Source organism: Humulus lupulus, chromosome 4 (assembly GCF_963169125.1).
Source record: "Humulus lupulus chromosome 4, drHumLupu1.1, whole genome shotgun sequence".
In the NCBI taxonomy this organism is placed as follows: Eukaryota; Viridiplantae; Streptophyta; class Magnoliopsida; order Rosales; family Cannabaceae; genus Humulus; species Humulus lupulus.
The window spans coordinates 235,719,635-235,791,723 of record NC_084796.1 but is presented as its reverse complement, the minus strand read 5'-3'; the positions used below and the strand labels follow the sequence as shown (position 1 = coordinate 235,791,723).

The 72,089-nt window shown below is 39.4% G+C and overlaps 1 protein-coding gene across 1 annotated transcript in view; it reads left to right on the top strand.

Moving 5' to 3' along the window:
• Positions 1-70,712: 70,712 nt before the first annotated feature.
• The window catches only part of LOC133831343 (putative pentatricopeptide repeat-containing protein At1g68930), a 2,559-nt gene continuing 1,182 nt past the window's right edge, over positions 70,713-72,089 (top strand). The window contains exon 1 of the mRNA XM_062261601.1: positions 70,713-72,089. This exon is cut by the window's right edge and continues 1,182 nt beyond it. Coding sequence (XP_062117585.1) covers positions 70,901-72,089 — 1,189 coding nt within the window. The 5' untranslated portion in view covers positions 70,713-70,900.

Genomic DNA, 72,089 nt, shown 5'->3' with positions numbered 1-72,089 from the left:
GACCATTTTGTATCTTAAATAACTTGTAAACGTTTTTATGGGCCCATGAACAGTTTTATGTTTTAAATAAAATATATCATTTCCTTTTGATTGGTTTTCCACCTTAACTTGTTAATAACACCTAGAAGCACGTTTTTAACCAAAGAACTCGGTAGTGAGTTAAATTCACGGTTCAACGTTCATCGTAATGGTCTTGGGGTAACCAGGGCGTTACAACTTGGTATCAGAGCGTGCCAAGGTTAAGGTTCCTGTAGACTGGCTGGACATGTACACTCACCACTGAAGACAAGCTCAACTCATGGTTTGGTAACTGTTTATGTAGTTATATGTATAACTGCTTAAATATAGTATAAATGCTTTACCTGTTTACATGAGACACCATGTTAAACATGTGCCCTGAATACTGCATCTTCAGCAACTGTGTGCTAAATAGTACTGAAATTGCTGGAACATACTTATTAGTATTGTTGATTGTGAACTATTACTTGATACATGCTAGGTTGTAAATTCTATAATCATGTATCTATTTGTATATCTATATGACTGTGGAATATGATAATTATCTGCTTGTTCTTGGACCGTAAGGCGGCAAGAGGTTTAGTTATCACTACCTGACTAGCCGTATTGACTATTGTTTCAGCAAGGTATAAGTTGATAAGAATGAATCCAGGACAAACAAATACGTCAGCTGGACAGAGTGATCAAGGCAAGAATAATAATAATCAGGCTCAAGAGAATGACCAGGGACAGATTCCATAGCCAGCTCCTGCAAACTGGCATCAGTTAATTAATGATCTGCAGGCTACAATGTTGAGACAGGGAGAAGAACTCCGCCTCCCGAGACAACATCAATCTCCTGCAGTGGCCAGTGTATCTGAGGCACCTCCTGTATCGGTGCCAGCAGTTGAACAACTGCCAGAGGTTGGTAATAAATGGCAGCCTCTCTATGAAAGGTTCAGAAAGCAGCAACCCCCAGTTTTTGAAGGCAGTGCAGATCCTGACAAAGCTGAGTAGTGAATGAGCATGATTACCACCATCCTGGACTTCATGAGGGTGACTGGTAATGAGAGGGTGGCTTGTGCCACGTATATATTTTTGGAGGATGCCCGAGTTTGGTGGGAGGTTGTAACCCAGACCAGATACGTCAATGCCCTGAGTTGGGAAGAGTTTCAGACTCTGTTCAATGAGAAATATTATAATGATGCTATCAGGGCGGCAAAGGATGAGGAGTTCATCAGGTTACTTTAGGGAGGTTTGTCAGTGACTGAGTATGCCCTGAAGTTTGATCGTTTGGCAAAGTTTTCCATGGAGCTGGTGCCCACTAGTGGGACCAGGAGGGAGAGATTTCTCTAGGGGCTACAACCCAGATTATCCCGTGATGTATGCATTACCACTATGGCTGGGGTTACTACCTATGCACAGGTGGTTGAGAAGGTACTCATAGCTGAGAGTGCAGAGAACAAGATCTGGTGAGATAGTGCAGCCAGAAAGGAGTTCAGGAGGACAGGTCTGCCATTTGTGGGTTCTGGTAGGGGTGGAGGCCCCAGTGATCAGAACAGGACGGTTCTTGACACCTTCCCAGTTCCAGGTCCTGTTAGGTGGCCCTGTGGTGTTTTAATGGGTCGTCCAGGTGGTAATGAAGCCTGGAAGTCTTATCCTGAATGCCCTAGGTGTAAGAGGCGTCATTTAGGAGAGTGTAGGGCAAGGGCCTGCTTCTCATGTGGAGCCTTGGGTCATCTTAAGAAGGAATGCCCTAAGGCAAGAAAAGAAGAACCCAGGAAAGCGGACAGCTCGACCCCAGCTTGAGTGTTCGCATTGACACAAGCAGAAGCTGAGGCTTCTCCCTCAGTAGTTATAGGTCATCTTCTTAGTGCTGGAACCCCTTATAATTTTTTGATTGATTCTGGCGCTACACATTCTTTTGTTGCTAGTAGAATTATTGATAGATTGTGTAGACCCTGTGATTTTTATGCTGTGGGGTTCGGAACTTTGTTACCCACTGGGGAATCAGTGGTATCCAAGAGATGGGTCAGATCTTTGCCAGTGACAGTGGAGGGCAGAGAGTTGTCAGTGGATTTGATAGAGTTGGTTATGACTGACTTCGACATGATATTGGGTATGGATTGGTTGGTGAAGTATGGGGAAACCATTGATTGCAGAAGGAAGATGGTAACCTTTGAGCCTGAAGGTGAGGATCCTTTTATGTTTGTTGGTACTGTGCATGGACCTCACATACCTATGATTTATGTTTTAAGAGCTAGAGATCTTATGCAAGGAGGTTGCATTGGGTTTTTAGCCAGTGTGGTTAACACCACTCAGGCCGTGCCAGTGAGACCAGACTTGTTTGTGAATTCCTGGATGTGTTTCCAGAAGATTTTCCAAGGTTGCCACCACACAGAGAAATAGAGTTCATGATAGAACTGGCACCAGGGATGGAGCCTGTGTCTAGAGCACCTTACAAAATGGCCCCAGCTGAGTTGAAAGAATTGAAAGTACAGTTGCAAGAACTGTTGGATTTGGGTTTTATCAGATCTAGTTTCTCACCTTGGGGTGCGACAGTTCTGTTTGTGAAAAAGAATGATGGTTCTCTGAGAATGTGTATCGATTATAGAGAACTGAATAAGCTAACAATCAAGAATAAGTATCCTTTGCCAAGGATAGATGATCTGTTTGATCAGTTGCAAGGTAAGACGGTATTATCAAAGATCAACCTTCGTTCTAGTTATCATCAGTTGAGGGTCAAGGAGAGAGACATACCGAAGACTGCTTTTCGTACCAGGTATGGGCATTATGAGTTCTTAGTTATGTCTTTTGGATTGACTAATGCCCATGGTGCTTTTATGGATCTGATGAACAGAGTGTTCAAGGATTATCTGGATCAGTTTGTGATCGTCTTCATCGATGATATATTGGTATATTCTCAGTCTGAGCCAGAGCATGAGCAACATCTGAGGTTGGTTCTACAGAGACTGAGGGAGCACATATTGTTTGCAAAGTTCAAGAAGTGTGAGTTCTGGTTATCTCAGGTATCCTTTCTTGGGCACATTGTCAGTAAAGAGGGGATTAAGGTAGATCCAGCAAAGATTGAGGCAGTCAGAGATTGGCCAAGGTCAAAGAATGCTTCTGAGGTTAGAAGTTTCCTTGGATTGGCATGTTATTATAGGTGTTTCGTGGAAGGGTTCTCAAAGATTGCTACTTCGTTGACTGAGCTGACATGCAAGAGTCAGAAATTTGTGTGGTCAGAACAACTTCCAGGAACTGAGGCAGGAATGCCATAGGCTCGATGATTTAACTCATCGAGCTCAAGAGTTCATTAATTGGGAGGACACACAGATAGGGCCCTTCGGAGGTCCGGTGTTTGTTCCCACACCCAACATTCCTGACACCATTGCTCCAAACCTGTCTCATTTCCCTTAATACACTCCCACACAAACGAGTGTAATGAGAGCTCCGTAATACAATTATAATGCCCTACAAACTGGCTACAACGCCATGCCTGCGGGATACAGAGCAGCTCCCACTGGATTCAGTGTTTATCAATTTTCTTTTAGCACCAGAGCATCTCAGTCGACGACATCAAGTGAAGGCTCAAGTGGGAGCAAGCAGGGAAGTAGAACAAAAGAAGTAAAATGGTGAAGAAAATCTAGAGGAATAGTACACTTGTCAATACTCCGTGTATACCAAGTTGGTTGATTATCAGAAAAACAAATGCTTAGACATCAAGCAATAGGTCCATTACTGGAGGCCCCAACCGATCCGGAGGGATCGTGAGAAGATAGATGCAACAAAGTTCTACAAATACCATAATGACATTGAGCACAATACCAATGAATGCAAATAAATGCGAGATGCGATAGAAACTATCCTCAATTTGGGGTATCTTCACTAATACACCCAAGCTGGTGTTCACTCAGTGGGGGCCCCAGTGAACCTTCTTTAGCCACACCAAACCAAAACTAGGCACAAGGGGAAGATCATGTTCTACTCGCCTCACAACCCATGGCTCAAGGACCTCATTTCATGAATGGAAGAGTTGGGACCATCTCTAGTGGACCACACCTTCTTGTATAGGTATGCTCGAGCCCTTAATCACGATGATAATGTCTGTGCACTCATCCAAGTCCTGACCTAAATTCCACAAATGATGGACCATGTCATCATATTCACTAAGGAAGATGCCCGGATAGTGCATCTCCCTGACCATGAGGCCCTTGTTATCGAGACCTAGATAGAAAACAAAATGGTTGCTCGAAATATGGTGGATAATGGGAGCTCGGTGAACATTTTGTTCAAGTAGGCCTTCGAGCACATCAGGCAGGCGACAAGTGACCTCTTCTTGTGTACCTCGACTCTTTTTGGCTTCTTAGGAGAATGATTAATTCTAATGGGGCATATCAAGTTGTCGGTGAAGTCCCAAGACAAGTGTTCAAAAACTGCAACTTTGTGGCAATCCATTGTTCCTCCGCATATAACGCCATCATGGGTCAACCAACCTTAGTCGAGTTTGGAACCACCACATTGATCATGCAGCTCTACATGAAATTCCCAACAAAGCTAGGATTGGCACTATTCACGGAGACCAAAAAGAGTCAGTGCTACAACGTGTCCCTCAAGCATCCATTAATGGTAATTGAGGTGACTCTTGAGCAAGATCAGCTTAGATGGCCCTCGAGGTGTGAGAAAAGAAAAACAAGTTAGACCCTAGGCTCAGAGATGATCGTTCCATCGAGCCCATGGAAGAGTTGGAGGAAGTTGGACTTGACGAGGCCAACCTAGACAAGAAGACAAAGGTCGGAAGAAATCTTAAGGTGGAGGTTCGAGAAGCAATTATCATGTTTCTTTGCGAGAACCAAGATGTATTTGCATGGTCTGATGCATATATGACATGAATTGACCCCATCATTATTTACCATGCCCTGAATGTGGATCCAAATGTTGTCCCTGTGCAATAAAAATATGAGTTCTCGATATGACGAGGGTGGAGGCACTTACATAAGAAGTGGATAAGCTGCTCAGGAACATGTTTATATGGGATACTCAATACTCAAAGTGGTTGGAAACCCAGTGTTGGTCCCCAAACCAAATGGGACATGGAAGACCTACATCAATTTTACCAACCTTAATAGAGTCTACCCCAAAGACTGTTTCCGTTTGCTTAGAATATATTAGATGGTGGATTCCACCTTTGGGTATGATCTCATTACATTCACGGGCACATATTTCGGATTGAACCAAATTTTCATCCATGTCACGGACTAAAAACACACCAGTTTTTGAATAGACAATGGCATCTACTACTACAAAGTGGTGCATTTTGGCTTGAAGAACGTGCGAGATACCTATCAGAGTTTACTTAATAAGATGTTCAAAAACCAACTTAGTAGGAACATGGAGGCGTATGTAGATGACTTGTTGGTCAATTCTAAAACTGCCTCGGAGCATGTGAAGGACTTGATGGAAGCCTTTTCAGTCATCCGCAAGTTTAGAATGAAGCTCAACCCACAAAAATTCACTTTCTGGGTAGCCTCAAAAAATGTTCTTGAGAGTATCGTGAGTTCCCAAGGAATTTAAGCAAACCTCGAGAAGATCAAGGTCTTGATAGACATACCGTCATTAAGGAAACACAAAGACGTGCAGAGCCTAACTAGTTGAATAGTATCTCTTAGCCGCTTTATGTCCAAGGCCACCGATAAGTGCATCCCATTCTTCAATATCTTTTGAGGAAGTCAGTGATTCGAGTAGTCAAAAGACTGCGAGCAAGCCTTCTAGCAACTAAAGACACACATGGCTAACCCTCCAATACTATCAAAGCTATTTGAGGGAGAACTTTTGTTCCTTTATTTGGTTATCATGGAGCATGTCATCAATTCAACCTTGATACGTGAGGAAGGCTGAGCCCAACACCCTTTCTATTATGCCAGCAAGGCTCATCAGGGTGGACTCGAGGTATTCGCTTATGTAAAATCTTACCTTTTTCTTATTAATGGCCTCAAGGAAGCTCCGATCCTATTTCTAGACGTACTTTGTTTGAGTACTTACTAAACAACCCGTGTGGAAAATCTTCTAGAAGCCGAGGTCCTCCAGAGACTCCTCAAGTGGCTGATCGAACTTAGTCAGCTTGGCATATCATACCATCTGAGGAAGACCATAAAGGAACAAATGTTGGTAGACTTCATCATTGAATGCACCAGGATAACTGAAGGGCACGGGAAGCCTTTTTCACCTAAGCCCGTGTAGAATTTGTACACAGACCGATCGCCCAACAAGAATGACTCTAGAGCAAGGCTGATCCTGATATCGCCTGAGGGGCACAAGATTCATAGTGCCTTGAGGTTTGTTTTTGATGTCTCAAATAATGAAGCTAGTATGACGCTCTGCTAGCTGGATTGCGAGTGGCCTGAAAGCTTGAGACTCAAAATTTTAAGTGATTCATAACTAGTAGTGGATCAAGTCCTCGGGGAGTATCAAGCCCGAGAAACCAAAATGTCAGCCTACTTATCTAAGGTTCATGAGATGCTATACAATTTCAAAAGGTATACTATCTGACAAGTTCCACGAGAACATAACTCCAATACTGGCGCTCTGGCTAAGTTGGCTACAACTAAAGATGTGAAAATGCTCAACATAGTCTTGATTGACTACTTGGATTCTCTAAGCATCTAGGAGCCCGAGGAAGTAGAATAAATACATCCTCATGAAAGTAGGATGATGCACATTACGAAGTACCTTGTCTCCGGGGAGCTACCACAACATAAAAAGTCTGCTCGAAAGCTTCTATATCAAGTTCCTCAATACATAATCATGGACAACTAACTATAGAGACATGGATACTCACTGTCATCACTCTGATGTGTTTTCGAGCTGAAAGCTAGAGCCATCCTCTGAGAAGTACATGAAGGCTTCTGCAGGGACCACGTAGGGAGCAAAGCCTTGCCAAAATGATTTCACAACAAGGGTACTTCTGGCTCACAATGAACAATGACTCTCTAGATTATGTCAAGAAGTGCGACAAATGATAATGATATGCCAATATCCCCCGAGCTCCTCCAAATAAGCTTACTCAGATGTCGAGTCCTTGGCCTTTTGCAGTATAGGGTGTTGGGAGAGAATGAAATTACACCACCACAATAATAACAATCTACACACAATTATCCTTAACATAGACCAACAAAATATTGAGAAAGAGAATGCAAACCCTAGTTTTAGACCAAAACTCTTGGATCTTCTTGAAAGCTTCAAACCCTAATTTGAACACTACTTGAAACTTCTTCTTCTTCAATGCGAATAAAAAACCAAGGCTTATACACGAGGAGTATCGCTGTCCAAATTCTCCTAACTCTTAATGAATGCTTGAGGCTTTCTCTAAGAGGAAATGGGAAATGGGATTGAACAAGCCTTAAAATTCACAAAGACAAGCACTTTTTTTTATGAATTTCTTGGAGAAAACTTATGATCTTGAAAGCTAGAGAGAGAGAGAGAACTTAGAGAGATATTTGAGAGAGTGATCAAGTCTATCAAAACTCTTAGAAAACCCTTTTATAGTGCAGACATCATCATTAAGTCCAATTGACAGGATTAAATCTTTTAAACACATCACTTGGAGCTTAAACACATGTGTCGTACGGACATGTCAATGTCGCCTGCCTATAGGGGTTTTAGGCGATGCAACACTTTCAAGGTGGTGACGCAACGCAACCAAGGAAGGTCAAAACTCTCAAAATTTACCCTAAACATCTCCAAATGCACCCAAACTCTTTGGGCATCCTTAGATACATCATTGTATCACTTTGGACCCTAAAACACATTTTTTTAAATGCCTACAATAGTTACTAAACTTTCACATCTTCACTATGTAAAATCATTAAGTGTTTTACACCTAGCTTGTATAAGAACAATTTATCTTTGTATTTTAACCAATCCTAACATTCTCCCAATTGGTTAAATAGCACTAGCTCAAAACTGTATTAGTGCCTAAAATAACGTGTCTTTCGACTTGAAATTTACCTTAGTGAAACTACCACAAAGTCTTATCAAAATCATTGGTTGCTTATAAGCTTGAACCAAGTATTCCTTATTATAAAACTAGTGATATCTCCTACACCTCAACTTTATTATTTGTTTCCCTACTTTTCTCACATAGCACTCATATAGCCATGTGCTTATCATGTCGTGAACTTTCCAGGGAGAAACTCCAACTCCCATGAGAGGCGGTACCACCTCTAAGTTCACATAGGTGAAGTTATTACAACATATTTGCTACCTTTGTAGATGATTGTTGCAATAAAGTGAACTTCATTAAAAACCCTAGACTTAGCCCTCACTCGGGAGAAATCAACACTAACCATCTTGGATGAAACTTACAATAGTTTTAGTGTTGAAACCACCCACTTATCAATGACTTTTTCTCACCCATTGAACTTTGAACCTTGATATTAACAAGGTTGGAGTAGGGTTGCCATTATTGGTGAATATGTTATTATATGAGTTTCAGTCCCATCCCCTTTGAAGCGGAACTTACTAACTTTCTCACAAGAGGGGTTTGTAAATGGATCCACTAAGTTCTCACTTGTCTTAACATATGAGATTGATATGATTCCATCTTAAATCAATTGTCTCACATATTCATGTCTTAGAATTATATGTCTAGACTTCCCATTGTACACACTATTATATGCTCTAGCAAGAGTAGCTTGACTATCGCAATGTATTGAGATTGTTCATACCATATCTGCGGTTAAAGAGACATCCAACATGTCATCCCTAAGCTACTCGACCTCTTTGTCGGCTATTGCTAGAGCTATAAACTCTGCTTCCGTGGTTGAGTGTGATATACCAAACCGGTGGTGGAGAGATTGTCTCCCACTCTCGATATCCAACTAGTATTGGAATATCCTTCAAGTATCCTAGGAAAATTTAAATAGTGAAGATTATATTCTTTGGTACGCTTAAGGTATCCAATAATCCTTTCAATAGTCTTTCAATGCTTGATACTTGCATTTCTAGTAAACCTACCAAGTTTACTAACTGCACATGCAATGTTCACTCTATTACAATGAGTGATGTACATTGGGATCCCTATTGCACCTGCACACTCCTAAGGAGCCATCGCTCTTCCTTCATTATTTTCAAGCTTCATGTTTGAATCAAATGGTGTATTTGTCTCTTTGATTTTGAGATGACTAAATTTTTCAAGCACTATCTTGACAAAATGTGTTTGACTCAATACAAAACCCCCACCATTTCTTCTAACTTTGATACCTAGAATGGTATCGAGCTCTCCAAGGTCCTTCGTCTTAAAGTTAGTAGATAGAAACCTCTTTGTTTCTATTATTCCTCTCATGTCATTACTCAAAATCAACATATCATTTGCATAAAGACACACTAATATGACTTTATAAAACTTCTCATGCCATTGTTTTGGAGCTTGTTTCAAACCATATAATGATTTGGCAAGTTTACACACTTTATGTTCATTTCATTGAAGAAGAAAACCCTCTGGTTGCTCCATATGACCTCCTCCTCAAGATCTCCATTTAGGAATGTCATTTTGCATCAATTTAGTGAACATAAATGTTATATATAGATGATAAGACAAATAACAATCTAATAGAATTGGTTCTTGCTAACGGTGCAGATGTGTCAAAGTAATATATTCCCTCATTTTGTTTGAACCCCTTGGCTAGTAATCTAGCCTTAAATGTTTGTATGGTGCCATAGGTATGGTATTTCCTTCTTAATACCCATTTTCACCCAACTGGTTCAGATCTTTTTGGAAGGTCAACCAATCCCCAAGTGTGATAGACATAATTGAATTCATTTCATCATTTATTGTGTCATTCCAAAAAGCGAAGTCTCTTGAAGACATAACTTCTTTGAAAGTTTTCGGATCATCTTCTAATCAAAGTACTATTAGATATTGCCATGTAACTTCCCCATTATTTCCTTTTATAAGGTATAATGTCTCTACTTGAAAACACTTCTCACTTGATCCCAAATCCTTGAGCCTTTGGCTTCTTCTAGGTAATAAAGGTTGCTCACTAACCATTTAAGGAGTCTCCTCTTGAAGCTCTCTAATTTGAATAGGTTCTTTTGGTTTGTTGTCATCACATGACATGTTCTTAAAGAAATCAACCTTTATTGATTCAATTACACATTAGACTCTAAGTCTAACAATCTATAAGCTTTGTTATTTGAGGCATACAAATGCACATCTTATAGCCCTTGGACCTAACTTGGTCCTTTTAGGATCTGTGTTCTTACAATAAGCAAGACACCCCCACACTTTAAGATAGTCAATATTTGGTTTCTTTCCTTTCCAAAATCATATGGAGATATATATTTTTTTTTTCATAGGAATACGATTTAAAATATGACATGATGATAACAAGGCTTCACCCCACAAATCAAAACTCAATCTTGAATGTAATAGCATAGCATTAATCATTTAAAAAAATGTTCTATTTCTCCTTTCTGCTATACCATTTTTTTGTGGAGTATATGGGGCAGTGCATTCATGTATTATTTCATGCACTTCACAAAACAAGTTAAAATCATTTGAAAAATATTCACCACCCCTATCACTTCTAAGCACTTTTACTTTCCTTTCTAATTAATTTCCAACTTCCACCTTATAAACTTTAAACACATTAAATATTTCATATTTGTTCTTAAGAAAATTTACACATGTGAACCTAGAGCAATCATCAATAAAAGTAATAAATTATCTACTTCCTCATCTAGTCAACATTCAATTTAGTTCACATATGTCACTATGTATCAAATATAATAATTTAGAATTTCTATCAACACTAGAAAACTAATTCTTAATCATTTTAGATTTTATACATAGTTCACACTTATCATGCTCAACATTATCACAAATAATAAATCCACGTTTAATTCTGCTAAATCCTATATGTGCAAGTCTAACATGCCACAAAGTAATAGAATTTGAGTCAAGCATATAACAAGAATAAGTAGAAGCTTTATTGTTCATATCATCAATATAGGTACAAACTTTAAACATGCCATCACAATCATATCATTTCCCCACAAAAATGTTCCCTTTTGACAAAGTAAGCATGTCGAAATCAATCACAACCTGGATTCCCAGTTTTCCAAGCAAATTGCCACTCACAAGGTTTCCACTCATTTTTGGTACATACAAAACATTGGTGAGTAGAAACTTCTTGCCGGAAATGAAGAATAGATCAATTATTCCATTTCCTTCAACCATGGACCTTTTCTCATTGCCCATTTGGATTTCACGCCCTTCATTGAAATCTAAAAGGTTTGAATAAAGATCTATCATAAGCAACATGGATGGTAGAATAAATATCATACCACCATCCATTTACATTTCCATGTATGGCATTAATATCACTTAGTGTAGCCACTAACTCTTCCTCTGTTGGGTTGACTCTTGCTTCATTATTATGGTTTCTCTTGAACCTACAGTCATTTGCAAAGTGGCCATTCTTGCCAAACACAAAGCAACGTCCTTTGGAACTTGTGAATTAAATTTCATTCTTCTTTGGTCTCAAGGGTTTGTAACTCTATCCTATATTCTTCCAAATTCATTTGCCTTTGTTGTTGTTGGGAGGTTTGGCCACTACATTGGCTTTAGAAGTCTTTCCATTAGACTCTTCCACATTCTTATCTCTAGAACAGGATTCCTCCTCAATCCTCAAGTGTTTGAGAATTTTCTTCAAGGAAATCTCCTCATTCTTGTGGAGGATTTTTTTTTCTATATCCACTGCAAGATGGAGGCAACTTGGCTATTATGAAACAAACAAGGAATTTCTTTGGAAATACAATATTAAGGGTAGATAATTTGTAATTAAGGTATTTGTGGTAGAAGGGGTTTCATATCATAAAACTTAAATTCCATATATTGAGTAATACTGAATTTATATGTACCCCTACATATAAGTTCATCTTCTTCACGTTTCCTCCTTTCTTTGATGACTTCTCCAGTTTCATCTTCTTTGGCGGGTTCTATGGCCTTTAGATGCTTGTCTAGGATGTAGAGCACCTTGAGAGTAGTTAGCAAAATCCTAATCTTGTCTTACCAACGAACAAATTTAGTTCCATCGAATCTATCTAATCTAACAAAGTCTTGTGTCATGAATTTTAAATCCAAAATCAAAGATGATTCTTCCATGATGATGTAATGTTGGGTAAGAATGAAATTACACCACCACTATAATAAGAATCTTCACACAATCATCCTTGACACAGACCAACAAAAAATTGAGATAGAGAATGCAAACCCTAGTTTTAGACCAAAACTCTTGGATCTTCTTCAAAGCTTCAAACCCTAATTTGAACACCACTTGAAACTTCTTCTTCTTCAACGAGAATAAAAAACCAAGGCTTTTACACGAGGAGTATCGCTATCCAAATTCTCTATTTCCTAGTCCTTAACGGATGCTTAAGACTTTCTTTAAGAGGAAATGACAATTGGTAATGAACAAACCTTAAAATTCACAAAGATAAGCACTTTCTTTATGAATTTCTTGGAGAAAAATTGTGATCTTGAGAGCTAGAGAGAGGTTAGATAGAGATTTAAGAGAGCGATCAAATTTATCAAAACTCTTAGAGAACCCTTTTATAGTGTAGGCACCGTCATTAAGTCCAACCAATAGGATTAAAGCTTTTAAACACATCATTTGGAGCTTAAAGCCTGTGTCTGTACGGACACGTCAGGTGATGCGCGCCGGGTGGGCATCACCAAAATCCTAGGGTTTTAGGCGATGCAACGCCTACAAGGTGGCGACGCAACGCCACCAAGGTAGGTCAAAACTCTCAAATCTGACCTTAAACACCTCTAAATGCTCTAATAATTTTTGGGCATCCATAGATACATCATTGTATAACTTCAAAATTTCATATTTCACTATGTGAAATTATTAAGTGTTTTATGTTGGAGGAGAACGAGATTACAACATGACAATATTATGAATCTGCACAAAAATATCATTGACAAAGACCAAAGAAAGATTAAGTTAGATGATGCAAAACCTAGTTTTAGAACAATCTTCTTCAACCTTGATGAAGCTTCAAAACCCTTGATGAACCACAACTAAGAACTTCTTCTTCTTTAATGTAAAACACAACCAAAAGGCTTATACACAAGATGTATCATTGTCCTAATTCTCTATTTCCTAGCCCTCCATTGATGCTTGAGGCTTTTTCTAAGAGAAAAAGGGAATTGAGGTTTAATAAGCCTTAAACTCATAAAGTTGAGCACTTTATTTATGAGTTCCTTTGGGAAAACTTAAGATTCTTGAAAGCTAGAGAGAGAGAGAGAAAAAGTGGTTAGAGATAAATTTGATAGAGTGATCAAGTCTTCCAAAACTCTATGAGAACCCTTTTATAGTGTAGGCACCGTCATTAGGTCTAACAAATAGGCTTAAACCCTCAAAACTCGTCATTTAGAGCATAAAAAACGTGTCCGTACAAACACATCAAGCGACGCGTCGCCTACCAGGCGATGCATCGACTACTAGCAAGCGATGCATCACCTGCTGGGGTTTTCAAGCCCCTTCGAGTTTAGGTGATGCAATGCCTCTAAAGAGGCGTTGCATCACAACCCTCTTGCCCAAAGCTCCCTCTAAGTGTCCTAAAATTGCTCTGAATGCTACCAAAATTTTTGGGGATTCTTAGATACCTCCATGTATCACTTTGGACTAAAATACACAATTTTTAAGTGCCTACAATTGAAACTCAAATTTCACATCTTCACTATGTGAAATAACTAAGTGTTTTATACCTATTTTGTATAAAAACAGTTATCCTTTGTATTTAACCAACCATAACAATCCTCCATTTGGTTAAATACAAGCCTCAACCTCTAGCTCAAAACATTTTTGGTGCCTAAAGTAAAGTGCCTTTCAACAACATTACCTTAGTGAAAATACCACAAAGTCTTATCAAAATCATTGGTTACTTAAAAGCTTGAACTAGGTATTCCTTATGATAAAACTAGCGATACCCCATACACCTCCACTTGATTATTTGTTTTCACACTTTTCTCACTTAGCACTCATATGGCCATGTGCGACACCACCTCTAAGTTCACATAGGTAAATTTCTTACAACATCTTTGCGACCTTTATAGATGATTGTCCGACTGAACTTCATTAAAAGCCCTAGACTTAACCCTTACTCAGTAGTAACCAACACTAACCATCTTGGATGGAACTCACAAAAGTTTTAGTGTGAAACCATTCACTTATCAATGACTTGTTCTTACCCATTGAACTATTTCCCTTGATGTTTACATGTTTGGATTTGTGTTTCCATCGTTGTTGAATCTTTTATTCTAGGAGCTTTAGTCCCATCTCTTTTAAAGTAGAACTTGCTAACCTTCACACAAGAGGTCTTTTAAATGGATCCTCTAAGTTCTCACTTGTCTTAACATATGAGATAGATAAGATTTCATCTTGAATCAATTTTCTCACATATTCATGTCTTAGACTAATATGTCTAGACTTTCCATTATACACACTATTATCTACTCTAGCAAAAGTGGACTGGCTATCACAATGTATTGAAATTGTTGATACCATATCCGCGCTGAAAGGGATATCCAACATGAGATCCCTAAGCCACTCGACCTCTTTCCCGATTGCCTCTAGAGCTATAAATTCTGCTTTCATGGTTGAGTGTGATATATAAGTTTTATTCTTGGAGCCCCATGATATTTTACCTACTCCAAGTGTAAGCACCAACTGGTGGTAGAGAGATTATCTCCCACTCCTGATATCCAACTAGCGTCGGAGTATCCTTGAAAAATTTGAATAGTGAAGGCTATATTCTTTGGTACTCTTAAAATATGCAAGAATCCTCTCAATAGCCTTCCAATGCTTGATACTAGATTTGTTAGTAAACCTACTAAGTTTACTAACTGCATATGCAATATTCATTCTTGTGCAATGATCGGCGTACATTAGGCCTCCTATTACACTTGCATATTCTAATTAATTCACCGCTCTTACTTCATTCTTTTCAAACTTCATGTTTGAATCGAATGGTGTATTTGCCTCTTTGATTTAAGATGACTAAATTTGTCAAGCTCTTTATCGACATAGTAGGTTTGACTTAATACAAAACCCTCACTATTCCCTCTAACTTTGATACCTAGAATTGTATCCCCCTTTCTAAGGTCCTTCATTTTTAAGTTAGAAGATAAAAACCTCTTCATTTCCAATATTTATCTCATGTCACTATTCAAAATCAACATATCATCTACATAAAAACACACTAATATGACATAGTCATCACAAGTCTTATAGTATAAGCGCTTGTCCGCAATGTTGTGTCTAAATCTATTTGCTTTATCAAACTTCTCATGCCATTTTTTTTGGAGCTTGTTTCAAACCTTATAATGATTTGACAAGTCTACAATCTTTATGTTCGTTTCCTTAAAGAACAAAACCCTTCAGTTGTTCCATATAGACCTCCTCCTCAAGATCTCCATTTAGGAATTTCGTTTTGACATCCATTTGGTGAACATAAATGTTATATATAGATGATAAGGAAAATAAAAATTTACTAGAATTAGTTCTTGCTATCGGTGCATATGTGTCAAAGTAATCTATTTCCTGATTTTTTTTTAAATCATTTGGATACTAATCTAGCCTTAAAAGTTTGTATGGTGCCATCGGTATGGTATTTCCTTCTCAATACCCATGTGCACCCAATTGGTTTTGACCCCTTTGGAAGGTCAACCGATTCCCAAGTGTGGTTAGACAGAATTGAATGCATTTCATCATTAATTGCCTCCTTAAAAAAAGAAGATTCCCTTGAGGACTTAGTTTCTTTGAAAGTTTTGGGATCATCTTCTGTTTGAAGTACTATTGGATATTGCCAAGTGACTTTCTCATTATCACCTTTTACATGGTATAATGTCTCTATTTGAGAACATTTCTCACTTGTTCCCAAATATTTGTGCCTTTGGATCCTTCTAGGAAATTGAGGTTGTTCACCAACCATTTTAGAAGTCTCCTTTTGAAGCTCTCTAATTTAAGCTGGTTGTATTAACTTATTGTTATCACATGACATGTTCTCAAAAAATTCAACCACTATTGATTCAATTATCACATTAGACTCCAAGTCTAATAATCTATAAGATTTGATATTTTGGGCATAACCCACAAATGCACATCTTATAGCCATTGGGTCCAACTTGGTCCTTTTAGGATTCTTGTTCTTGCAATAAGCAAGACACCCCCACACTTTAACATAACCAATGTTTGGTTTCTTTCCTTTCCATAACTCATATGGAGAGATATTGGTTTTCTTCATGGGAATATGGTTCAAAATATGACAAGTGGATAGCAAGGCTTCACCCCACAAACTAAAACTCAATTTTGAGTGTAATAACATATCATTAATCATCTCAAGAAATGTTCTATTTTTCCTTTCCGCTATACCATTTTGTTGTGGAGTATAAGGGGTTGTACATTCATGTACTATATTCTTCACAAAACAAGTTGAAAACAGTTGAAAAGTATTCACCACCCCTATCACTTTTAAGTACTTTAATTTTATTTTTTAATTGATTTTCAACTTCCGCTTTATAAGCTTTAAATACATTAAATGCTTCATCTTTATTCTTAAGCAAATATACATATGTAAAACTAGAGCAATCACCTATGTTTACCCAAAAAAAAAAAACGGTTGCTGATGACGTGGCAATAATTTCTCACACGTGGTTGACACGTGGCAAAAGTAATGCTCGACTATCAACCAGAAGCACACCGCATCGTCAGGGTTAATTTTTGATACGACCAGGCTGGTCGTATAACCTAATTAATTTCCTTCTTAAGCTGTAATCTTATAATAACAGCATTGAATATTTCTTCATTATTGTCTTGATACGCGATTATTAAGGAAAGATAGGGCACGTTGGCATGTGTAACCCTCCTTGAGCCTATAAATATGCATGAAATAGCTCAAGGAAGGGACTTTTGGATATTTGATTCCTGAATCTTTTTGCGAAAAATTGAGAGAAAAATGAGCTATAGTGAGTTGTTCATCGTCTTATTGTAATACATTCAAGGTTTGTGAAACTCAAGAACCCTAGTTCTTTGATCACGACTTTGAGATTCAATAATAACAATATCACTAAGTGGACGTAGGTCATTACCATTCTTTGGGGCCGAACCACTATAATTCCTTGGCGTTTTCTTCATTTCCGTTAGATCATTTTTCTCATTCTTGCTTTATACTTTGTCATACATTTGACTCCGTGTCGTTGGCCAAATCGAGGGTCAACATTCTGGTGCTTTCGTTGAGAGTTTGGGAAAGAACTGTGAAAGAATCTAATGGCGAAAACATCCAAGAAGACTGGACAGGCTGATGGCGCTGCACCATCCCAACCTCCTCCCCCAAATGTGGCCGAGAATGTTCCACATTTGGAGTTTGATGAGGAGGAACTAGATTCTGAAATACTGAGGGCAACGCTGGGAGTATTGCAAGATGAGTTGGCTAATCTAGGGCCAATCAAGAGAATGTTGTGGAGACGATGGCGTTACAAGAAAGAGAAATAGAATGCCAGCGCCAAGAGCTGAGTGAGCGGCAGGCGGAAATGGATCGTCGGTAGAGGGATGCCATGGTCGCCCTTGAAGCAGCCATTCAACTGGCTAGGAGTCAAGCTGTACCAGCCTTCCAGCCAGATCAGCCACAAAGCGCACCACCTCAAAGAGGTCCCAATCCAAGTCCTCTACTCCAGCCAACAAGTCCTCAAAGGCTGTAGCAGCTGCCTATGGCTCAGGATGATGTTCCACCTAGGGATCCTGAGCAGCAGTCTCCATCCCAGGCTGGTCGAGGCAATCCCCAGCACCTGAGGCAGAATAGGGCCGGGCAACCGCCCCGCAGCCCTAGACGCCCAGGGGATGAAGGGCCGACTCTACCGAGCAGGGGACAACGTCCTTCTGCCAACAGAAGGAACACAGAGTCAGGCTCTACGGTTAGAGCCCCCCCCCACAGCATAACAATGCACAGGGACCCAATGACTAGTGCAGGCCTCCCCCTGACACTCGAGAGATGCCACCCCGAGGAGGAAATAGCGTGAACAGCCGGTCACGCCATAGTCATCCACAATTCAAAGATGGCCACGACTATAATGAAGCTAATTTCGGCAAAGGGAACGCTGGCCGGAGAAATGGAGAAAGAGGTGGAGGCAGAATCCCCCCACCTAGAGAAAATAGGCCAGCTAGCCACAATGCTGGGGGGCAACCCAGGGAGCCGAATGTCTTTAGCCGACTAGAAGCTAGCGAGCAGAAACAAAGAGACGATGATCTTAGGGATGTGGTTAACGACCGCTGTGAGAGGCACGATGAGTACGCTCCCCTGGCACCAGCGGCCCTAGCAGTCCCGAAAGCAGTTCAGGCTCAGATTGATGCCCTGAACCAAGCGGTACAACAACTGGTCGGGGGACGAATGTCCCATATCAAGTATGATAGGAGGAGGGGAACCCCCTTCGTACAGAGGATTACTGCGGTCGAAACCCCCAGTAAGTTTAAGATGCCTACATTGCCAAATTTCGACGGGTACGGACACCTAGTATCTCATGTTAATAAGTTTGAGATACAAATAGACATACAAAAAGTGTCGGAAGACACCCGTTGCTGGATCTTCCCTACGACACTCTCTGATACCGCTCAGGAGTGGTTCTTCAAGTTCCCTCCTGCTAGTATAGTATCTTGGGAAATGTTCGTGAATGAATTCTACGAACAGTTCTATGCGGGTCATGTACACCCCACAGAGGCCAACCAGCTGGTCGAGATATGATAGAAAGAGGGAGAGCCCTTGAAAGATTATGTCCAATGCTTCATGCGAGCTGCAGCTGGAGCTAAGACAGTGGGCAATGAAGGTAAGATGATGGCTCTAACTGCTGGAGTTAGGCGCCATTCACCCTTTTGGAGTAGCCTCAGAAAGCATGGGGTTAGAAGTACCCAAGAGTTCTTGGATCGGGCTGATCGATATATCAAGCTCGAAGATGCGATTGCCAATGAAGGGAAATCACCAAATAAAGACAAGGGGCCCAAAGAACCCGCCAAAGCCGCCAACGGTTCGGAAAAACCCAATGGCAACGGCAAAGGCAATGGGAATGACAATGGTAGGAATGGTGGAAAGCGGGCGAACAATCAACCCTCAGATTTTGAGAGTAAGTGCCCCAAAGGCAATCGATATGAGCCAAGATTCACCAACTACACGGCCCTGCTGAAGTCTACCAGGCGACCAGCTCAAGCGTGCCTTACAAATGACCCGCACCTATAAGGAAAGATATCTCCAAGAGAGATACGACGAAGTTCTATCGTTTTCACAATGACTACGGGCCCGACACCAATGAATGTAACTAGTTGAAGGATGAGATTGAGTTCCTGATAAGGCAGGGACATTTGAGAAGATATGTGCGAGCCACAGGAGGTTCTCAGCGAGGGGTTCAAGGTGGCAACGAGCAGGCGCCTGCACACCAATGCTCGCCACCTCTACAGCCGCCTCCTGTGGCAGGCAATTGACTCACCATCTGCGGAGGCCCACATCTTGCAAGAGATAGTGGGAAGGCAAGGGAACGATACGCTCGAACCCTACGCCACGACCAGGACATCGAGATGATGAGTGTGGAAGATCGAGCACCAAAAAAGGCTCGTACAGAGGAGGAATTGATAACCTTCTCTGATAACGATGCCCAGCACGTACGATTCCCACACTCCGATCCGCTGGTCATGGACGTACAAATTGCCAACATGATGGTGAAAAGGGTGTTGGTCGACACAGGAAGTTCGGTTAACATCCTATACAAGTCTTCGCTGGAAAGAATGAAGCTGTCCGTCAAAGACCTGGAGCCATGCAACCAAACCATTTATGGTTTTTCCGGTGAAGGGCTCGCCCCAACAGGGTCGATTAGGCTTCTAGTTACGGTAGGTAAAGCGCCTGCTAATAGAACATTACTCACTACTTTCATATCAGTTGATTGTCCTTCAGCATACAATGCTGTAATTGGGAGACCGATTCTGGTCGACTTACGAGCCGTCACCTCGATATGGCACCTCGCCATGAAATTCCCAATAGATGCAGGGACAGGTTGCATATTGGGAAATCAGCGGGAGGCGAGGGATTGCTACAACGCCTTGATCACCAAGGCAAAGAAGGGTGTATCGAGAGATGTTCGCGGGAAAGAGTTGCAAATGGCAACTGATGCTTAGGCCCACTCGGGTGATAATGTCACCAAATAGGGCGTTGCCCAAAGTGAGGATAGGGATTTAGATCCTCGCTTTGGGGATTTTGAGGAAGAAGTTGGACCCGTCGAGGACCTTGAAGAGGTCCAACTCGATGAAGAAAATCCGACCAGGGTTGTGAAAGTCAGTAAAAATTTAGAGACAACAGCAAAACGAGCACTGGTGGAATTTTTAAAGAGGAACCAGGAAGTCTTTGCCTGGTCGCACAAAGACATGGTCGGGATAGATCCTGCAGTCATCAGCCATGTCCTAAACATCGACAAAAGTTTTCCACCAGTGCAACAGAAAAGAAGGTTACTCGACAAAGATAGATCAAGGGCCTTAAAAGAAGAAGTCGAGAAGCTGAAGGAGAATGGGTTCATCGGGGTGGCGTTTTATCCATCGTGGGTCTCTAATCCCGTGCTAGTTCCCAAGCCGAATGGCAAGTGGTGTACGTGCGTGGATTTTATAGACTTAAATAAAGCCTGCCCCAAAGATTGTTTCCCACTCCCAAGAATCAACCAGCTGGTCGATGCCACTGCAGGACATGAGATCCTCTCTTTCATTGACGCGTACTCGGTTATAATCAGATTAGTATGCATCCCCCTGATGAGGATCACATTAGCTTTCGGACTGATACAGGGCTCTACTGTTACAAAGTGATGCCATTCAGTTTGAAAAACGTTGGTGCGACTTACCAGGGACTCATCAATCACATGTTTAAGGAACTGATCGGCACAAACATGGAGGTCTACATTGACGACATGTTGGTCAAGTCGAAGAAAGAAGAAGGGCATGTAAAGGAGTTACAGGAGTACTTCAGCGTCTTGAACAAATATCAGATGAAGCTAAATCCCCTTAAATGCTCTTTCGGAGTAGGATCAGGGAAGTTCTTGGGATTTATAGTTAACTCGAGAGGAATTGAAGCCAATCTCGAGAAAATTAAAGCCCCGATTGACAAGAAATCGCCAGCAAAGATTAAGGATGTTCAAAGCTTAACCGTAATAATTTCCGCTCTCAGTAGATTCATTTCAAAGTCAACAGATAAGTGCGTCCCATTCTTTAATCTACTTAGAGGCAATAAAAAGTTTGAATGGACGGAGGAGTGCGAACAGGCTTTTCAAGCACTAAAATCTCATATGGCGCAACCACCCATCCTGTCAAAGCTAGTCGATGAAGAAACTTTGTTCATCTACCTGGGGATCATGGAATACGTTGCTAGTGCCGTTTTAGTAAGGGAGGAAGAAGGTGTGCAGAAGGCTATTTACTATGTAAGCAAAAGGCTAATTGGAGCAGAACAGCAGTATCCGCCCATCGAGAAGCTAGCCTATTGCCTAGTTTTGGCCTCCATGAAGCTGCAGCCTTACTTTTAAGCTCATCCAATTACGGTTTTGACCGAACAACCTCTACGACAAGTCCTGCAAAAACCAGAGGCTGTAGGTAGATTATTAAAATGGGCAGTCGAACTTGGGCAATTCGATATATCTTACTTGCCGCGAGCAGCGATAAAAGGACAAGCCCTGGCTGACTTCATTGCATAATTCACTAAACTTATGGATGGCGAGCAGATTGAAGAGCCTAATGAGCCTGAATGTCAAAACCAAGCTCCCACGTAGAAATTATTTACAGATGGTTCTTCTAACGAGTGCCACGCTGGGGCAAGAGTGATATTGATAACGCCAGAAGGGCATCGATTTCACTGCACAATAAGGTTTGACTTCACTGCTTCTAACAATGAGGCTGAGTATGAAGCACTACTCGCTGGATTGCGGTTAGCCAGGGACAAGAATATAAAAGTGCTTGACATCTACAGTGATTCTCAGCTGGTGGTGAATCAAGTCATGGGAGAATACCAGGCGCGAGGTTTAAAGATGGTTGCCTATCTGAACAAAACAAAAGATCTATTGGCTTAGTTCGACAAATACAGTCTCCAGCAAGTACCTCGCGACCAGAATTCCAATGCTGATGCTTTGGCCAAATTAGCAAGTGCGAAGGATGCTGATACTTTGAATATAGTGCTGGTTGAGCGGCTAACAATGCCAAGCATCCAAGCAGAGGAGACCGCTATGGTGATCCAGATGACGGATGCATGGATGACATCATATATAGAGTATCTAACACAAGGCATATTACCAACAGACAGAAACAAAGCCAGGACCGGCTGCTAGGTATATCCTGGTCGATGGAATCTTGTATCGAAGGGGATATTCAATGCCACTCCTCAGGTTTATTTCGAAAGAGAAGGCCAAAGAGTTGATGAAAGAGGTATACAAAGGCTTTTGTGGAGACCACGCTGGGGGGCAAAGCTTGTCAAAAAAGATACTGAGGCAAGGATACTTTTGGCCCACGATGAATGAAGATTCGATGGAGTTTGTACGGAGGTGCAACAAGTGTCAAAGGATCTCCAAAATCCCGCGAGCAGCCCCTAATGAGCTTAAACAGATGTAAAGTCCATGGCCGTTTGTAGTTTGAGGCATAGATTTGATTGGATCTTTGCCCACAGGGAAGGGCGGCGTCAAGTATGTTGTGGTTGCCGTCGACTATTTCACTAAATGGGCCGAAGTCGAGCCACTCACAACCATAACGACCAAGAAGGTCCTGGATTTTGTGATAAAAAATATCATTTGTCGCTATCGATTGCCAAGGAAGATTTTTTCAGATAACGACACCCAGTTCGATAGTGATTTATTCACGGACTTTTGCGAACGGCATGGCATTATCAAGAGCTTTTCTTCTGTCACTCATCCCCAAGCAAATGGATAAGTTGAAGCAGTCAACAAAATGCTGAAGGATACACTGAAGAAAAGACTAGAAGAAGCTAAGGGGGTGTGGCCAGAAAATTACCTATTGCCTAAAGTACTTTGGTCGTACAGAACTTCCCATCGAACAGCAACGGGTCATACTACATTCTCTTTGGCTTATAAATATGAGGCTATGTTGCTATTGAGTTAGATCCGCCTTCGCATCGTAGAATAACATACGACCAAGGCTTAAACAGCCAACTATTGATGGAATCCCTCGACTTAATCAATGAGAAACGTGAACAAGCCCAACTCCGAGTAACTGCGTACCAGAAAAAAGTCGCTCGGTATTTCAACTCTAAAGTGTGAGAAAGAAAGTTCAGCATTGGAGATCTTGTACTCCGAAGAGTTTTTCTAAACACTCGCGACCAAGTTGCTGGAGTACTCGGACCTAATTGGGAAGGGCCATACCAGATTGAAGAAGTCTTTCACCCAGGCACCTATAAACTTGCTCACTTAAATGGAGATCTCGTTCCTCGCTATTGGAATGGAGAACACTTGCGCAAGTACTATCAATAAACAATTCTTCTTAAGGAATTGGCTTGTATTAATTTTACTTTTTACAAGTTTTGAAAAAGGGTTGGTGATTTTATGTGACTGATCGCTTATAAGTGTAAGATCTTATTGACCACTCGTACAGACATGTTTTGTCCATTTATTACGAGAAATATAAGGGATTGTGCGCAGCCAGTCATTCTTGCCATTTATTGTATTTTATACAAGCATTTGCTCATTACGTGTGTTGTTTTGATGTATTACCATTTCAATTATTTTGCTCCGAGTAGTATTGTTCAAACAGGTTTTGGTCAAGGCAAGTAACCAAGGACCTAAAGCTCCTCAATCACTTGGGGGGCATATAAGGTACAAGTAAGCAAATCATATCATCAAAAGGTATGTAAACACATGAGCAAAATAAGTGAAAGCATGCTAGGGTACTTAGAGTATTTTTCAAAATTTTGTATTTTGTTAAATCAAACCAAAGTGCTATGTTAAGTTCGGTCATGCGAATATATGTTATAATAAAATGAAAATGTATTATAATATAAAAAACGAATTACTTTACACTGCGAGCAGTATTGCTCGGATGTAATTGTTTGATTAAAAGGAAAATATCTGCCCACGCAGCAATAAAAAATTAATGTCTTTACATCACGACCTGTTGGTCGTGTAATTAAAAGATTAAAAGATAGAAAGATAAAAGACTAAGAGGCTGAAGGGTCTTGAGGAGCGTCCTGGTCGACAGCTGCGCCAGCTTCATTATCTGCACCATCTATCCCTGTTGCCAGAGAGATCTCTAGGGAAGCAGGAACATTAGCCCTCTCTTCTTCCTCTAGGCGAATGGCGCATTGAGACAGTAGAGTCTGCCTCAGGCGTTCTGACAGATAGTTGAAGTTAGCCTCCCGATTGTGCTTCCAAAACTCGTAGAAGCAAAGATGAGTGGCTTCCTTGTACTTCTCCAAGTTCCTGGCCTCGAGTTCTTCAAGCTTCTTCACGCGCTTTTCCAGCTCCTCCGTCTCCTGCCTGCTCGTAATCAAATCAAGCTCGAGCTGTTTGCATTGTTGGTAGTTGAGTTTGGCGTTTTCCCTGAATGTTTCTTTGTCTTCATTGGATTTCTTTAGGGCGTCCCGAACCTCCAGCAACTCCTCGGTCAAAGTGGCTTTTTGCTCGAACAGTTCCTCTTTCTGCTTAGACAGCGCCGCACTCTTCTCAAGCAACTCGTCGTTATGCTTAGTTAGCTCATTTTTCTTCTCGAGCAAGTCATCATTTGTTCCTTCAAGTGCTTTCTTAGCCTTAGCAAGCCTGGTGTCAAAATTTTTAGTCTTGGACACCATTGCACCCGCACAGCGCCAACCAGCGGTCATAGTCAGTAATCCCTGCAATCAGATGAAAAGGGTAAGGCGATGGCAAAAAATCAAAAGCAAATTATTCAGCATCAGGAGGTAACGTACGCTAACAAGCTCATTCAGCCCTCGGTTGAGTATTTGGTCAGTCTCCATGGAAATGGTTTTGTTAACGGCCTCTTGACTGCGTTTGTGCTTAGAGAGCTTGTATATCCTCTCCCTAGCTGAGCTGACCACGATGCTGGATAGGGAGCCTTCGGGTTGAGTGCGCTGTGTTTGGCTGGTAGGGACCTGACGAGTAGGATGCTGGTCGACGGGTGTTGGAGGAGTGGAATGCTGGTCGATCGGAGGAGTTGAGGTTGGCTGCTTGAGTGACGATGGAGGTGGCGTGTTCTCCTTCGAAGGGACAGTGGCTGGAGGGTCCTCAGTTCGGGCCTTCTTTGAGGCAATTTTACTGCTCTCCCCCCGAGTCCTCTTCTTGTCTTTCTTCTTGCCTGAAGATGCAGCGGCAGCCTTGTAATGCTCAAACACGTCTTCAGATGACATATCTGCACAAAAAGAAACAACACAAATAGTGAGACAAGATATATAGACGGAGCTAAAAATGAAAGTAAAGAGATTATAAGTAAAGTACCCGTGCTACAACTACTAGTCGCTACATTACTTATTGAACTACTTACTGCCTGGAAGAAATCTGAACTTAAGATTGGAGTATACTTAAAGTTGACGTCCCTGTCATATAAGTGACAGGGAATTGGCAAACTATCTAAGAGCGAAAGATCAGTGCCATTCTCACCTGAAGATTCGTCGATGGGAGCGGGGGGTTCAATGGCCTTCTTTTTTCCTTTTCCCTTTGGGGCGGGGGGATCAACAACCCGCGGAGTGCTGGAAGGTTCCCTAATTGTTACTCCAGTGGTTCTCCTCGGAGGGGGTTATTCCACGTCTGGGTGCTGCTCGGGAACCTCTCCGCCAGTAGCACTCCCCGCTGTTGACTCCCTCACATCCTGATGAGGGGCCAAAAGGCCGACCAACCTAAGGTTAGCCTCTGTGACCTGATGCTTGACGCTTTTCTCCACGTCAGTCATACTAGCCAAGAGGGCTGATCTTAACTCCATGTCTGGAGTGGGGTCTGGTCGCAACCATGGGCCTGAAAGGCACTAAAAATCTAAGAAAGTGTAGAGAAAAAATTAAAGAAAGATTAACGACTAGTGGTACAAAGACATTACCTCCTTGAGAGAAGGTCAGATTGTTCGTGACCATGTCAGTCGTAAGGAAATACTCCTGATGGTACTTCCCCACGTTCGATATGTGAGTGGTGTCAGACAGGAAAGTGCGCCCTGTTTCCTGATGACAAAAGTGAAAAAACCCCGTGCTTTCTTGGTTGGGGTTAGACTTGAGGTCGAGCAGATAATTAATCTCATGTGGTGATGGCACAAGCCATTATTTTAGGCTATAAATGATATAGAGTGCTGCAGGCATTCTATATCCATTGGGAGTTGTTTGGAAAGGGGCGACCCCGGAGTAGTTGGCCACCCCTTGGAAAAAAGGATGAAGAGGCAAGGTAGCCCCTGCCTTAATGTGGTACCTCGACTAGGCGTTGAAAACGCCTCCAGGAAAGTTCGCTCGTTGGTCTTGAGTGGGTCGGACTAGTGTCACCCCCGGGAGTCCATATTTTCTGATATAGTTGGTGATCATCCTGATCGTTACCTGGCTGACATGTACAACATACCATTCAACATCTAGTTGAATAGCATTTCGGGGTTGAACATGAGTTTGGATGTTTGGGTTAGGAATATTTTCTTCTCGACCACTGGTTGAGGGAATTCCAGCCTGAGGAGCAGGTTGATTTGAAGGATTGGGAGTTTTCTTTTTCTGGGTTGTAGTTTTTGCTCGACCCATATTTTGGACGAGGGTCAATGGAGTGTTTGAAGTGGCGCGAGAAAAGGGAATTTCAGGTATTAGCAACGACGGTTGCTCCTCGTCCTCAAGCAGTTGAGCTAGTAAGTCATTGTCGATGGGTTTTTCACCTCCCCACGGATCTTGCATGAAAAGCTACGAACAGAGAAAGGGGGAGGTAAGACGTAAAGCTTAAAATCTTGTGTTGAGAATTGGAATAACATTGCTCGAGTATAAAAATTAAGTTTTTATACGGCCAGCAACATTCTAACAAAAATACTAAGTTCTATACGAGCAGTTTGAAAAACAGATTGAAAAGCGGAAGTAAAAAAGTTTTTTAGGAAAAAGCTTTTTCGACTCCGAAGGGGCGGGAAAAACACAAATTTTCAACTAGCTTAAAAATCAAATTTTTACTTCGATTTTACGCCCTAAATCTACAATCTCGACTACCGAACTGGCTCCTAACTCCTACGAAACGTTATTTCATGGTCCTATTAAGCATCGATCAATATGCCTACTACCCCAAAACAGTTTCGGCCAAGAACAGTCAGGAACATAGATTTGAATACACAAAAAACAGTTTTGCATGGCATCTCAAACATCCAAGGGGTTCGTAAAACTTACTTGGATGAAAAGAGGGGTCTGAAACGAAACAACTTTGAGTGTCTGAGTAGAGGATCCTTAGAATAGCGATGGAAGCTCCTCAAGTTTTCTGGGATCTGAAAGTCGAGGTTCTTAGGAGTTCTTGACGAGAAAATGGCGAATGAAAAGTAAAATGTAAAAAAATGGATTTGGGGTATTATATACAGTGACTACGACATGTTAAAAGAGGTAATCATGAGTTACTTTTTCTAAGCATGGGGAAGTGAAATGGCCGTCAGACACATTCTTGGGAAACCAAAAAGACTTGATTAGACATGATTGGTCACATTTTTTGAGAAAGCATGGGCAGTTCTGAGAGATTTCGTTGGGTATTCGAAGAGTCGGTTTCCTAAGTTTACTTATTGTTGGTCGCAATAAATAAACTTGGGGGGGCAAATGTTTACCCAAAAAATAGTTGCTGATGACATGGCGATAATTTCTCACATGTGGTTGACACGTGGAGAAAGTACTGATCAACTATCGACCAGAAGCACACTGCATCGTCAGGGTTAATTTTTGATACGACCAGGCTGGTCGTATAACCTAATTAATTTCCTTCTTAAGTTGTAATCTTATAATAATAGCATTGAATATTTCTTCATTATTATCTTGATATGCGATTATTAAGGAAAGATAGGGCACGTTGGCATGTGTAACCCTCCTTGAGCCTATAAATATGCATGAAATAGCTCAAGGAAGGGACTTCTGGATTTTTGATTCCTGAATCTTTTTGCGAAATATTGAGAGAAAAAGGAGCTATAGTGAGTTGTTCATTGTCTTATTATAATACATTCAAGGTTTGTGAAACTCAAGAACCCTAGTTCTTTAATCACGACTTTGAGATTCAATAATAACAATATCACTAAGTGGACGTAGGTCATTACCATTCTTTGGGGCCGAACCACTATAATTCCTTGGTGTTTTCTTCCTTTTCGTTAGATCATTTTTCTCATTCTTGCTTTATACTTTGTCGTACATTTGACTCTGTGTCGTTGGAAAAATCAAGGGTCAACAATCTATAAGAGTAATAAAATATCTACTTCCTCCTCTAGTCAATATTCCATTTAGTTCACGTAAATCACTATGTATCAAATCTAACAACTTAGAATTTCTTTCAACACTTGGAAAATGTTTCTTTACCATTTTAGATTTAGCACATAGTTCACATTTATCATGCTCAATATTATCACAATCAATCAATCCACATTTAATTTCTCTTTTAATTGTGTTCAATCCTATATGTGCAAGTCTAACATACCACAAACTTATAAAATTTGAGTTAAGCATATAACATGAAGGACTAGAAGCTTTATTATTCAACTTATCAATAGAGGTACAAAGTTTGAACATGTCATCATAAGCATATCCCTTCCCACAAGTACATTTCCCTTTGACAAAGTAAGTTTGCGGGAATCTAAGACAAGCTTGATTCTCGGTTTGCCAAGCAAATTGTCACTCACAAGGTTTCTACTCATTTATGGTACATACAAAACATTGGTGAGTAGAACCTTCTTGCCAAATGTGAAGAAAAAATCTATAGTCCTTGTTGACCCTCGATTTGGTCAACGACACGGAGTCACGAAAACGATGTGAAAAGTATGAGTTGAACAAACTAAGACTAACGACACCAAAATTTCATAGTGGTTTGGCCTCGATAATTGGTAATGACCTACATCCACTTAGTGTTTTTATTAATGCAAAGACTCCAAAACCTACGATTAGCAAACTAGGGTTCACTGAGTCTCACAAGCTCTGAAGATAGATACATAGATCGTGTATATAAACACCTTAGTTCTCTCTGATCACAAATTATAGCGTATGAAATAAATAAATCCTATGAGTCTTATTTATAGGCTCATGGATGTACATATGGACCATGGGTCGTCCTTAATTTTCATTACAAGAACAAATCATGATATAAATAATAATGTTTACATTTAAATTAGTAAATATCCCTGAAATATCTAACTTATAATCGCATTTGAGCATTTTTCTTGGTCAAACGAGAAAATTTGGTCACATGTTTTCGTCCATCTTCTTTTCCTGCTACTCAACATACTCCTTGCGTCTATCGAGCAATAGAGTTTCTTCTAATAACCTAGTCGTAGGTCGACCAGACCTTCATTAATAATCGGTCACATGCTGTTCACATGCCTTTTTAATGTGCCACATCATCATGCAAATATTTAGGGAAATAGTCCCTTTTCCTTCAACCTTGGGTCTTTTCTCATTGCCCATTTGTATCTCATGCCCTTCCTTTGAAGCTTCAAAGGTCTTGAATTGACATATATCATAGTTAACATGTATGGTGGCACAAGTATCATACCACCACCCATTAACCTTTCCATGAATGGCATTGATTTTGCTATGTGTTTCCATTAGCTCTTCTTTGGTTGAGTTGACTCTTGCTTCATTGTTATGGTTCTTTTTGAACCTACAATCTCTAGCAAAGTGGCCATTCTCACCACACACAAAGCAAGGTTGCTTGGAACTTTTGAATTGTCCCTCATTCTTCTTAGGCCTAAGGGCTTTTTACCCTTGCCTTTATTCTTGCCAATTCCTTTTCCTTTGTTCGGAGGATTAGCCACCACATTGGCCTTTGAAGTCTCTCCATTAGAATCATCCTCTTTCCTATCTCTAGAACGAGATTCCTCCTCAATCCTCAAATGTTTGAGGATTTCCTCCAATGAAATATCCTTATTCTTATGGAGGTTTTTCTTCCTATAGCCACTCTAATATGGAGGCAACTTGGCTATTATGGCACCAACAAGAAATTTCTCTAACAACACAATATTGATGGTAGATAACTTATTCACAATAGTTTGTAACTCATGTATTTGGGGAAGAATGGGTTTCATATCATAAAACTTAAATTCCATATATTGAGTAATAAGGAGTTTATTTTTACCATAATCTTTTGCTTTGTAATTTTTGTCCAAAGCTTCCAAAATATCCTTTGTGATCTTGGCGTTGGTGTAGAGATCTTACAATCGGTCCGATAACACATTGAGAATGCAACCCCTACAAATCAATTCATCTTCTTCGCCTTTCTACCTTTCTTTGATGAATTCTTAGGTGTCATCTTCCTTGGTGGGTTCCAAGACATAGAAGACTTTGAGAGTGGTCAGCAAGAACCTAATCTTATCTTGCCAATGAACAAAGTTAGTCTCATCAAATCTATCTAATCTCACAAAATCTTGTGTCATGTATTTTAAAGCCGAAAATGAAGTAGAATCTTCCATGATGTTGTATATCAGATAATAGAGAATTAGAATGTTGGGGGAGAGTGAGACTACACCACCACAATATTATGAATCTGCACAAATATATCCTTGACAAAGACCAAAGAAAGATTGAGTTAGATGATGAAAGCCCTAGTTGTAGAACAATCTTCTTCAACCTTGATGAACCACCACTTAGAAGTTCTTATTCTTCTTCAATGTAAAACACAACCAAAAGGCTTATACACAAGATGTATCACCGTTCTAATTCTCTATTTCCTAGCCCTCCATTGATGATTAAGTCTTTTTCTAAGAGGAAATGAGAATTGGGATTGAACAAGCCTTAAACTCACAAAGTTAAGCACTTTCTTTATGAATTTCTTGGAGAAAACTTGAGATTCTTGAAAGCTATAGAGTCTCGTTGAAAGAGAGATTTGAGAGAGTGATCATGTCTTCTAAAACTCTATGTGAACCCTTTTATAGTGTAGGCACCGTCATTAGGTCTAACCAATATGATTAGAGCATTAAAACTTGTCATTTGGAGCCTACAACAATAGGTTTTAACCAATAGGTCTAGCCTATAGGCGATGCATCGCCTACTAGCAGGCGATGCATTACCTATTGGGTTTTCAAGCCCCTTCGAGTTTAGACAATGCAATGTCTCCAAAGAGGCGATGCATCGCAACCCTTTCTGCCCAAGGCCCCCTCTCTAAATACTCCGAAAACTTTTGGGGATCCTTATATACATCCATTTATTACTTTGGACCCAAAAACATAATTTTTAAGTGCCTACAACTAAAACTCAAATTTCACATCTTCACTATGTGAAATAACTAAGTGTTTTATACCTAGCTTGCATGACAACACTTATCCTTTGTATTTAACAAAATCATAATATTTTACACCTAGCTTGTGTATAAACACTTGGTCTTTGTATTTTAACCAATCCTAACATGAGACATTGACCTAATTGGATTCATGACCATGGGAAAGGGTGGAGTAAAGTATGCGATTTTGGTCACGGAATACTTCACGAAGTGGGTCAAAACTAAAACTCTCACTAAAATCACCTTCAAGAAGGCCTTGGACTTTGTATTAAAAACTTGTTTATCGGTACGGGCTCCCAAGGAAGGTAGTGTCCAACAATGGCCTCCAATTTGATAGTGATTGTTCACCAATTTTTGTGAAAGGCACGAAGTCATCAAAGCTTCTCATCTGTAGCTTTTCCATAGGCAAACAGACAAGCATAATCTTTCAACAAGACACTTAAAGCCCGATGAGTTGCCCAGGGTACTTTGGAGTTATCGTACCACTGCTTGAACCTCCACCGGCCACTCACCTTTCTCCATGGCCTATGGGTACGAGGCCATGCTCTCAGTTAAAGCAACCATCTCTACTCACCGATGTTTAACCTATGTCCCAACCACCAATCATGCATTACTTCAAGAATCATTGGACCTTGTTCAAGATCTCTGGGAGACTGCGCAACTCCGAGTAGCTTCCTACCAACAAAATGTCTCCAAGTATTGTAATTCTAAAGTGAAGGATATGAAATTCAAGGTCGGGGACCAAGTTGTAACGCCTTGGATAACCAAGACCGTTACACTGTGTGTTTTAAAATAGTGCAAGACTTGTTAATCAAGTCGTTTGAACAGTTTTGTGATCCTAAGGTCAATTACCAGGTTAGGTTTAAAATATTTTGAACATAAACGGTTAATTTTCATTAAAATAGACGTTTGGTACATGGGATCCCAAAAACAGGGTTTAAGAGACAAATTTACAATTCTCAAAAGTTATAAACAAACAGTGGCCACTCTAATGGACAAATACAAATTTTAGGCTCTACCGTTGTGCTTTCCCTCGGTCGTGGCAGACGAGCAGCTGATGATGTACACCTCGCCCCCAGAGCTCTCCAACTCATTGTTGGTCCAGCTTACCCTTGCCTTTACCTGCACTACGTAGCACCCGTGAGCTAAGGCCTAGCAAGAAAACCATAACAACAAATACATAATAAGTAATATTATCCAATCAATCATAAGACAGTCATTCAAAAGCTCAACAAATCGTAAGCATCAAACTGACAATAGTAAACATGTATATTCAAAAATATATCTCAACCAATATACAAGTGCTCAGGGTCGACGCCCTTAGGCCAAGCCCTCTGTTTACTCAACTGGCTCCGGCTTGCTTAGGCCAAGTTCTTTGTTTATCTAGCTGACCCTGACTCACAGTGGCTGAGCTGCATCCTGTGTGCAAATCATCATCCCCGGCTCTCTTAAGCCGTTCATTTCATGTTTCACATAACAGTATCACAGTTACACAACACATATACTCAGATACAGGGAATCCCAGTCCCAACACAACCACACAAGGGTGCAGTTTTCTTACCTTAAATTCTGAGCGGAGGATATAGAACGGTCCTGAGCACGATCCTTAGTCCTGAGCCTTGGTGATAATCCTAGTCACAGTGGCCAATGGGTAATCATCAATTTCTAATTCAAATAAATACTTAGGAGACAAAAACTAGCCTCCGTGACCTTGATTTCTACTAAATTGGGTAGTAGAAATTGTCCCAAGCGCCTAGGTTCGAACCTTCGAGCCTTACCAATCCTAGAAACCATCCTAAGGCAAAATCCCCTAGGCGGGCTGCGACCTGGCCCTAAGGGTCGCAGCACGCCCCCAAGTCAGAGACTCAATCTTCAAGCATTAGGGGGAGATGGGCCGCGACTTGCCTCTTAGGACCGGGGCATGCTTTCATGTCAGAGAGTACACCAAGGCGTGCTGGGCATGTGGGTCGCGGTGCCCCTGAGCTGGGTCGCGAGGCGCCCCTTCGAACCCATAATTCTTAGGTTTGCTCCTCATCCCTCCCAGCCAAAACCTCTAAGATACAAGCCTAACAAACTTCCCAACCAAAGTCAATACTCAGCTACGAGTTTAGGACTTTTAATCACATATTTTAAACACCAAAATCTTAACAATTATACTGAAGTCACCATCCTAATTTAGTAGAAATTCAACACTCAATATCCATCTTAATTCTACCCCAACAACTAGAATTTCCTAACATAATCAGTGACAAGAACTTACCTCAATTATGATTGAATCCTCACAAGCTTCCAGTCTTCTACTCTTGAGCTTAAACCCCCAAGTTTCCTAGCTGAATTCCCTAGTTAGATGCTTCAATTCCTCAAGACTTCCTAACAGAATTTCCCAAAGCTTTCACCTTCAGTCCAACAAGACTCTTCAAGAGCAAGAGAGAGATAGGGAGAAATGTGAGTGAGAGAGCTGAGAGAGAGAGCTGAGAGTTTTCTACCACTTTTTGGATATTCCTAAGAGTTTTATTGAGTATATCCCTTGCTTAAACAAAAGACTATTTTGCCCCTTTAAGCCTATTAATCTTCTAAGGGCACTAAGGGGTAAAATGGTCATTCCGCTCCCAGTTCCCGCTAATTCCTCAAGTGTTCCTACAATTAATCAATTAGCTCTGTCACGTCCAATTATGTAGAGTCCAAGAACTTTACTTAGCTAAGATAGATAGTAGTATGATAGTATTTATAGCATTATCTTTGTTACTTTGGATTTTTGGTTCAGACCGGGAGTTATTTGGACACTCATAGTAGTACTTATAGATTTTCTAAGTTTAACCTATAGTTTAAGAATATTAAGTATAACCTAAGGTTTGATTAATGTGACTGATATTAAGGATTATATTATTATATTATAAGGTTTAGACATCAACCAATAGGATTTTAAGCACATGTTTTGAATGGTAATTAAGGATTAAGTATTTTTGAGGATTAAATTAAATAAGGGTAAAAGTTTGAATGTATAGGGTCAGTCAGCAGCTTTGAGCACGTTGAGGGCTTAGTCAAGGCTGTTTACTCCATTCAAACTCAGCTAAAAATGTGTAAATTCGTGTTTAAATATTCAGCGTATGCCGATATATCGCAGCTATAGGGGGCGATATATCGCAGCACGTAGATACGGAAAACACGAATCGATGCACGGTCGCCTCGGGAACAAAGGTCCAGGCGATATATCGCCTATAGGGGGCGATATATCGCCTCCACCAGCATGAATTCAAATACTTTTGAATTCCTTTCCCTTCAGCCATTCAAACTCCTTCAACAGTCCAGCATCTTCTGAACGAGTCTTCAGCCTCTGCTGAACGATTATTCAAATGATTTTCACCTAAAAAGCCATTATTTTTATTCAAGTAAAATCAAGATATTTTCATTCCCAAACTCTATAAATAGGACCTAGTACCCAGCCATTATTCACCATTTGCTCTAAGTTCAGAGGCTGCTAGTGTTAAGTGAGTGTGAGAGTGTAAACACTTGGTTTGGGGAAAAACTATAAGCTTAAACATCATAAGCTTATCAAACACTTTGGGAAGTGAGTTCTATAGTATTTCGGTGAAGGTTAGAGTGATCTTGCAATCTTTGAGGTAAACCCAAAACTCTAGTTCCTTTCTGTATTTTATGTTATTTCTTTTCTCAAAACCTTCTACTCAGTCCCCTAACCTTATTCTTATTTTGGTTAGGGAATCCAAGCTCTTAAGCATATAAGTTGGTAAGTATGTTTTTATGGTTTAGTCTTTCCATCTCTTTCATTTCATCTCCTCTCTTTAGACTCACTCTTTCTTATGGTTTTAGGAGTGTTCCAAAAGTCCCAACTCAGTCCATAATCTCGGTAACTTTGGTAAGGAAAATAGGCTAGAATCTATATGTTATGTGCTTATGTTATCTATATGTTTTATGTTATTAAAAGTGTTATGATATGTATATGTGTATGTTTGTAGGCTTGGGCATATGACCCATATGGCTAACAAGACCCCAAATGGGTTATGGGCATATGACCTACTTAGCTAGTAGGACCCCACTAATCCCATGGGCATATGCTTGTTTAGTCTATGGGACCCCAAGTAATAATGACCATTATAATAAGTGAATTATGTGTTATGATATGTCTTTACGTTATTATGAAATTATGTTTATGTTTATGACTATGTGTTAGATTTTCCTTGCTGGGCATTAGGCTCATTCCTTTCTGTTTATGTGCAGGAAATAAGCTTTAGAGGCGGAAAGATTCGTGACGCTTAGAGGATGTGTATCGATGGTGAATGGAGTCAAGGGGCCGAGCGTTATTCGATTCGAGGATGTAGTCTTGTTTATGCTTTTATGGTTTTAAATGTATTTTCCGCATTTTCTATGTAACTCTTTTTAGTTTTTAAGTTATTTTGTTTTAAAGACAATGGGTACCCATATCCTACTTATTTTTATGAAAGTAACCTTTGTTTCTACAAGTTTATAATAAATTATGGTATTTCTGCAAAAATGTAAGTTTTATGTATAGATTTGTTAATGGTCCAAATAGTCTAGATTAGTGGGTCGTTACAGTTGGTATCAGAGAAAACGGTTCCTTCGCATGAAGTTCTCCTCGATACACATGCTCAAAGCTCCGAATCGGACCGCCAAGTAAGTGTTTAAGTTACAAGTTACAAGTTACTTTGTCTATGTGTATAGCTAACGACTTTAGTGTTTATGTTTCAGTTAAGAATGAATGGAGCTTTAAGCAATGAGGATATCCGAGCCATTAAGGCTTTAAAAAGAATAAGGGAGCCAAGAAACACCGTAGGAGCACTAGAAAAGATCACTCGAAGATTGATCTTGTTCCACAAAGAGATAGGTCACCTTCAAGAGTCTAAGCAAATCATGATGAGAGCTGCAGAACAATATGTCCTAGTAATTAGGCTTTTAAAAGATTTTCCTTCAGCAATTTTAACTTTAGAAGAAATATGGGAGAATATAAATAATGATGATGACTTACAAGCAGCCCTAAGATATTATTCTCTCATACTTAAGTTCACCTATGATTTAGAGTTTCAATTCACTAATGAGCAACAACATAGGATCTTCTTGAATCTTCCCCGAGGAAATTTTGAGGCTCAAGACAATGATGATTATAAGGAGATAGATAATGATATGCTAGATGAAGGATCGGATGTAGAAGATCCTGATTTTTAGAATAGCTAGTTTTTCATTGTTTGTTTTGTTTATTTCTTTATTTTATGATTGTAATAAGTGAAAATCTTTTTCCAAATTAATTTCCTGTTATTTTATCATGTATGAGTTTGATTTTATTTTCGCAATCATAATAAGTAATAAATAAAATGAATAATGACCAAATTCAGTGAGGGTGGATACAAATCAATGAACCAAGTTTCCTTATTGAGAGTTAGGGGGCCTTAGTAGTGGGAACGATTTTACTGATCCCAGCCCTCCCTCAATATGGTTAACTTTGGAACAAAGATAAGTTTCGAGCCTGAGAATTAAGTCATATAGGAAGATTAGAAACACACTTAGAAAATAAAGATGACTTATTTTTCTAAGTATAGAAACCCACTCTAAATATAAATAAAGACCTATATAATTTTTCATAAGAAGTCATAATAAATAGGTCCGAGATATGTTTGTTTTAGAATAAGTTTTTGCCTTAGAGCCTATTAGGGTAAGTTCTAACAAGTTCTCGACTGTTAGAACTTTTGGTGAAGATGTCGCTCCGAAGATCTGCACGCACCAACGGAAACGCCTCCAACGTTGATTCCAACAACCAATGATGCCCTCCAGTTCGCAGAAGAGGAGTGCGTGCTACTACTAGCCGCAACGCGCCGACACCGTCAGCTGACAACACCGCGGAAATCGCTAGACGGCGACAACAAGTCGAGGAACTCTTGCAGCAACAACGTCAACAGGCGCAGACTCAGCCTCAGCCTCTGCCGCAACCGCAGCCGCAGCTACAACAAATGGCCCTAGCACCCCAACATGTTGGTCCATATGGGGGATGCCCAGTGACGAACTACGCGCCACATCCAGTACCGAATATGGAGTCAGTGTATGAAAGGTTCCGCAAGCAGCACGCTCCAAACTTCGAAGGGACTATAGACCCCTTTGAGGCAGAAGAGTGGCTAAGGAATGTAAAACCAATTCTTACGCACATGAACCTCAGTAATACGGACCGCATATCCTGCGTCTCGTCATTACTCAGGAAGGATGCCAGAATATGGTGGGACTTAGTTCAGCAGACTAACGATGTCACCACCATGATATGGACAAGATTTGTGGAGCCGTTCCACAAGAAGTATTACTCCTCGGCAGTCATCGCTAATGGTAGAAGAATATGCTCGTCAGTTCAACAGATTAGTCAAGTTTGCACCAGAGTTGGTCCCAACCGACTTTACGAGGTTGACCAAGAGGACTTAGACCAAAGATGGAATTAGGGGTTAAGTTAGCAAACCTGGGAACCACTACCTATGCCAATGTTCTAGAAACGGCAATCGAAATAGAAAGGATTCTGATGAATGTTAGTGAGGAGAAGAAGGATTAAACGATGGTTCCAGACCAAAGTCTTTGCATTGACCCAAGGAGGAACCCATGCTAAGGATTTACAGGTCAGATCCTATCCTCGATAGTATATGTTCTAGTATCACTTGATTGGTAGCTGTATACTCGTAGATCTCGTTAGGAATGATAGAAAAACTAGACAAACCTAGTGAAAGATTTAGAACTAGGTTTGTGACCGAGTTGCCTTCGAGCAAAGTAGTTCTATCATCACGAACAGTACGAGGCGTACCGATCAAGATTGAGGACATAGAACTAGAAGGAGACCTGATAGAGCTAGTGATCAAGGACTTCGACGTAATACTAGGCATGGTTTGGCTAGCACGGCATGGCGCAACGATCGACTGCAAACGCAAGAAGGTGATGTTCGAAACTCCTGACGGCCAGAGACGATGCTTCATGGGACAAGCTTCAGGATTACGCACCCCGTTAGTGTCATCTCTCAAAGCTCAACAAAGGATAGAGAAAGGATGTCAAGCGTTCTTAGCCAGCATCACGAACGTGGAAAGGGAGACGCCACTTAAGGATGGAGATGTTCGAGTTATACAAGAATTTCCAGAGGTATTTCCCGATGACTTGCCAGGATTGCCGCCAACTCGAGAGATAGACTTCACGATAGAATTAGTACCAGGCACCGAGCCTATCTCTAAGGCACCATACCGGATGGCACCTACGGAACTCAAGGAGTTATAGACGCAGCTACAAGAACTCCTAGACTTGGGTTTCATTAGGCCAAGCCATTCACCATGGGGAGCTCCGGTACTATTCGTGAAGAAGAAGGACGGAAGTATGCGAATGTGCATAGACTATCATGAGCTGAACAAAGTAACGATTAAGAACAAGTACCCGCTACCTCGAATTGATGATTTGTTTGATCAACTTCGAGGCGCGACTGTATTTTCTAAGATCGATTTACGGTCCGGGTATCATCAGCTCAAGGTAAAGGGAGAAGATATTCCTAAGACAGCCTTTAGGACTCGTTATGGACATTACGAGTTCTTGGTTATGTCTTTTGGTCTTACTAACGCACCAGCCGCGTTTATGGACTTAATGAATAGAGTCTTCAAGGATTACTCAGATAAATTTGTCGTTGTATTCATCGACGATATCTTAGTATACTCCAAGGATGAAGTAGAGCACGAGGAACATTTGAGGATGATTTTGATGCGATTGAAGGAGCATCAACTCTACGCGAAGTTCAAGAAATGCGAGTTTTGGCTCTCACAAGTGGCGTTCCTCGGGCACATCTTATCGAAAGACGGAGTTGCAGTAGATCCATCGAAGGTAGAGGCCGTGAAGGATTGGCCTAGACCAAAGAACGCGTCGGAAGTAAGAAGCTTCTTAGGGCTAGCAGGTTACTATAGAAAGTTTGTAGAGGGCTTTTCTAAGATAGCCACTCCACTCACCAACCTGACCCAGAAGCAACAAAAGTTTAACTGGAATGATAAGTGTGAAGAAAGCTTCCAGTTGCTTAAGGATAAGCTTTGCTCAACACCAGTACTTAGTGTACCGACACCCGACGATAAGTTCGTTGTCTAATGCGATGCATCAAAGCTAGGATTGGGATGCGTGTTGATGCAAAAATGACAAGGTGATAGCCTACGCCTCACGTCAGTAGAAGGAGTATGAACAACGCTATCCAACTCACGATATGGAGTTGGCAGCGGTGGTCGTTGCATTGAAAATCTGGTGCCATTATCTTTACGGAGAACGGTGCGAGATTTATACGGACCACAAGAGTTTAAAATACTTCTTTACGCAGAAGGAGCTCAACATGAGGCAGCGCAGGTGGATAGAATTAGTCAAGGATTACGACTGCGAAATCCTATACCACCCGGAGAAGGCGAACGTAGTTTCCGATGCACTTAGTAGGAAAAGTTATGGAAATTTAGCAGCTTTAGCCGGAATAGAGAAGCCGCTACAGCAGGAGCTGATTAGTGCCAGAATAGAAGTGATTGTAGGCAAGCTGGCTAACTTGTCTATCCAATCGAATCTGTTAGAGGACATACGGATTGGTCAGAGGCATGATGACACACTAACAGCGCACATGGATGCAGTCAGAGAAGGCAAGACTACAGATTTCTCAATATCCAGTCAAGGTTTATTGAGATATAAGGATCGGGTATGCGTGCCAGACAATCAGAGTATTAAGAAGACGATCCTAGAAGAAGCGCACAATACTCCATACTCAGTTCATCCAGGGTCTACCAAGATGACTCATGACATCAAGGCAGTCTATTGGTGGCCAGGGATGAAGAAGGACATAGCGGAGTATGTATCTAAGTGTCTGGTATGCCAGCAAGTGAAAGCAGAGAATCAGCGGCCTGCAGGATTATTGCAACCGCTTAGCATACCGGAATAGAAGTGGGACGATATAGCCATGGACTTCGTGACGGGTCTGCCAAAGACGAATAAGCAGCATGATTATGCTTGGATAGTCATAGATAGACTAACCAAGTCGGCTCATTTTCTGCCGGTTAAGACTTCTTATACGGCAGACCAATATGCAGACATCTACATCCAAGAGATTGTACGATTGCATGGAATCCCCAAGACGATAATGTCAGATAGAGGATCAGTATTTACGTCAAAATTTTGGAGAAACTTACAGATAGATATGGGTACTAAGTTAAGCCTTAGTACAACTTTCCATCCTCAGACAGATGGGCAGTTTAAGCATACGATTCAGATCTTAGAGGTATGCTACGCGCGTGTATACTTGATTTCGGAGGATCGTGGAACAAGTACTTACCGCTGATCGAGTTCTCGTACAACAACAGCTACCAGTCAACGATCGGAATGGCATCTTATGAGTTGCTATATGGACGAAGGTACCGATCACCGTTGCACTAGGACGAGGTAGGAGAAAGGCAGCTTCTAAGGCCCGAAGCTGTTAGAAAAGCTCAAGAAGTAGTAACGCTTATTAGACAGCGTATGCTGGCTGCTCAAAGCCGTCAGAAAAGATATGCGGATACCAAGCGACGCGATGTGGAATTCCAAGTTGGAGATCAAGATATCTCCTATGAAAAGTGTCAAGCGGTTCGGAAAGAAAGGCAAGCTTAGTCCCCGATTCTTAGGTCCTTTTAGATATTGGACAAAATGGGAACAGTTGCGTATAGACTAGCCCTACCGCCAGCATTAGCCGATAGTCACAACGTCTTCCACATCTCGATGGTACGCAAATATGTGTCAGACCCATCTCACGTCCTCAAGTACGATACGATAGCGCTCCAGAAAGACTTAAGTTACGAGGAACGACCGATTGGCATCCTAGATAGATGGATGAAGTAGTTACGGTCTAAGAGCTTTCCTATAGTCAAAGTCCTATGGAGCAATAGTTCTGAATGCGAGGCAATGTGGGAGTTGGAGGAGGACATGCAAGGCCGGTATCCGGAGTTATGTGATAAGTAAATTTCGAGGACGAAATTCTTTTTAGTAGGGGAGAATTGTAGAGTCCAAGAACTTTACTTAGCTAAGATAGATAGTAGTATGATAGTATTTATAGCATTATCTTTGTTACTTTGGATTTTTGGTTCAGACCGGGAGTTATTTGGACACTCATAGTAGTACTTATAGATTTTCTAAGTTTAACCTATAGTTTAAGAATATTAAGTATAACCTAAGGTTTGATTAATGTGACTGATATTAAGGATTATATTATTATATTATAAGGTTTAGACATCAACCAATAGGATTTTAAGCACATGTTTTGAATGGTAATTAAGGATTAAGTATTTTTGAGGATTAAATTAAATAAGGGTAAAAGTTTGAATGTATAGGGTCAGTCAGCAGCTTTGAGCACGTTGAGGGCTTAGTCAAGGCTGTTTACTCCATTCAAACTCAGCTAAAAATGTGTAAATTCGTGTTTAAATATTCAGCGTATGCCGATATATCGCAGCTATAGGGGGCGATATATCGCAGCACGTAGATACGGAAAACACGAATCGATGCACGGTCGCCTCGGGAACAAAGGTCCAGGCGATATATCGCCTATAGGGGGCGATATATCGCCTCCACCAGCATGAATTCAAATACTTTTGAATTCCTTTCCCTTCAGCCATTCAAACTCCTTCAACAGTCCAGCATCTTCTGAACGAGTCTTCAGCCTCTGCTGAACGATTATTCAAATGATTTTCACCTAAAAAGCCATTATTTTTATTCAAGTAAAATCAAGATATTTTCATTCCCAAACTCTATAAATAGGACCTAGTACCCAGCCATTATTCACCATTTGCTCTAAGTTCAGAGGCTGCTAGTGTTAAGTGAGTGTGAGAGTGTAAACACTTGGTTTGGGGAAAAACTATAAGCTTAAACATCATAAGCTTATCAAACACTTTGGGAAGTGAGTTCTATAGTATTTCGGTGAAGGTTAGAGTGATCTTGCAATCTTTGAGGTAAACCCAAAACTCTAGTTCCTTTCTGTATTTTATGTTATTTCTTTTCTCAAAACCTTCTACTCAGTCCCCTAACCTTATTCTTATTTTGGTTAGGGAATCCAAGCTCTTAAGCATATAAGTTGGTAAGTATGTTTTTATGGTTTAGTCTTTCCATCTCTTTCATTTCATCTCCTCTCTTTAGACTCACTCTTTCTTATGGTTTTAGGAGTGTTCCAAAAGTCCCAACTCAGTCCATAATCTCGGTAACTTTGGTAAGGAAAATAGGCTAGAATCTATATGTTATGTGCTTATGTTATCTATATGTTTTATGTTATTAAAAGTGTTATGATATGTATATGTGTATGTTTGTAGGCTTGGGCATATGACCCATATGGCTAACAAGACCCCAAATGGGTTATGGGCATATGACCTACTTAGCTAGTAGGACCCCACTAATCCCATGGGCATATGCTTGTTTAGTCTATGGGACCCCAAGTAATAATGGCCATTATAATAAGTGAATTATGTGTTATGATATGTCTTTACGTTATTATGAAATTATGTTTATGTTTATGACTATGTGTTAGATTTTCCTTGCTGGGCATTAGGCTCATTCCTTTCTGTTTATGTGCAGGAAATAAGCTTTAGAGGCGGAAAGATTCGTGACGCTTAGAGGATGTGTATCGATGGTGAATGGAGTCAAGGGGCCGAGCGTTATTCGATTCGAGGATGTAGTCTTGTTTATGCTTTTATGGTTTTAAATGTATTTTCCGCATTTTCTATGTAACTCTTTTTAGTTTTTAAGTTATTTTGTTTTAAAGACAATGGGTACCCATATCCTACTTATTTTTATGAAAGTAACCTTTGTTTCTACAAGTTTATAATAAATTATGGTATTTCTGCAAAAATGTAAGTTTTATGTATAGATTTGTTAATGGTCCAAATAGTCTAGATTAGTGGGTCGTTACAAATTAATTACCAAATACTTATTCAATATCTATAAATCCCCAAAATATCCTCTAAATTCCCAAAAATACCCCTAGGCTCCCCCGAGCCGGGTATTAAACCCCACTGTGACTATTTCGCTAATCTGCTCTCTAGGACCGTCTCGAGGCATATACTGCAAAAATATCCACATAATAATGTGGTCTTAATCATTTATCACATTTAATCATATTTATGCCCTCAATGGGTCAAAATTACAAATATACCCTTTTAATCTATATAGGGCCCACATGCATATCTAATACTTGTAAACATGCATATCACATATTCTTATAATCATATCAATCATGCATGCCACACAATCATGCATTTAACCAATTAAACATACATATACTAATTATGCCCTCTTGGTACGCTAATGAAGGCCCTAAGCCCTATTAGCAATTTTGGGTCATTACATAGTGTTGCGATTAGCGTTCGTTGCAACGTGAGACCCAAGAGTAGGAATGTTGGGCCTAAACTGGGAAGGCTATTACCAAGTCGAGAGCATGATTTGTCCAGGGACATATAAAAGTTGGATTGACTAAATGGGGAGATAATTCCTCATGTCTGGAATGCCGAGCATATCCGCCGGTATTAATAGTAGTGCAAGCATCACCATACTCCTTTTTTTTATGTGTAAGAATTTTATTCAGCCTATGGACAATCAATGAAAATCGTGTACACAAAACACAATAGATGAAATTTAAGAAAAATGATTGTACTTTAAGTTATTTTTAACATTTCACTCAAGGATGTACTCGCCCGTAGACCCGATTAAGTGAACGCAGACCCAGGTCTATGATCACTTGGTAGGCATAAGAAAGAGGTTAGTCATCCTACAAGTATAACAACTCGTAGAGTTGGACCTAGGGAACTTAACAAGATGAGCCTACACGGGGTACCTTAGAGTAGACCTTTGTCAAAAAGACTTGTGAGATTTTGCAGGTCTAGGGAACTCAATAAGAGGAACCTGTAGGAGGTACCTTAAAGTGAACCAAGTGTCATAAAACCTACAAGAAGCCCCCACAGACTCTAAAGTGAAGCTTAAAAGAAGCCTCGTAGAGTTAGAATGAGAAGAACACTTAGGAACCAAGCTGGTTTCCCGAGAGTCAAGTGTTCAGAAGCCAAGCTAGGTACCCAAAACCCAAGTGGGTATAAACCCTAAAATGGGACTTGCAAAGTCCCGAGTTCACTTGGAACTCAGGCCCATGACAAAAGTGAATAAAAACAAAGGTTGGATAAGTCAATTTTTCCATAACAATCAGGTTATGTAAGGAAGTTTATATAAACTTTTTTATTTTAAGTCCAATTTGCAAAGTTATTAAGTAATATGCGAAAAATATAAACAGGCATGAAAAATTGCAGAATAATTACGCAAAGAAAGCATAGTTAGTATTGCAAAAAGTTGTTAAGGAGGCAAATATACATATATATGATAGCTCTATGAAAATAGAGTTATTTATCTATTTTGGTGTACTAATTTAGCTTTGTTCTCAAGATTTTTTAGTTTACTTTAGATAGTGTTATTTAGCATTGAATAAATATTAAGTTTAATATTTTTTATATTAGTTTTAATTCATTTTATAATTTGTAGATTATTTTTATTTAGTTTCTCATTAGTGAATTAATCTACCTCAATTATGTGTAGTTTTGAAGAAACCTAAATTGATTTAAAATACTAATTTTCGGTGTAGGATTTTTCTGATTGCTACAGTAATACTGCAGCATTTTGAGCACAATAGCTATTGAGGGACCAACGTGGGTAACAAGGATGGCTGGTCATTTAGTGAGCTTTTTATGATTTATTTGGTGGTTTATGGTAAAGAAAGGCAGCTAGGGATTTAAATAAAAGTGGTCCCAAAAGAAGAGAGAATTTGACATCTGGAGGAAGGAGAAAAGTAGGGTTTCCCTAATTGGAACCCTAACTTTAAAAAGAAAACTTAGCAACCATTCTATACTCTCTACCCATTTGTTTTAGCAGCCACCATTGAAGAAACAAGAGAATCAAAAAGAAAAGGAGGAAAAATAAAAGGAGAGAAAGAAAGCACAAAGGAGGACAACGCTTGAAGACAATAGTCATTGAAGACATTCACTTTGGCTTGATTCTCTCTACTCTCTTCTTGGTTTTTTATTTCTTTCTTTGAATTTTTTTAACTATGAATTATTTTATTTGGGTATTTTTGAGATTATAGTTATGAGCTAAATTTTTCATAGCTAGAATGATTGATGAATTCTAATATGTGACTTTTGATGTTTTTGTTAATGGTTTTAATGTGAAATTGAAGTTTTATTCATTCAAGTAGTTCTATTGTTTACTATTTGTTTTTTTTTACCATGAATTATAATTAATTGAATTAACTTTTAATATTGAAAGGGTTAGGGTTAATGGACACAAGACTTGAATGGTGCAAGATTATTCTCTTTGATTTTAATTTGTAATGGTATAGACATATATTATTACATAACTTGATGGAATAGGTGCTTGAAAATGTATTCTTGAATATAGATTGGCATAGACATATATTTAGTTTAGCTAAAAATTTTAAATCATAGTGACTTCGACGAAAGCCTGTGAATTTGCTTGGAATTCCTAGTTAATAATACCCAGTTTGCTGTAGTATTTGTGTAGCATTGACGACAATTTTGCACATTAGAAGGAATTAGTTATTCTAGCCCATTTCTTAATCATTCTATCTTATTATTTGTTTATTTTAGTTACTTTATTGCTTAGTTTTTAGGATCAACCAAATTATTTTCACTTAATTTGTTCCAAGTTGTTTGGTATTCATTTTTGCACAATTTATTGCCAACACAATCCCTGTGGAGACGATGCACATACTTATCATTATATTACTTGTTTGTGATTGTGTTCACTTTCACATTTATATATTTTACACAACAATATATAAATGCTCGGGAGCTCGAGCATTTAAGTTGTCTTTGCTCTAGAAAAGTGTGTTGCAAGCCTACTACAAATGAACAGGAAAACAAGAAGTGTTAAAAACTAAGGGGAACACTAGTCCAGGCCCCGATGAACCTCATCCATGAGTGTGATGACGAGGTTGGAGCTGGGAGGATCAGTGATAGCAGGTTAGTCTAGAGACGCTCCTCAAAGATCGCTTGGGCAACAACAGGATCCCCAGTAAAGCCTAAGTCCATGTTCTAGTAGTGCAACTAGGCCTTGTAAAAGGCATCACCATTGATGTTGTTCACTTCCTCGGAGAATGTCTTCTTCTCCTCCTTGAAGGCTTGGATATCTAAGGCCTTGGCTCTGTTTCGATCTTTTGCCACCTATTTCCCCCTCAAGAGAGTCTTAACCTTTTCCGCAACTTTTTTGGCCTCTTTTGTGGGCTTCATGGTCTCCTCAGCTGCTTTCCTGGCCCCTTCGATAAGGCTATCATGCTTCGAGGTAAGAAGACACAGTTGCTCCTTAAGGTCTGCCTCAACATTGGAAGCTAATTCATTGGTCACCTTCAAGGCTGCCTCGAGATCATTGGCCTGCGCCTTCTCTGACTCACCAAGTTTCTCGGCCTCCTGGATAGCTGCTTGGAACTTCTCGGCCTCCTTGGCTGGCACACTTGACTTCAAAACCGACAGCTTGTCCATGGCCCGCTTGAGCTCGAAAGATTTCTCCATCGCTATGTTGCTCAACTGCAGGACCATGAGAGTAGAGTGAAACACAATGAATTAGTATCATAGTTGGAGAAGATAACTAGACAAACAAAAGGATAAATGATGATTACCTTTACAGTCGTTTGTTGGCACGAGGTAAGAAGAGAGGCCTCGTTGTCACTCCCTAGCTGGGCATACCTCACCGCAATTAAGCCGCACATAGTGAAACTCACACTTGGAGGAGCTCTGCCACCAGAAAGGCAATAGATGAGCCAACCTTCTCAGAGAAAATGGTCTCCAGCTGCTTCCAGCCAATGGGGGTTGGGGCCTCTCGATGGAGATTTTGCTATCGGATGAAATCACTCAACTTGTGGATTATAACATTCCCCTTCTCTAGCCGAGCATTGAAGTGCTCAACCATGGAATTGTACCTCTCGGACATCTTCCCCTCGCAATTCTCGGGGTACACCAGAGGTTCAAAACTCCTAATAGTGACGCTTGAGAGTTAACATCTTTTGGCGCCGTAGTCCGCTCCTCTGGAGAGGCAGTGCGATTGGAGGACACCTCCATGATCGGAAAATCAGGTGTCGTCCCGTACTCCTTGACGGATGTCCTACTGACACCCCATTATTTGGATTGTTCTTGGGGTCTCTTCTCCCCCAAGACCTCGAGGTAGCTCGGGCATTTGTGCGAGCGAGGGTGGAAAAATTCATTTGTTCTGCAAGGTAAAGACAAAGTGTTAGTATACATACAAAAAACATAACTAAAATTCTTATCAAATAAAATATTGGTAAGACAATGCAAGAGTGCTGGAGCTTCTCAAGAAGCGCCACCAGTAGGTTGATCATCTGAATGAAGCACAAATTGACCAAAAATGTTCCTTAGCTGGCCCATCTCTCCCATGGTGTAACATCCTCCTATTCCAGGACCATTACACTGTATACTTTAAATAGTGTCAGACTTGCTAATCAAGTCATTTGGTTCAAAACATGTAACTAATGTTAATGTCAAGGGTTAGGGTTAAAAAATTTGGTCAAAGGAAACGTTGACTTTTCATTTGAAAGTTTCAAATATACATGGGATCCCAAAATATTACAAAGAGATGTTTAAAAGGGTATATACAAATCAAAAGTTACAACCAACCGACTTAAGCGGCAAAATAAGGGGCACAACCCTAGTTCCTCTGAGATATCCTCGACCGTGGTGGATGAGCAGCTGCATATGTACACGCGTCCACCGAAGCTCTCTAACTCCTGGCTAGTCTATCTTTCCTTTTCCCTTACCTGCACCACATAGCACCCGTGAGCCAAGGCTCAGTAAGAAACTTAAACATGTGCATGAACAGTAAATACAGATTCCAAATACATATCTATCATACCCAACAGTAATAACCTACTCATGCATGCATACAATTACAAATAAATGATCATTGGATCATTCTGGGGCCCGCTGCCCTGAATAGTTGACCATAAAGTCAATCTGGGGCCCTATGCCCTAGCTATGTGACCATAGAATCATGTGGGGCCCTTGCCCTTAGCTTTGAGTAACTAGCCATAGAGCTAGCCAAGCGCTTTGTTTTCCAATGGCCATAGGGTCGACCAATGTAATAGTACATCGCTGATTGGGCCTAAGCCTCTCGACCAGCGCGCAACGCACTATTGCCGCCCTTGACTAATAAGTCAAGACTTTAATCAGACATTCAGATAACCAGGCAATCAGATACAGATACAGATGAGCATACTTCAGACAATACAAGCATGCATACATATAAACATGGTACCTTAATCAATCAAACACAAACACAGTAATAACCATGTTCCTTAACAGGGTCGAGCCCTACCTATGCAAACAAGGCAAGCATTCATTAAACAATTATTCAGACACAGAACATTTGAACATAACCTAAATCACATTCATTCTCAGGGGCCAAGCCATAATCATAGTTATAATCAACAATCAGGCCAAGCCCTAATCACATATATCACGTATTGGGTGCAGTTTTCTTACCTTAGGTCCAAGTGCAAAGTGTATAAGAACGACCCTCGAGCACGATCCTGGTTCTGACCCCCTAGTGATAACCTAGTCACAACCAATAGAGAATCTCATCAAAACGAGCAAATAAAGGCTTCCAGACTGATTCCTAGCCTTCGAGACATCGAATTCTACTAAACTGGGTAGTAGGATTGATCTCGAGCCCTTAGGTTTGAGTTCCCGCACTCAAAAACCCTCCTGGGGCTCAAAACTCTTCAAGCGCCGCGGCTCAAAACAAAGGATCCGTGACCCTCCCAAGTCAGAGAGCCCAAGGCTCTCCTCTATTCTGACACATGCCGCAGGATGCCTCTACTGGCGTCGCGGCTCAAATAGAGGTTCGACACCTCCTTCTCCTTCTGTTCATGAAAGTCGCGGCGCCCTAAGAACAGGGTCACGAATTGCCATGAAAACTAAAGAATTTCCCCGTTTTCTTCAAGCAAAAACCCACCAAAAACCTATCCAAACATAGATAAAACTCAAAAGTAAACTCCCCAATCAATTTAGCAGCTCAAAACCATCAAAGCCCAAGTAAAAGCTTGCCCAAAATCTCATCTAATCCCAAAATCAGAGCTGGGTTTTCTAAACTCCAAAAAGTTAACTAAAAACCAGAAAACACGGAGATTTAGGACTAGAAATCATTACCTCTGTCTCCCCAATCAATGGTAAGTCTTTCCCCAAGCAATCCCCAGCCTAAACCAGCCTTGATTCTCAATAAACCGCAAGAATTCCCAAGGAATTGAAAGAGGGAGAGTATTTCGAGGTAGAGAGTGTTGACAGAGAGTTGTGTGAATGTGTTTGAGTGTTTGTGAGGTTTACTTAGACTCTAAGTAACCTTAAGCAAATCCCAAGGCTTGGGGTACCAAAAACGTCTCCAAGGGAAAATGGTCAAAACTCCCAAAATTCCCTCCTAATCTCACTAATATAGAATATATCCTTGAATAGTCATTCCCATTACCCAATAACCCAGTAATGTACTAGATACCCGAAATACCCATTGACTCACCTCGAGTCGGGTATTAGGTCTCGTTGTGACTTTCCTGCTAACTTGCTCCCTAGAACTATCTCGTGCCGAGTAACCCAAATATATCTCCATAATAATGTGGTCTCGTACATATATCACATATATGCCAAATATACACATAACGGGCCAAATTATGAAAATTTCCCTTCTAATAAAAAACGGGCCAACATGCATACTTAACACTCCTAAACATGCATATATAGTTATATTATCATATAACTCACATAATTACACACACATATATATATATCACATAAACATATAATTTCCATAAGTTTCCATCATGGCCCCCAAATTAAGGCCCTAAGCCTTATTAAGTAATTTCGGACATTGCACATGGCATTGGACTTATACTTGAAAAACCATGATGCTCGGAAAGAGGTTACGCGGTTGAGGGTTACAAAGCCCTTAGGATGCACGCGGTTCTAAAGATGTTGAAGGTAATGATTGATTACATTATGAGGGCTCGCTCAGAAGCTATACAAGTAAATGATCTTCGCTAGAGAAGGCTCAAGCCAATTGTGGCATTTGTGCAAAATGTACAAGCCTAAGAGGACTATATAGTCATTGGGGATCAGCTGAAATAGAACTATTTCTTAGGAATATGGCTTAACACTTTCGAAACCAACAATAAATAATGAGAATTAATCAAGTACCATATTCAAAGTATGAATGCAAATCTTAATAACTATAAATATATTCAAAGTATGAATGCAAGTCTTGATAATCAAAGATTAAGTAATTAAAAAGTTGTAACATGAATTTAGAAACATTTAATCATAAATGATGGCTTATAGTCTCAAAATGAATATTGTAATTTACGAGAATCAATCACAATATAACAATGGATTTAATGGGAGAATAGCACAAATTAGATCAAGAGAAAGAATAGACCTTTGTAGAGAGAAAACCAAGTTACATTCATGTGAATCAATGGAGATGACAAAAGGCTTGACACAAATTGAATTTTTTGTCCAAAAATCTCTATTCCTAGCATCTCATTAGAGATTTCTTGAAGCTACTACAAGTTGGAATGAGATTGGGATTTACAAGCCTTGATCTTCATTTAAGTCAAGCTTTCTTGATGAACTTGACTAATGATCTTGGAGAAAACTAATAATCTTTGTGAATTAGAAAGACAAATGGTTTTAGAGAGAAAGAGTGGAGAGTGATCATTTCACCAAAATCTCAAATGAACCCATTAAATAGTATAAGAACAACCATTAGTGTTAACCAATGAGATTAGAGAATTTTAAAATAATTTTTGGAGCCAAAATTGTAACGTCCGGGTTAGCCAAGAGTGTCACACTGTGTACTTTAAATAGTGCTTAACTTGCTAAATGAGTCATTAGGTCATAAACGTGCATCTAAGTGTTATTAATGGGCCAGGGTGAAAATGTTAGTCAAAAGGAATGGATATATTTTTATTTAAAACGTTAAACTGTACATGGGATCCCATAAAAGTGTTTACAAAGTTATTTACAATCCAAAATGGTCATTACGGTTCAAAAGTTACAATCTTCCAACCTAAGCAGCAAAAATAGGGTTAAACCCCAGTTCCCCTGAGAAACATCTTGGCCGTGGTGGTCAAGCGGCCGCATATGTACACGTCGCCACCTAAGCTCTCCATTCAAGGCTGGGTGAGCTTTTCTTTTCCTTTACCTGCACCACATTGCACCCGTGAGCCAAGGCTCAACAATAAAACTTATTACTGCATGTATTCAATATAAATAAATGATCATGTAATCATTCTAGGGCTTCAGCCCTAATTAGATGACTACTGAGTCTCTCTGGGGTCCTGCGCCCTTAATAGATGACTAATGAGTCTCTCTGGGGTCCTGCACCCTGAATAAATGACTAATGAGTCTCTTTGGGGTCCTATGCCCTGAATAGATGACTAATGAGTCTCTCTGCGGTCTTGCACCCTAAGCCATGTGACTATCAAGTCACATGAAACTTTTTGGTCCTTGTTCTAAGTAACTAGTCATAGACTAGCCAAGCGTTTTAGTTTTCTTCGACCAATAGGTCGGTCAAGCATTTAATGCTCATGTTGATTAGATCTAATCATTTTGGCCTGCGATCAGAATGCTAATGCCCTCTTGTCTCATAAGTCAATTCTATACGACTAACGCTTAGTACTATTATCGATCATGATTGATAAGTCAGAACTTTCCGACCAGTACTAAACACCATTGTCGTTTCTGACTAATAAGTCAGCGTCATTCACAAATAAGCAACCCAGCCAGGCATTCACAATGCAACCCATGTCCATATATAGAGCACTCAACATGCCTCATCAATAATCATGTATGTTACATACTAGGTGCAGTTTTCTTACCTCAGGTTCGAGCGTAAAATAAATAAAGAACGACCCTTGAGAATGATTTTGTCCTTAAGCCCTTAGCGATCACCTAATCATAACCAAATATGAAACTCCATCAATAAAATGAGTAATAAAAGGTTCATGGACTAAAACCTAGCTCTCGGGACCTCGAATCCTACTAAAACACTTAGTAGATTCGATCTCGAGCCTTGAAATTCGAAACCTGCGCCTAAAACTAAACAAAATCCCAACCTGGCACAAAGAGGACAGGCGGGCCACGACCTGCCACCCAAGGGCTGCGGCGCGCCCCTAAGACAGGAAGCCCCCTGTTTGGGTGACAAGGGCGGGCCGCGACTTGACCCTGAGGGTCGCGACCCTCCTACCAGACAAAGCCCAGGGATACTCTGGGGTTCATTGAAGTCGTAACTTGCATGAACTTGGTTCTAACTCCACGAACCCAGCTCCCCTGCATTTTCTTCAATTCTAACTCAGCCAAATCTTCAACCAAACAATCCCAATATCATAGCCAATCATATATACAACATAACCACTAATCTAACAACAAAACTCAAGCCTCTCAACACCTAAAACACCATAAAATTCCCAACTACACAATCAAACTCTCAAGCCTTCAAACCACATAAAAACAGAGCAAAACTTGAGATTGAAACTTAGAATCTTTACCTCAAATATGGTTGAACCCCTTTCAGTTGTTGAACACAATCCTAAACTCTCAAGCCTTAAATCCTTCAATTGAATCTTGTAGTTTTCTTAAAAAAATGCAACCCGAGAGAGAGAGAGAGAGAGAGAGAGAGAGAGAGAGAAGGAAACCTTTGTTTTGATGCCTTAGTCCTTCTACAACCTGCTAAACTTAAGCATATCTAATGGTCAAAATGCCCCTAGGGCCATTTTAATTCCTCAAAGCCACCCAAGGGCATAATTGTCATTTCCCACCTATCCCGTTATCATAATTAATGTCCTCCAATTCCCATTACTCCCAATATCCTCAAATAATTAATAAACCATATCCCATTACCCGCTCATTCCCAGTAATGTACTAAACACCAAATTACCCCTGGGCTCGCCCCGAGCCCAGTAATTAATTCTGTTATGACCAAACCACTAACTTGCTTCCTAGGATCGTCTCATGTCGAATAGCTCAAACATATCCACATAACAATGTGGTCTCACCCATATATCACATACATGCACATAAATATACAATTATGCCCTCAACAAGCCAAAATTACGAAAATGCCATTCTAATAAGAAGTGGGCCCACATGCATGCAATTATCATCATATAATAATATAACTCACATAATCTTACATATAATCACATAAACGTATATTAAATCAATTATGGCCCTCCTGTCCCCCTAATCTAGGCACTAGGCCACATTAGGGAATTTGGGACATTACAAAAATCACGTAAGTGTACGGTCTTGTATGAATTGCCCATGCGATGCATTGCTTGCACATAGGCGATGCATCCCCTTTCATATGATGCATCACCTACATACAAGTGATGCATCGCCTATCTAGGGTTTGGCATCCTGAACGACGTGTTGCCTCCCACAAGCGATGCAACACAGATGCCTTTGTAATAATGTCCCTGACATCGCTCCAAAATGTCTCCAAATACCTCCAAAATTTTTGGATACTCTTATATACTCTAAAGAAACACCTTGGTCCCAAAAAGATAATTTTTAGATGCCTATACCATTAGTCAATCGGCTCATGTTGACTTTAGTGAAATCGTTATGGTTTCGTACCTCTTTGTGCTTAACAAATTTCATTATGTATTTAACCAATCAAAACACTATCCCCCACAAACTTCGAAAAAAAAAAATTGGTGTAGAGGAAGAGTTGCACCAGCTTGAAGGTGTGACTAACTCCAAGCCCCAAAGTCGTGGATGCTCTAATGGGACCTCTTTGATTCCCGGCACAGCTTGGTCAAATACCCGTCTGGGTGGAACCCATAATGATCCTCGATGTGAGTGAGGGCCTCCAAATTCCTCAACTTGGAGGAAATGTGTTCGACCCCAATCCTAGAGGTCTTGTAGAGGGAGGCCTTGTAGAGGACCATACCAATGTTAGCCTCCTCATCGGTTAAAGCCCTTGTGTCAAACTTTGCTTCAACCACAAGCGACCTCTCTGCCACTAGAGCAGCTTCCACCATCGCTAGGCGCTAGGAAGCCTAAATGGTGTCGGGAACTAATCTTTGTCCTCAAGTTATGCCTCGTTGTTGATTCAACTCTTGGATATTGCAGTCAAATCCATAGAAGTTGTGCTTATGGAGTTCTCTAAGCTCCTCAAAAATTTGAAACAAAACCAAGCAGTTAGCATCCTGACCGAAAGTAAATTGCTAAAATACGAGAATACCCTAAGACAACTGCTCGAGGATAGACAAAAAAGAGGAAATGTTTTCTAATAAGAGGTCTCCCGGAGCAACGAAACAACACTCACAAACACCATTGAAAATTAGAAGATTACAGCCATTGAGGCTAGAATCTAAAAACAATCCCAATAACAAACCCCAAAAAATTGAGTCTTAAGCCAAACTGCAAACATGCCACTTACAACTGGGTATCTCACTAGAAATTGTAATGCCCCAAATTTCCTAATAAGGTTTAGGATCTTGATTAGGAGGCCGGGAGGGCCATAATTGATTTATTATAGTATTTAATGATTATATGCATGTTTACGTGAATTATATTATTATATGATGGTAAATGCATGCATATGGGCTCATATGTTAATTATGAGGGTATTTAGGTAATTTGGGCCACTGTGGGCGTAATTGTATATTTTGGGTGCATGATTGTGATTAATTAATATAGCCACATTATAAGGTGGATTGGTTCGAGCTAGTCGACATGAGACGATCATGAGATGCGAGTGTTCGGTCTAGTCATAACGGGTTTAGGTTCGGGGCTCGGGGTGAGTCTCGGGGTGAATTTAATGATTAGAGCATTACCAGAAATTAGAGGGTAATGGGATATGATTTATTGGTATTTGGGAATATTGAGAATAGCGGGAATTGGAGGGTGTTGATTGTGATTAATGAATAGGTGTGAAAGGACGGTTTTGCCCTTGGTGGTTGTTAAGGTTTTATTTTAGACCTAAGGGCATTTAGGTCTTTTTACCCTAAGAGATATATAACAGCCATTAAGGCTGTAGAAGAGTAACAAAAACAGAGCCTCTCCTCCTTCACTCCCGATAGATTTTCTTTCTCTTTTCTCTTTGGATTTTCGAGCTCAGTTTGAGGAATCGAGCCAAGGAACCAAGCGTAGCCAAGCTAGGGTTGTGCTCCACCATTGAAGAGGGTGTGTTGCTGAGATTAAGGTGAGTTCTTAGCCACTAGAACTCTTGGTTTTGCTCTGTTTTCTTAGTTAAGTTTCAGCTGGTTTTTGGGTTGGAAACTTGGGAATTGGTTGGAGTTTTGGCTAGGGTTCTTGGGGTTGTGGTCCCTAGGACATGTGGGGATGGTTTTTGGGTTTATTTGGCACCAAAAATGGGATTTGGAAGCAGTGGAATCGAATTAGAATCGAGGAAGTCGAATAAGGAAGTTTCAGGGGTGGTGCTGTCTGGGGGTAGCGCTACAGCGCCCATCAGAGGGCGCTATAGCGCTACCTGCAGGGAGGCTAGGCGGTTTGTGGTTCTGCCTTGAGCGCTGGGGCGCTAGAAGGGCAGCGCTGTAGCGCTACCTTGTTCCTTTAGAACCCTGTTTTGGGTGTTTTTAAGGGCTTTTGGCTTGGGGTTTCAATCCTTAAGGCCCGGGATCGAATCTACTCACTATGTGGGCATGTTTCGAGGTCCCAAGAGTGGGGTTTAAGTTAAGACCCTATCTTTGGTAATTTTCATTAATTGAAGATTGTTTTGGTTATGACTAGGTGACCGTTAAAGGATTAAGGATCGATCGTTCTCAAGGGTCGTTCTTGTTCTAACTCTCACTCGAACCGGAGGTAAGAAAACTGCACCCTGTGTATATGTGACATGCATGGTTATTATTGATGCATGTCGGTTGATTATTATGTATATTACATGCATGGTTATTATGATGCATGCTGGTTGATTAATGAGTATGACATGCGTGGTTATTATTGATGCATGTCGGTTGATTATTATGTATGACATGCATGGCTATTCTTGATGCATGTTGGTTGACTATTAAACGTGACATGCATGGCTGTTATTGGTGCGTGTTAGATTGTTGGATTATCGCATATGATGCATGAGAAACATGTGATTGGGACATGCTTTATATACTGAGTATGATGTTGTTCAGAGCTTGAGCCTCTGTGGTTGTGCATGGTCCTAATTGTACTGGTATCTGTTTAGTAAGCATGCTAAATACCTTGTTTATGGGTATTGAACATGTGGTATACGATTGGTGGCATGTCTTGCTTGTGGTTGACACTGACTAGTCAGGGGCCGACTCTAAAGTCGAGAATCATCCATTGAATGGCTCCATGGCATTAATGCTGGACCGACTCTAAAGTCAAGAATCGCGCATTGAGTGGCTCTAAGGCACTAATGCCAGTCCGACCCTAAGGTCGATGATCACGCATTGAATAGCTCTATGGCATTAACGCTAGACCGACACTAGGGTCGAAGAACTTATAAGCGCTTGCCTGGTCTACGACCAGATGACTATAGCCAAGGTACATGACCCCGGTGACCGTTTGTCACATGGGTAAGGGACGTTGTCCATAGTTTCGACTCTAGAGTCGTGAGGAAGGTTATGTTGGTGACTAATCACCTTGCACCTGTCCTAATCAAACTTAAGAAAGAATCATTTATCGGTTAAGCCCTGGTGACCCTATCGTCACATGGCTAGAAGGAGCGATGCTCATTATTGTGACTTTTGGCAATTGTCACCTATCTGCTTGGACTGATAGTCCTGAATGGTTATTATGATCGTTGTTGATATTATATCATGCTTTATTGTGTTTTCTTGCTGGGCTTCGGCTCACGGGTGCTACGTGGTGCAGGTAAAGGCAAGAGGAAGCTGGACCATCCTTGAGTTGGAGAGCTTAGTTGATAATGTGTACATATGTAGTTGCTCGTCCGCCACGGCCGAGGTTTAAAGTGGAACTAGGGTTGAACCCTGTTTTGCCGCTTAGAACGGCCTGTTGTAAATATTTTCTGTAATAAACTCTGAAACTTTATTTTCGGGATCCCAATGTATATATTAAACGTTCTAGTGAAACGTTACATCTTAACCAAAGTTTTTAATCCCTAAACCGCTAATCACACTTAGTTCACGGTTTTTGGCCAAATGACTCGGTTAGCGAGTTTAGCACTATTTACAAGGCACACCGTAACGGTCCCTGGAGTTTTGGGCGTTACAGAAATGGCATAAAAAGAACAAAGCGCAGTATACCCAAAATCGTAAATACTCATTTTTCTCTACAATTATAAACTTAGCATGCTCACTACCCAACAAAAGTAAGAAGCACCTGTTAAACCATAACAGAAAAGTAGGAACACGAAGAATACTTACTCTCTAAATGGCGAGTGTAGGTACGAAGTTGGGTGCACACTAGAAGATACTTCACGTCCTTTACCGAGAAGTATTTTGATTCTCTCCAATTAGCCAAAATGGGTGCAGAAATTGCCGAGGAAATGAAACTCTCTATAAGTGGAGTTTTATGAGAAATGAGACTTCTGAGAAAAGAGGGTTTTCTAAAGAAGAGAAAGTTTGAAAGTGGGGAAAATGAAATGAGATGGGGGTATTTGAATTCAAACCCCTAAGGCAAAAAAAGAAAAAGAAAGATCATTTGATCCCTAGTAATTGATCACCTAAGAGTAGGTACTCAAGTGTGATCCAACAGTCACAGAAATCGAGGTTACATTGCTACTCGAATGATGGAAGGACATCTTAGGTACGGAAAACACTCCTCATTTAATGTTATTGATTGATGACCTAAACAATAGCGATTCAACACGTGGTGCCCCCTCTAGTGGTGTCAGTGCTCGAGGACCTTCCATAGTCATCGCCCGAGGATGGAACCCTAAAAAGACAAGGCTAGCATTCAAAGTCTCCACTGTTCCCAAGGACGAGTGAAGACTTGGGGGGTAAATGTTGTTTGTGTTTTTTGCATGCGACAACGTGGCCTAAATGGAGTGCATTTAGCCTTCCTCGGAACATAGAACCTAATTTGTGGGTATCGTTCATATCGCTGTCGGAGAACATGCCTAGCTGGTTATCAATGAGACCCACCTCCCGAGGACACAGATAGGGAGTTGCCTTCTAAGTAGTTACATTAGCCCAACAAAGCTCTTCGAGTCATGATTGGCTTATTGAACCCCGAGGACCCTTCTTCACAAAAGGAGAAACTCCCTACTAACCCAGGACCGTTACACTATGCATTTAAAAAAGTGCTTAACTCATTAAGCGAGTCATTTGAACTCAAAAGTATAATTAAAATTAATAAAGGTCTAGGTACTAAAATTTTTGGCTGAAAGGATTAAACTTTTCATTAAGGTTATAAAATGTTTACATGGGATCCTAAAATGTGTTTAAACCAAAACATAATTACATCAACGTTCACAAAATAGTCGACCTAGGCGAAAAAATGGACTCTCGATCTAGTCCCTCAGATATCTCGACCTTAACGACTGAGCAAGTCGAACATGTATGTATTGCTCTAGAGCCCTATAACTCAAGGATGATTCACTTTCCACTTTCCCTTACGTGTACCATAGAGCACCCATGAGCCAAGGCCCATCAAGAAAACCTCACACTGCATAATAATAATTGCATTAAATATCTACAACAATTAGCCTTTTTCATAGATTATACATACATTCATTCAAATCATATAAAGCATTAACACGTTTTACTGATTATAAACATGTTCATTTCAAATGCATAAATCATTTACACGACCACACCAAGCAGCCTTGCCAAGCGAGGCGCATCTCCCAGCACCAAGCTTACGATCCATGTTGGACGAGTGTGTACAACACTCCCATGGTGGCCCATACATCATGGCCTACATTTCGTATGATTATAGTCGAATAGGGACCATGTCGATCAATCACAGACAATTCAACACAAATAAGCATAGCAAACAAGATAATGCATAAAGGGGAACTCAACCCTAACAAATTCAGGTATACGGTCATAACCGCATCCCAACATAATCGGGTAAACACCCTACTCTATGTGTATATGCCCGTTTTCTTACCTCAAGTCTTGTGCTAAAGATGGATCGACCTCGAGTGTGGTCCTTTCCCCGAGCCCCTCGGAAATCCTAGTCACAACATTAATGATACACTATCAGAAGATAAGTGCAATATCAGGCTCCAAAATTAAACCCTAGCTCTTGAGACCTCCAATTCCTTTCAACAGGGTGATTGTAACATCCTGGTTATCCCAAGACAGTTACGGTGAACTTTGAACCGTGATTTCAACTCGCTACCCGAGTTCTTTGGTTAAAAACATGCTTCTAGGTGTTATTAATAGGTTAAGGTGGAAAACCAATCAAAATGAAATGATATATTTTATTTAAAACATAAAATTGTTCATGAGCCCATAAAAACTTTTACAAGTTATTTATAATGCAAAACGATCATTACTGTATAAAATTTACAACCCGCCGATCTAAGCGGCAAAAATAGGGTAAACCCCCTAGTTCCCCTGAGAACTCCTTGGCCGTGGTGGTCAAGCGGTCGCATATGTACACATTGCCACCTAAGCTCTTCACTCAAGGCTGGGTGAGCTTTTCTTTCTCTTTACCTGCACCACATAGCACCCATGAGCCAAAGCCCAACAAGAAAACTCAATACTGCATGAATATAATATCAACAATGATCATAATAATCATTCAGGACTATTAGTCCAAAATAGAGGAGTGACAGTTGTAAAAGTCACTAAGGTGAGTTCTATACCCTTTACCGATAAGTGATCATTTCACTAGCTTAAACGAGGTAGGTATTTGATGAATAGTCACCTACATAAACCTACCGAGTGACCATAGGATCACAACTGTGGGATTCCGCTCCCTTAGCCATGTGACAAACAGTCACCTAGGCCTTTGGCCCTGGCTCTGAGTAACTAGTCATAGACTAGACAAGCGCTTATAATTTTCATCGAACTTAGGGTCGGTCAGCACTAATACCCCATATGAGTCATTCAATGCTGATGTCGATTAGATCTAATCTTTTATCGGCTCTGCGTTCTTGAAGCTTATGTCGTTTCTGACTCTTAGGTCAGTAACACGCGGCCAGTGCCGATTCTGAATAGTCAGTACCATGCACAAGTAAGCAAGATTTGCCAAGCATTTAATATGCAATCAATGTCCATATTTAACAATCAACATGCCTCTATAATAACCACACATGTCCTAAACACAAGGTGCAGTTTTCTTACCTTAAGTTCGAGCGAGAAATAATAAAAGAACGACCCTTGAGAACGATCTGCCTTTTAGTCCCTTAGCGGTCACCTAGTCATAACCAATTGGAATTCATTAATTAAGTAAATCAATAAGAGTTTCACAATCTAAAACCTCACTCTCAGGACCAATCTCGCACTCTCAGGACTCCCAATCCACCCAAACAGGGTAAAGGAACCCATCCCTGAGCCTTAAAAGTCATCCCGAGCCCTAAAATAGGCTTGCTGGAAAATGGATCAGCACTGGGGCGCTGTCCCAAGTCAGAGAGACCCAGCTCTCTGCCCTGCCTATCGCTGGGGCACCAGGAATGGCGCTGGGGCGCTATCTGTAGACAATAATTTGTTCTGGATTCCTTCTTTGCGACCTCCCCTAAAATATAAGCTTCCAAACTAATCCCAAACATCACCCAAACATCAAATTCAACCCCTAAACTTCATTCATACCTCAATCTCATCAAAACCCAATCAACCCTACTCAAAAACTTCCATTGATTCCCAACTACACACTTCAAATTCCTCAACTGAAAAACCATAAGAAAAACAGAGTACAACTAAAATTCAAGGATGAATTCTTACCTCAAGTGGGATTTGAGTCCTCTTCAATGGATGAACCAAGTCTCTAAGCTCCAACCTTTGATTTGAAAGCTTGTTTCTTCAAACTAAGGTAAAAAAAAAATGAAAGAAAGAAGGAGGAGAAATGGTGTATGGGAGAGGTGTTGAACTTGCTCTATTTTTGGTAAACTTCTACAGCCTTCAATGGCTTATACCAATCCTAGGGGAGAAAAGACTTAAATGCCCCTAGGTCAAATAAAGGTTTCTAAAGGCTTCCAAGGGTAAAACCGTCATTTCTCGCCTATTTCGTTAATCATAATTAACAGCCTCCAATTCCGCTATTATCGATATTCTCAAATACCATTAATTCATATCCCGTTACCCTTTAATTCCCGGCAACGCTCTAATCATAAAATCACACCGAGACTCACCCCGAGCCTCGAACTTAATCCCGTTATGACCAAACCGCTAATTTGCACTCAAAGATCGTCTCATGCCGAATAGCTCGAACAAATCCACATTATAATGTAGCCTCAACAATAAATCACCGACATGCATACGAATATACAATTACACCTTCAACGGGCCAAATTACCAAAATACCCCTGCGATGAAATGTGGACCCACATGCATGCATTTAACATCATATTATAATATAATTCACATAAACATGCATATAAATGACATAATAAATCAATTATGGCCCTCCCAGCCTACTAATCTGACCATTAAACCACATTAGGGATTTTGGGGCATTACAGTGATGGAATCGTGCCTCGAGCCCCCAAGTGGGCCTGCAAAATAGATCCTCGAAACCCCGAGCCTAATTCCCAAAAATCAGAAAAAAAAAATGTTTTTTGGGCACCTGGCGTGGTCGCACCCTACCCTAGAGCGGTCGCGCTAGGCCCTTGGAAACTCAAATCGCAGCCCAAATTTTTGTGTTCTTCCCCAAATCATCCCCTGCGAATTCCAGACTTCAATTCCTTAATCCAAACCAGATTTTCAACCGTTTTACACAAAATTCAACCTCAATATAGTTAATACAACTTATAAACAACATCAAGACATTATAAAACTTCCAATTACCACCTAAAACCACAATTTGAAACTTTGAGTTTGAAACTCAAACTTTTGCTCCCAATCCAAAAATTCCAGTAAAAAATCAGTGACTTGATCCAAATTCATGCATCAATTCAGTAACTCCACTAGTTAATATGGTGAAAATACACATCCAAATGGCCTTAAACCCCCAAAATTCTAAAACCAATAAAAATCCCTAAAATTTTATCAAGGACGCCATTGAAGAACAAATGAAGAAATTTACCTCTGCTTAAGCTTTAATTTCGAATTCTTGGCTTCCAATGGTTGAAACAGATTCCTAGTAGCTTTAAGGCCTTCCCTTGATGCCCAACCCCTTCTAAGAATTCTCAAAAATCAAAGCTTGGTACATGAACTTAGGTGAACCTTGGAGAAGAGAGGAGAAAAGAATAAAAAGAGAGGAATGAGTGCTTTGAACGTGAAGGGTGGCTAAGTTTCAGCAATTAGCCATTTTTTTTTTTCGAATTTTAGGAACAAAAGACCATTTTGCCCTCACATTTGCTTAACCTCAAAACTAACCTCAAGGGAATTTTGGTCATTTAGCTTAAAATTATAATTACACAACTAATCTCTAAATTTATCAACTAATTCATCAAACATAATTACTCCACCAATTAATTTCATTTTACCAATACTCTCAAAATACTAGAAATTCTCAAAATACCCTTTGGCTCAACCCGAGATAGATATTTATCCCCGTTGTAACTTTTTCGCTAAAACCGCTCAAAAGGATTCATTCAGGCCGAAAATTACATATATTTACATAATAATGTGGTCTCAAACACATATCATATAATAATTACAATTTACCATCAACGAGTCAAAATTATGAAATGCCAATTTTTAACAAAAGCGGGGTTTTTAAACACATAACATGCATACTCAATCATATAATAATATAATTCGCATAATTACCCCACGTGCCCTCCCGGCATGTTAATCAAGTACTTAATCTTATTAGGAGTTTTAGGACGTTATAAACGCTATTTGCCAAGTGTTAACTAGAAAGGCACTCAGGACTACAAACACATGCCTGACACATCTAGTGGCTGCGAAGATCACGTTGTCGGTCCTTGTTGTGATAATTTTGAACTATGCAAGTGCACACAATCGTAACAAGTAATAAATCAGTAAGTAAAGTATCATTCCCACAAGGACCGTTACCAATTACCAAAATTTAATTTTTGATTCTAATTGATTGACAATTAATGAATTATGAATTTAATAAACTAAACACTAAACTAATAAAATAGAACAATGGAGAACTCAAAACTAAATATTAAATTAATGGATTAAAAGTTAGGGTTATTAACTTCATCAACTATCCACCTATGCTTCTCTAATGCGAATTTAAGAATTCCTATCTCTAGTGTGATAGCAGATTACAATTATAAATTATATTCTTACTAGGACTTATAATCCTTTACAATAAGTAATATCCTACATCTTTGTGGTAAACTAACATATTGTAGACATTAAGCACGCAATCCCTAAGCTACACAGATAATACAGGTACTCTCGTCCAATATAAATCTACGATTATTTGACTATAGCATAATTATCATTCACTTCTCAGATCTTAGGTTAAAATCATATAAATCATGCAATTAATGCCCAATTAATCACAATCATTAAACAAAAGACAAATAATTCACACTACTGATAAGAAAATCATAAAAACTTGATTAAATAATCATAAGGTTTCAAGAGAATCCATTAACACCCTAAATAAGAAATCAGCTCATGCTAAACATAGAAAAATCTATTAAACCAAAAATCAACATCACTAATCTAGATTCTAAAAGTAAATAATGGAATAGAATGATAGACTAGCTGATCTCCAAGCTTTGCCTCCTCAGTGTGCTCTTTGAGTCTCCTCCTTAGGGTTTTTTTTCTTCAGAACTCGTAATAATGATGATTAAATAGTAATATGTGCTTTAGATGTGAAATCTTACTTTTTCCCCTGCGTAAAATGCCCTATTCTACGAATTAACTACTCAGGTGTTGCGACTCTATAATGAGGTGCTGCGGTCCGTGTCCAAAAACTGGAATGCACCTCGTCTCTGACTACTCAAGCGTTGTGACACTAATATATCTACGCCTCGACTTCAATTCCCCAGCCAATAACGCCTCGGCTCCCAAAGGCAGCGCCGCAGCCCTATATTTCTCGATGGTTCAACCTCTCTGTCTAATCGCAGCGCCGCGGCTCTATGTCCAAGCGTCACGGCTCAAATGTCCTCTTTTTCAACAATTTCTATCTTTTCAAAGTCAAACGCAATCATTTATCAATTACTTCCCATAAATTTGAAATATCATTAAACGTAGGCAACAAAATGTCATACTGCACAAAAATAACTAAATAAACTCAAAAGTTCAATAAAATAACCCTTTAAAATACTATAAAAAAAATACTCTATCAGTTCTGTACAAGTAGCAAAGGGTATGTCCTAAGACACCGTCTGACATGGGGATAAGTGCATCTACCACCATGACAAGTATCAGAAATCATATTTCCCAATAAAGTAATGGGCTTGACATCCACGTATTGGGTCTGCCAAATAACTAATGGAGCCCACATGCCTATTTTATGGGAAGGAAATCTTCATTTATGTATAACTAATCTCATTATGAAAATATTATTGTAATAAACTCTCATTAATGTGCTCAATCCCCTTAGTTGCCTATAAATAAGGCTAGGACATCACTTGTGTTATTGATTTTATCAACCTTACGCAAGAGCACATATCGTAATATGTAGTATATTAAAATCGATCCCACAGAGAATAATCTTTAAGTGTTAAATACTAATCACTATTTTTCTTTCAATTAAAGTTAAACAATAATTCAAGAAAATAAAGAAAAGTAAATAAAGTTGCAAGAAAGTAAACTAATTGCAAATCAAAAATTCAAATAATCAATAAAAATATAGGTCATTAATTTCCCCATATGTTCTTCGATAAGAATCTTTCATCATCTTTAATTTAATGTTCTAATTGCTAGTTTAGGGTTCAAGACTATTCACAAGGTTTTTCCAAATCACAAGTAAATTTAACCAATAGATTAATTCCAATATTCCTATAAAAATTTTAAAGATATTAATAACATTATGTTTAGCCCAAATTTGACTACCTAGGATGATTATGTATATTCCTATCCTAAACACATATCAACATAAATAAGTCAATCCTAGGTTATATTGATTAGGTCTAATTTAGATTTTCTCTTCCAAGTTAAGTACTAAATCAATTTCAAAGTTGATCACTCTTTGAAAAACATTAAGCACAAATCAATATAAACAATTAATATGAACATCAAAATAAAGAATTAAAAAGAAAACGTATTTAGAAACATAGAGTTTCATTAAAACCCTAGAAAAATAATTTAGTTCATCATCTTAAAGTAAAATATCAAACAAGAATAACAATTCATGGTTCGAAATTCAAAGGAACAAGATAAAATAAAGAAGAAGAGTAGAAGGTGAAATTAGTGTCTAGGTCCATCTTCAATCTTCAAAAGCCATTCTTGTCTTGTATTTTTCTCTCCAAAAACTTGCTATCCACCTTTAGATATGATATCTAATGATAACCCTAAGTGAAATTATGAATTCCTCTTTAAATAGGTTTTAAAAAACCTTTAAATAAGTTTACATCGTGACACCACGCTGGCACGTAAAAATTTCACATTGGCGCGCAAAGCTTTCTGCCCAAAGTATTTTTCCCAATTCAAAAATTTTCAATAAAACACATATAACTTTCTCATCCAAGCTCCAAATCAGACGATTCAATATGATTTATAAAGCTGAGAAAGAGATCTACAACTTCCATATCACGAGTTTTTCCCAGAAAATAACGAGAACATAGTCAAAAATAGCATTGAAGTTTCAGCTTTGAACGCATACATAGCCAATACAAGACTTGAACGAAAAATTGTTGCTTGACTCCAAACTTCATACGTTTTCCAGAAATTTCCAACCATAGATATTAAAATAACTACTAACGATAAAATTTAAAGTAAATAAACCTAAAAGACACTAAAATAATTAAAATTCTCAAAAAAAGTAATGAAAAATAACTCTATTTCATTGAGCTAACAACTTATAATAAGATCACAACTTTAGTGCATGCAAAAATACTGACTAAATTAACAGAGGACTTGAACTTTGCAAGTTTTTCATTCTCAATATATTTGATTTATGGAATAGGGCTAATTAATCTTATGAACCAAGTAAAATCATGTGTTTAATCTTTATTTTTTTTAAGCTTCGCATTTTAATTGTAGTTGATGAAAAAATCAGTCAACATTATGAAATTAATTAAAGAAAATATTATAAAATTCTGAATTTATAAAATATTAACTATAATCTTAGTATATATATAGGTTATGTAACGCCCTGGTTGCCCCAGAACAGTTACGGTGAACAGTGGACCAGAAATTTGACTCGCTACCCGAGTCCTTTGGTAAAAAACGTGCTCTAAGTGTAATTAACAGGTTAAGGTATGAAACCAGTAAAAAGGAAATGGAGATTCTCATTACAAATTGCTCTGCAGAGCTAAACAAAACGTTTACAAGTTGTACTCAGTACAAAATGGTCACTACTGTTTAAAATTTACAATCCCGCCGACCTAAGTGGCAAAAATAGGGTAAACCCCCTAGTTCCTCTGAGAACTCCTTCACCGTGGTGGTCAAGCGGCCGCATATGTACACAACACCACATTAGCTCTCCACTCAAGGCTAGGTGAGCTTTTTTTTCCCTTTACCTGCACCACATAGCACCCATGAGCCAAAGCCCAGCAAGAAAACATAACACTTTTCATAAACATTATCAAATGATTATCATTATAATCACACTGAGCATAAAGCTTTCAAACAAGTGAGTGAATATCACTTCAGGTTCTGATAAACCATACTGAGTGACTAACAAGCAAGTCACCAATTCAAATGGAAGAATGACTGCTAGGTAAGCCACTAGCCTTCAACAGGTTCTGATAAACCATACTGAGTGACTGTTAAGCATGTCACTGTTTCAAGTGGGAGAGTGGCTGCTAGGTAAGCCACTAGCCTCCAAGCGCTTATTTCATTCATTGACCCTCAAGGTCGGACTGGCATTAATGCTCTTTGAGCCATTCAATGTTGATCGTCGATTAGATCTAATCTTGTTAGCTTGCGTTAACACGCTAAGGCCGTCCTGACTAAGGAGCCAGCTCAACGTGACCAGTGCCCAATACCACTACCGAACCTGACTAATAAGTCACAGCTTCACAGTTGATACTAGCACCTTTGCCAAATCTGACTAATGAGTCAGTACCATGCGCAAGTGAGCAACATATGCTAAACATTCTTTATTCAATCCAAGTCCATATTAACACAACCAACATGCCTCATGAATATCCATGCATGTCACACTTGGGGTGCATTTTTCTTACCTCCGGTTCGAGCGAGAATGAATTAGAAAAACAACCCTGAGAACGATCAACCTTTAGATTCCTTAGCGGTTACCTAATCATAACCAATTATAATCCATTAATAAAATAAATTAATAAATGGTTTACAATCTAAAATCACACTCCCGGGGTCAATCCCCCACTCTTGGGATTCTTAAAATACTCAAACGGGGCAAAGGAACCAAACCCCGAACCTTAAGGATCATTCCGGGCCCTAAAATAGGTTTGCTGAAAAATGGACTATCGATGCAGCCCTGTCAAATGGCGCTGCAGCCCTATTTCCAAGTCAGAGAGCCCTGTTCTGAGCCCTGAATAGCGATGCTGCGCCCTAAGTGGCGCTGCTGTGCCAATTACAGACCAGAAACTTTCTGGTTCATCTTCTTTGCGATTTCTCTTGAAACCAAACCCTCTAAACCAATCCAAAACCTTACCAAACACCCAATTCAACCCCTAAACTTCATCTACATCATACCCTCATCAAAACCCAATCAATCTTACACAAAGACTCCCATTGATTCCAACTATCCACACCAAAACTATAAGCTGAAAACTATAAAGTAAAACAGAGTATGGCTTGTTTTTCATGGGTGAATTCTTACCTCAAATGGAATTAAAGTCCTTTTCAATGGATGAACCGAGTCTACAACTCCCAAACTTTGATTACCTAGCTTGTATCTTCAAATTGGGACCAAGAACTTCAAAGGAAGAAAGAGAGAAATGGATGTACGGGAAGGAGAAAGTTCTCACTCTGTTTTTGCTCTGTTCTGTACGGTTTCTACAGCCATCCAAACTTCATATATATCCAAACCCCAAATGACCAAAATACCCCTAGGTCTTTAAAAGTTTATAAAGCCTTCCCAAGGGCAAAGTTGGTACTTTCGAACCTATACCGTTAATCATAATTAACGCTTCCCAATTCCCGCTATTCTCAAAATTCCCAAACACCAATAATTCATGTCTCGTTACCCTTTTTACTCCCGGCAACGTTCTAATCATTAAAACATCCCGAGACTCACCCTGAGCCTCGAACTTAATCCCGTTATGACTAAACCGCTACTTTAACACTTAAAGATCGTCTCATGCCGAATAGCTCGAACAAATCCACATTATAATGTGGCCTTAAAACATATCACCAACATGCATCCAAATAAACAATTTACCCTCAACGGGCCAAATTACCATCACACCTCTGTAATTAAAAAATATGGACTCACATACATGCATTTCACATCATATTATAATATAATCAACATATACATGCATTTTATCAATTAATAACACAATTAAGCAAGTATGGCCCTCCCGGCCTACTATTCACGCCGTTAAACCATATTAGGGAATCCGGGCATTACAGGTTATATATAAGAGGATTAAGAATATAGATAATGAAGTGGTAGATTAAAGTTAGGGATCTTTAATTACTTATTGCTAGTACAATTACTATTATTAAAAATGCAATAGTTTTGATCCAAATGATTTAATGTAGAAACGCTGAAGTGGAGGCACTTTATGTAACTAGATTATGTAGAACTAGACAAAATGAGTTGAAATTTTTTATATAATACCATTTACTATAAAGAGTTCAAATAATGTTATTATTTGATCATATGCCGATCAATCCATAAACTTCTATTTATATCAACTGAATCTTTTGAGTCATAAGTTACGATGTGTTTATTTGAAGACCTAGTGCTTATGTCCAGGAGGGTTTTTAGGGTAAGTGGATAGGAACATGTTATACATGTAGATATAAAATTCAAACATTCTTTACAGAAGTTAACAGTTGGTAAATGCATGATATGATAGAATACTAACCATATTCGGTCAATGCATAATTTTAAGAAATTATATTCATTATTATTTGTATTTAAAGATGGTGTAATAATAATAAATAAGCTAACTTTATAAAGATTTGAGGTGAAAATGAGTAGATTTATTTTATATAAAAATTGTGTATTTAACGATTTTTCGCAGTTTTAATAATTATTTTTTAATTTTAACGTAATGTTCTAAATATTTAATATAATATATTTGTAAAATCAATTAAAAGTGATGTTTTTTTTATTATATTAATATAAATTCAAATATTATAAAATATTATTATTATAATAACATTTAATAATTATATTAATATAAATTCTAATTCAAATGTTATAAAATATTATTGTTGTAATATATAATCTTAATTTTTATAAAATTTCGATAGAATAAATATTTAATAATTATATTAATATGAATTTAAATATTAAAAAATATCATTATAATAATAATATAAAATACATAATTTTTATTTTTATTAAAATTTTTATCATTTATATTTAAAAAGAAAACATGTCATTTTTTTTATCTAACTTATATAAATATATATATATATATTCATATAAAAAAACAACAAATATTATAAATATATTATATATAAGTGTTATATATATATAAATAGTAAGACTGTGTGCATAAGAAATTATAATAATATTTATTTTCTATAAAAAATAAATAAATTTATTCTTCAATCATTAATGTGTATGTTTTGTACTTTAAATAAGGTAGTTTGTGATCTAAAATGTTATCATAATATATATATATATATACATATTAAAAAAAATCTTAAACAATGTTTTAATTTAATTTTTATTTTAATATATTTATGTCATTCTTTTATATGTAATATTATTTATTTATTAAAATTCATATGACAATTATAAAAATTTTATAAAAAAAAAATTAAGTTTACTACACTTTAATTACATCTATCTAGTACATAAAAATTAATATAAAAATAAAAATAAAGAAAATATAAGAATAAAATATCAAAATAATTTTAATCCAAATACCAAACAAAGAAAGAAACTAGTTTTCTTTCCCCCTCCTCTTTTACCAAATAAGTTGGTGAAAAAATTATTTCCTTCACTTTCTCTATCTTTCCTATTTTGTCTACTGTCTCTACCAAACACAGGATTAAGAAGCAGAGCCCATAATTATAAATTTCGGAAATTTTTCCTGAAATTTTCAATTAATACCTTCTCAATGAGAAACCACACTTTGTGCAGTTTGGACTCCACAAGCTTGGCGCAGATTATTCAAACATGCGCCGAAACGAAGCAGCTAATCAAAGGCAAAGAGCTCCATGCCCAGCTTCTTCTTACATGGTATCCAGTATGTACCTTTCTCACCAACCATCTAATAAACATGTATTCAAAATGCGGAGTTATTCACTACGCTCAGAACCTATTTGAAAAAATGTCTCAAAGAAACATTGTTTCCTGGACAGCTATGATCACTGGGTTTTCTCAAAACTTGTGGTTTCCAGAAGCAGTAAAAGCCTTTTCCCATATGAGAATCTCCGGTATGAACCCAACCCAGTTTGCGTTTGCAAGTATCAGTAAAGTTTGCGTGTCTCTCAGGTCGATTACACTAGGGAAGCAAATGCATTGTCTTGCTTTAAAATCCGGCCTTGATTCGAATCTATATGTGGGAAGTAATTTGGCGGATATGTACTCAAAGTGTGGACTGATGATTGATGCCTGCAAGTTCTTTGAGGTTATTCCGTGTAAAGATGCTGTGTTGTGGACCGCAATGGTTGATGGATATGCAAAGAACGGTGAATCTGAAAAAGCTTTGTTAGCTTTTGAGAGGATGATTAAGGATGGGATTCTGATGGATCCTCATATTCTTAGTGTGACATTAAGTGCTTGTGCAGCTAATAAAGCTTATAAGTTTGGAACAAGTCTTCATTCCAGTGTTGTAAAGTTAGGATTTGAGTCAAAGGTTGTTGTGGGTAATGCACTCCTAGATATGTACTCTAAAGCTGGAGACATGGAAAGTGCTTCCAATGTGTTTGTGATTGTCTCAAATCACAAAAATATTGTGTCTTTTACATCCTTGATTAATGGGTATGGCGAAATGGATAGAATTGATGGTGCTTTAGACGTGTTTGTTGATTTAAGGAGGCAGGGAATTGAACCCAATGAGTACACTTTCTCAAGCTTGATCAAGGCATGTGCCAACCAAGCTGCGTTAGAACAAGGAGCCCAGCTTCAGGCCCAAGTTATCAAGCTTAATTTTGATTCTGAACCCTACATTTCTGCCAGTCTTGTTAATATGTACGGGAAATGTGGGCTGTTTGATTATTCATTTCAAGTATTCAATGAGATCCGAAACCCAACTGAGATTGCATGGGATGCCTTACTTAATGTGTTTTCACAACATGGGTTAG